Genomic DNA, 72,089 nt, shown 5'->3' with positions numbered 1-72,089 from the left:
GCAAATGCCAAGCTTGTTCCCACAAAAACCAATAACTAAGTATTTAATTTATATTAAGATACTGTCATTTTTATTCTCCATGCTGAGCGAGGCTACAGTACATGGTGTTACTGTTGTTCATTTTAGTTCACTTACATAACATGACGATGTAATTATGTTATATATGTGAAGCCTAGTCTTAAACCTTATAAGCCCCAGTGAATACACAGCAAGCCGATAGTATTAGTAGAACTTTCTTTAAATGTTCTTTTCAATATTCATAAGCAAAAATCTCAGTTAATGGATTATGTGCAACTTAATTTGTAACTTCGTAACTTTTTATATTTTCTCAAATATTGATATATTAGATTAGACTAACATATCATACAAATCATACAAAGGGTTCCTTAATCATGAAAAAATAAAAAAGTATTTTGGCTTTATTAAATAGTCAAATTCATATTTTTAATTAGACATTATCTGCATAATGTAATTTTTGTAAAATATCAGCAAACAACAGCAAAAAACACAAAAAGACTTTGTTTTCAATTAAGGTGTAAGCAAATATGCAGTGGGACCTATGTGGGTGTATGGGGGAATTGCACGGTTACACGGTTTACGAATGTTCGCAAGACGAGCAAAGATTTTTAATAAATTTTGACTATAAATAAAAACAAGCAAGTCTTGGTTTACAAGTACTAAGTATCATGTATCACGCATGCGCTTCTTGTTTTGACGCAGAGCGTCACGTGATCACAACTAAGCCAATGTTTTTTCTCTCTCTTGCGCTGTGGGAATTGTGGGTAATCGTCTCCCCTGCTGGGTCTTAGTGCCCGTCTATTACTGGTATAATCAACATCCGTGCATGCGTGTACAGTTTACTATAACACTGTGACCATGTGTGTGTGTAAAACATATTTTATTTTGTGTTTGTAAGGGCATGTGTACAGTGCACGTGTACTGTTTCTTATAACACGTGTGTGTGCGCGTGTAAAGCAAAAGAAAGTCTCATTAGAAGGTTAAAAATCCATTTTCTGTCGTGTATGTGTATGTGTGTGTACAGACGTAATTTGACACCGTGCCGGTTCACATTCTCTCTCGCGCACGCCTTTAGTGTTTGTGTGTGTGTGTGTGTGTGTGTGTGTGTGTGTGTGTGTGTGTGCGTGTGTGAAGCACCCCCTCTTTGCTTCACACACACACACAAACACACACACTCTCTGCTTTACGCAGAAAAGCCAAGAGCTCTGGCTCGATTTTTTTCAAAGGTAAAATGCAGGTTTATTTGTTTGTTTGTTTTACTTTACAGCAGTGATTCCGTTAGTATGTGCTCACACGAGTGTCATTAGTGATGTTACTTGCTAATTTTTCAGACAAAACAGTTTTTATGGTAATGTCTGTGTATGTGTGTGCTTTTGTGTGAAATTTAAATAAGAGATAGAGAAAGGTTTACTGTGTAAGATGAGAAGGGGGAGATGGGAGGGGCTGCACACACATACACAAACACACACACATACACAGCGCCTGCACGCATAAATGGAAACACTTACCTGTCAGTAATTATTTTTACTTTTTTTTAAGGTAAAGTGCATTTGGTTTATTTTTACGTTATATTTTGTATTCATTATTTTTATGTTTTCATTATTTTGGGCTGTGAAACGAATACTTTGAGTTTCCATTATTTCTTATGGGAAAATTCTATTTGGTTTACAAGTGTTTTGGAATATGAGCCCACTTCCGGAACGAATTATGCTCGTAATCCAAGGTTCCACTGTACATTTAATTACAAGGCTGCTGAAGTGTGGTTTTGTCATAAGCCCTATTCAGACGGGACTAGTTTTCCAAACGACGTTTGAGTTAGAATTTTTTTTAGACGACGTCTGTCATTTTATGTATGCATTCAGATGGGACTAACATATCCGTGTTTATTACGGAGGTAGGAGTGTCCGTATTTTACATGTGGGCGTTGCACAAGACATTATTGGTGCGCAAATTGAATACTGACAGGACGGTTGTTCACGTTGACCAAAACACAAAAGAAAATGCATTTTGGAAAATTCATGATTAGATTTCTCAGAGGACCGCCGAGTTCGCTGAAAAAACAGTAGGTAATTTGCTCTGGAATTTTTACGGTGGTCGTGTGAGAGAAAGGCAGACATGGCAGATTCGGACGGGATAAAAATCACAAAGTATGTCTGCGAAACAGAAAGTTCTCTAACGACTCTCTATAAAACTAGTCCCGTCCGAATAGGGCTATATACAGAATGTCTTTTATACAGTGAGAAAGCTCTGTATTAGACAATAATGAAGTAGAATAAGTATTTGAGTATATCTGAGTGAATTAGTTTACAGACACAATTACAAACGCTAAGTAATCAGGGATTTCAGGAATTATAGACAAATTACACACAAGCTCAATTATTATTTTTTTCTTTTAGTGTCGTCTCTTATGTTTGAGAGACTTATCTGCCCTCTGGCGGACACTAGTAGTATGACACTGACACTTATGTCCTCTTTCCACTTTACTTGTAAGACTTTTTTGTTTTTACAATATGTTCTAAGTTCACAATTGCAAATTCTTAGAAATGTTGCACATTGTGTGAGGAGACACTGGTAAATTTATTTATTTATTCTAACCGTTTATTAAAGAAAAATAGCAAAGCTGGACTTAACCTACAATAAGGCAGGTTAAGGCATTGGACTATGGTTCGGAAGATCCCAGGTTCAAACCCCACAACCACCAAGTTGCCACTTGAGCAAGGCCCAACAGTGTGTAATGGGATAAAAAAAAATGTAAGTCGCTCTGAATAAGAGCGTCTGCCAAATGTCATGAATGAAGTGTGTTTGAGTGGACTACATAAGTCACTTGCAGCAGCCTAGTTCTCTTCTGTCTGGCGTACCACAGTTGGCCACTTTTAGTGAGAAGAGAAGTGGCTCTGGAACACGCTCAGTGATTCTGGCGTAAATGTCGTGTTGAAGACTTTGAAAGAAATGTTATGGACACACTTTATGTCTTAAAGTGTACCGTCCACTAGCCCCCTAGTGGACGGTGATGGTACTGTGGGGAGCCGTGAGAGATCATCTATCTTCTCTCATCCCTTTCTTCTTCTTCTATATAATAAAACTGTAGAGTTGTCGTGTCTGTACATTAAAGATATTTGCGAAAAAATACTTTGGGGGAACGTATGATGAGTGATAGACACATAAAGATGTTTTTTTGGAATTTTGGCCCACCTGTTTGTCTCTGGAAAATAAGAGAAGATACAGTATGATACCTTTAAATTTAAATAGAAAACGCCTTTATATCATAAAACATATAAAATAAAATAATTCGTTCTTATTAAAATTCATCAGATGGCGCTGTACAGTTTTTTTTTTAACGTGCTTATTAACCGCGATCTCACACCTTCATTCCGCACACTTCACTGTAACACGTAATCTTTTTGTTCGTTCCAAAATTCAACAGGTGGCGCTGTTACTAACGAAGTCGCGGGCGTATCTAGTTTACAATAAAATATTTAAGTTTACTTTTAAATTTTTGGTAAATAAGCTCAAAATAATTATTACAATCTTATTATTAAATACTTACATTTTATTTATAATATCAATACAAGTAATCAGAACTAATTTAAATATGCTACAGGATTTAAATTCGATGTATTTCACATTTATCTGACTTATTTTCAAAACTAATGTCAACATAATCATAATCATAAAAATAACAAAAGGACAGCTGTTAATGAAGATTTAACTTCTTTATTGTTTATTTTTAGACAGTCAAAATACAGGCTTAATCATTTACTGTTTAAACTTCATTTTTTCAGTCACATTTGCTACTGTTGCTATAGAAATAGTATAAAAATAAACTCAGAAAAAAAAGAGAGAGAGAAGTTTGATATTTCCTGTTTATGTCCAGGGTAGCATGCTAGTTTAGTGGTCAGCACCGTCGCCTTGCACCTCCAGGTTCCGTGTTCGATTACTGCTTAGATGTCTGTCTGCTTGGAGTTTGCATTTTCTGACCATGCTTGTTGAGTTTCTTCTGGGTACTGTATTCTGATTTTTTCCCACAGTCCAAATACATGCAGATTAGGTTAATTGCCATTCCCAAATTGCCCACAGTGTGTGAATGAGCGTGTGAGTGTGTGTACAGTATGCGTATGTGCCCTGCGATGTACCCAACCTCATGCCCTATGTCTCCTGGGATAGGCTCCAAGCACTCTGCAACCCTTTATACTGGATAAAGTGGCATAGATGCTTATGTTCTTAGTGCATAATGTAAGTGTTAGGTTTGAATATCTGAATGAACTTTTTAAATTATTTTTCAAGATTTTTTCTCAGTGAAGTAACACATGGACAACCACTCCTATAGAATGTGACAACGAAGCCCATGCTAGTTATCACATGGGGACAAGATGTTTTCAACAACCCACATCTTATGAAGAGTATAAGCGTAGTCCATAAGAACCTTAAGTGACACAGGCATCTCAAATCCTTTAAGTGTTCTGAAAAGTTTCTTACTCAGCTTTATCCTTGAGTTTAATTCATGAAGTGACATCTAATTAACATCCTGAAAATATCACTGTGACATATGTCACATAGAGCTTATAACACTAGAATTATCAGGGGAAAATCTATGTAACACTTTACAAATTGTGTCCCATGTGGTTTGTTTGGTCTGTGTTAAATGCCCCATAATTTTCCTTAAATGAGAAATGGGTCTTGACACTTTAGGCTTCCGTTGTAGGCTATATCTGTCCGTGATACTTTTTTTTTTTTTTTGAGAGAGAGAGAGATTTAAATTATAATTTAAAAAAAATGACAACCAACCCCCATCCCATAACATCGATCACTCATCAACTATATTGCTTTATCCTGTGATCAGGGTCGCGAGGAGCCTGAGGCTTATCCCATGAGATGTAGGGCATGAGGCGGGGTACACCACGAACAGGGTACCAATCCATCGCATGGCACACACAAATACACACACTCACACTCTCATTCACACACTATGGGCAATTTGCTAATGCCAATTAACCTAATCTGTCTTTGGACTGTGGGAGGAAACCGGAGTACCTGGAGAAAACCCAGCAAGCACATGGAGAGCATACAAACACCATGCACACAGACCCGAAGCGGGAATCAAACCCGGAACCTGGTTGTGCAAGGCAACATGGTAACTACTAAGCTGCCCCCAAACTTTAAAAACTATAGTGCTACATATTGCTAAGCATAAAGTAGGAGTTGTATTTGGCTGTAGAAAAATTATCTTTCTCTATGTAGTAACATCAGACAAAGTATAAATATTTTGATGATAAGTAAGTAGAGTGTCATGTTTTATATTTTATAAATGATGTTTTATCTGTTACATTTAAATAGAGATAAAATCAGCCACACATTTAATAACCTTTTTTTTCAAGTAAAGAGTTGAGAGTGTCATAATCGAAGTTATTCACCAGAGGGCAGTGGAGTTACAGGCTATATTCACTGACTTAGAGATAACTTTTTGGAGCTCTCAAATGCAACAAGATGCAAGTGAAAGAAGCTTGCAGGTCTTAAGATGGCAGGAAGAATGCTTGTAGATTTTAAGATGGCAAGAGACAGAGCATCTTCTTCTTCTTTGTCTTACAGCTGGTACCTTTCAGGGGTCGCCACAGCGAATCATCTGCCTCCATCTAACCCCATCCTCTGCATCCTTTTCTCTTACACCAACTAACTCCATCTCCTCATTCACTACATCCATGAATCTCCTCTTTGGTCTTCCTCTAGACCACCTGCCTGGCAGTTTCAACCTTAGCATCCTTCAACCGATATATTCACAATCTTTCCTCTGAACCAAACCACCTCAATCTGGCCTCTCTGACTTTATCTCCATAACATCTAACATGGGTTGTCCCTCTGATGAACTTATTCTCGATCGTATCCATCCTTGTCACTCCCAAAGAGAACCACAACATTTTCAGCCCTGCTATCTCCAGCTCTGCCTCCTGCCCTTTCTTTAGTGCCACTGTCTTTAAGTCATAGAGCATCGCTGGTCTCACCAATGTCTTGAACAACTTTTCTTTTATTCTCTCTAATACTCTTTTATCGCACAACACACCTAACACTTTTTTCCACCTGTTCCAACCTGCCTGCAGCCACCTCTTTACCACCTTTCCACACTCACCATTACTCTGGACCATTGAATCTAAGTACTTAAAGTCATGCACCTTCTTTACTTTTGCTCCCTGGAGCCTCACCGTTCCACTTGGGTCCTTATCATTCACACACATGAAATCTGTCTTGCTGCGGCTAACCTGTATTCCTCTGCTTTCCTGAACTTACCCCCACCTCTCCAAATTTTCCTTCACCTGTTCCCTGCTTTCGTTAAAAAGTACATTGTCATCTGCAAACATCATAGTCCATGGAGACTTCTGTCTAACCTCATCTGTCATCCTGTCCATCACCAGAGCAAACAAAAAGGGGCTTAGAGACGATCCTTGATGCAGACCCACCTCCACCTTGAACTCTTCTGTCACACCTACAGCACATCTTACCACTGTCTTACAGCTCTCATACATGTCCTGCACCACTCTAACATACTTCTCTGCCACTCCAGACTTCCTCATACAACACCACTGCTTCTCTTCTGTTGTATGCTTTCTCTAAATCTACTGCAACTCCTAGTACCTTTTCTGTACTTCTCCATCAGCATCCTCAAAGCAAATACTGCATCTGATGTACTCTTTCTAGGTATAAAACCGTATTGCTGCTCACAAATGTTCACCTCTGCCCTCTACTTCTAGTAGTGGTCTAGCTTCCACTACTCTCTCCCGCAGCTTCATTGTCTGGCTCATCAGCTTTATGCCTCTGTAGTTGCCACAGCTCTGCACATCTCCTGTGTTCTTAAAAACCGGCACCAATACACTTCTCCTTCATTCCTCTGAAATCCTCTCATTCTTCAAGATCTTGTTAAACAAACTAATCAGAAACTCTACTGCCATCTCTCCTAAGTACTTCCATACCTCCACAGGTATGTCATCAGGACCAACAGCCTTTCCATTCTACATCCTCTTCAACACCCTCCTCACCTCACTTTTAATAATATTTGCTACTTACTGCTCCACAACAGTCACCTCTTCTACTGTACTCTTTGTTTTCTTTCATTTTCCTTATCATCAACTCTTTAAAGTACTACTTCCATCTTCCCATCACCCTCCTGGCATCTGTCAGTACATTTCCATCTCTATCTTTAATCACTTTAACCTGCTGTACATCCTTCCCATCACTATCTCTCTGCCTCGCCAACCTGTACAGATCCACCTCTCCCTGTTCTGCCCTATTTCTTTTCCTATCCATGCCATGGTAAAACAATTTGACACACAGTATATCTACCTTTCTTTTCTGCATCATATCAACCAACTCTCTTGCCTTCCCAGGGCTCGAAATTGCGACCATTTCATCTATGCGACCTCAAAATATATTTGAGAGCGTTGGTGCGAGTGCATGTAATTGTTGCCGTGCGACCTGTTTTAATTTCTCTACAAATTAAACAGATTAATACGTTAACAGTATGTATGTGTTTTGTGCGCTGAATGCTGATACGATGACGTTCTGCCGTTGAGATTTTAGATTGGTTAATAATACAGTAGCTGTCAAGCACTCAGTCAGGTGGCATGGAAAGGAACTTGGCATATTTAGGAAGCAGATAAAGGACCTTGATTATGTCAGGTAAAGGACCTTGACAACTTCAAGATGAAAAATGAAGGAGCTTGTAAAATACAAGATGGACGAAGGAGACGAAGGAGCAGTTTAAAGACCTCAAGATGGTAGGGGGAGTAGCTTATAGACATGGGAGGTGAAAGAGCTTAAAGATTTTAAAAGTGCGTACTGTATGCAGAAGGTCGTAGACTGCAAGATGGCAAATTAAGTAACTTGTAAACCTGAGGAAGGCAGGAAGAAAAGTTTGCAGACTTCGTGATGGCAGAGAGATTGTGGACCTCAATATTTCAGTTTTGTAAATATTCTAGTAATGGTGTGTTAAGTCTTACTTTAGGTTAAACTTTTTTGAGAATTTGACCATCCAGCTTAGATAAATGTTATGGTGTTGATTGATAAAATCTGGATTAAGGATATTTTATTTTATTTTGTTTTATTTATTTAATTTTTATATTTTAGTTTCCCACCTTATTGTAGTCAGGGGGTTTGCGTGCCTCAGTGACCATAAGAGCTATACCAGCAGGAGCTTAGTCTTCAAATGGGACACCCAAGTTGGACAGGTCTGAAGGTAGAGGCCTGACAAAGTGCAATCCACTTCTCCAGACTTCTGATGCAGCTAACAACACAATTCAACATGGACAATACTGCTATTATAAGCACAGGGGAAAAAAATATCCTTGAACATGATGTGTACACATGATGCCCCCCTATATGGTCTGGACTAGAACCGGCCATGCTTGTAGACCTCAAGGTAGCAGAGAAGGAACTTTTAGACTCGAAGATAGTGTGACGGGGGGCGGGGTTTCGCTTGGGGACCATCATGCTTTGCGGGAGGGGCTGTTATGTGTTCACCCTGTTGGGAAAAGGTGTTTGGTTTAGTGGCTTCGGCCAGGATATGTGTGATGTGGTGTGTGTGTTGTTATGCTGCTGGTTACCCTGTGTGAGTACAATAAAATACTCCCAGCCATTTGCATTGGGCAGCAATTTAATTACTCGCCTCTCCACCATCCTTTCGGGCGTGAAAACGCTACAATTGGTGTCAGAAGTGGGATGGAGAGTCGCGAGTTAGAGCGCACCCCGGAGGAAATCCGGAGGATCCAACTAGGCCGCCGAGTGGCGGAGCAGCTGAGAAGGAAGAAGACCCTCCCTGACGGAGCCAGTGCGGGCAAGGAGCGGCAACCGGAGCGGAGCGGCGCGTTCCCGGTTCCGGCATTGGACCTCGGAGAGGATTCCTCCAGTGACACGGCGCCGACGCCGGAGCAAGCTACAGCTCCGTGTTCCGTCCACCAGCGAAGCGACCTGCAGCTACGCCTGCCGGCCTACAACGGCGCTGGCGACCCCCACGCGTTCATCGCCCAGGTAGAGCTAGCCGCCAAATTCGCGGGCTGGTCCCCGGCGGAAACAGCTGTCCGGGTGGCCCTTTCGTTGGAGGGTGACGCGCTGCGGGCGTTGCAAGATCTCCGGGCTGATGAGCGGGGGAAATGGGTGAAGCTGCAGCAGTCGCTCTGTTTCCGCTTCGGCGCAGGGGACCGTAACGCGCCAGGGCTATCCGGATTTCGGACACGGCCAGCAGGAGGAGCTAGCTCGTCGCGCGTTCCTTCGGGGAGTCCGGCCGTACCGGCTTCGCGAGCACCTCCGGTTAGCGGGCACCGGCGTCTCTGTCCGAGGCGCTGCGCGAGGCCGAGCGCGCCGAGCCCATCTTGGGTGAACACCGCGGCGAGAGAGCCGAGCGATCTTCGGTGGCTCGCGGCCGCTGGGTAGGTGAACCTAGCCGGGGACAGGGCTACCCGTCACGGCTGGGCCTCGACCCAGCCTCCGAGTTTCCGCGACGACGCCGAGGCCAGGGACCGCCAGACCACCGCTGCAACGTTCTCCGGCCGGAGGACAGCGTACCCCAGCAGCCGTTAAACTAGCTTCGGGGGGCGCCGAGGGGAAACCGCCTCCCACAGCCATCTTTGTTTCCCCAACTGCCGGATTTAACTTCCGGTCGGGACGTGTCGGAAATCGCGCGGGGGTCTATGTGGACTGCGGCCTGGACAACGTTTCGCTGCGGGCGCTCGTGGACACCGGCTCTACAGTTTCGCTGCTGCGCGGGGGATTGTTGGAGCGTGGAGAGCGCGGTCGTGTGCTGCCGGACCCGGCCGTGAACATTCGCACCGTGTCGGGCAGTTATCTGAGGATACGGGCCTGTCGCACAGTGCGAATACAAGTAGGTACAATCATTCTTTTTCACCCATTCTTTGTGGCGGATATCGAGGATGATTGTATCTTGGGATTAGACATTTTGGAAAGGTGGGGTGCGGTACTGAATCTCGCGGACGGGACTCTGCGGGGTAGTTTCGGTTTAGCTAGGTTGCTAGTGCCCAAAGCGCAGCCGGACGGATTAGTAGCACGCACCAGGGGGGCGGAACTTCCGGTGGACGCGCCGTGTAAACATCCGGTAGCTGTCCGAGCGAGAATAATGGCCGAGCTGATGCAGCGTAGCAGTGTGGGGCTAAATCAGACGCAGACCGACGCTGTGAAGTCCCTTTTGCACGAGTTTGCAGATATTTTCGCAGTGGATGAGCGCGAGTGCACGCATACCAATTTGGTGCAGCACAACATCGATACAGGTAACGCCGCTCCTGTTCGGTTACATCCGAGACGCCTCCCGTTAGCTAAACGAGCTATAGCCGAGCAGCAGCTGCGTGAGATGGCCGACTCGGGCGTCATAGAGCCAGCATCCGGACCGTGGTCTTCACCCGTTGTACTTGTGCGTAAGAAGGACGAATCGTGGCGGTTTTGTGTGGACTACCGGCGGTTAAACGAGGTGACGCGTAAAGATTCTTATCCGTTGCCGCGAATAGATGATGCGTTGGAACACGTTGCGGGCTCGGCGTGGTTTAGCTCGTTGGATCTGCGTAGCGGGTACTGGCAAGTAGAGCTCGCCCCGGAAGCACGACCCAAAACCGCGTTTTCTATCGGACAAGGGCTATGGCAATTTCGGCGCATGCCGTTCGGCCTCTGCAACGCTCCCGCTACGTTCGAACGGTTGATGGAGAGAGTATTGGCAGAGATCCCTCGCAACCGTTGTGTCGTCTACTTAGACGATTTATTGGTGCACGGCAAGGATTTTGCGGTCGCGCTAGCTAACCTACGGGAGGTGTTTCTAGCTATCCGGCGGGCGAATTTGCGGCTCAATCCCAAAAAGTGCCAGTTGTTGCGGCAAGAAACTGTCTTTCTGGGACACGTCATTAGCGCTCGAGGGATTGCCACCGATCCAGCCAAAATTGCCGCGGTACAGAATTGGCCTGAGCCGTCGAATGTGTCGCAGCTGCGCACTTTTCTCGGGTTAGCGTCGTACTATCGCCGGTTCGTGAGGGATTTCGCTACGATCGCCAGCCCGCTGCACGCGCTCACGAGAAAGAACCAGCCGTTTCGCTGGGACAGGGAGCACGCGCGTGCGTTTACTCGGTTACGGGAAGCTCTGGCTACGTCGCCCGTTCTCGAGTATCCTGATATAGCTCGTACGTTTATTCTCGACACGGACGCGAGCGATGTAGGGCTGGGGGCCGTCCTGTCTCAGGTTGCCGGGGGCGAAGAGCGTGTTGTCGCTTACTTCAGCCGCGCGTTGTCTGGCCCGGAGAAGAATTACTGCGTCACGCGGCGCGAGCTGCTAGCGGTCGTCGCGGCCCTTAAGCATTTTAGGCCGTATTTATACGGGCAATCCTTCTTGCTGCGGACCGATCACGCTTCGCTAGTGTGGCTGCTTAGTTTTAAAGAGCCCGAGGGCCGGTTAGCGCGTTGGCTCGAGCGGTTGCAGGACTATCACTTCACCGTTCAGCACCGAGCGGGAAAATTGCATGCTAACGCCGATGCGTTATCCCGCCGGCCGTGCAGCAAAGAGCGTTGTCGACACTGCGAGCGGGTTGAAGAGCGTGTGGGTGGTCACGACAGCGAACACACCCCGACCCCCGTGAACCAGAACATTCTCCCTGCGCAGTCTTCCGAAGCCCCCGTCGGTAATCGGCCGTCCGAGCCGGCGTGCAGCCGAGTCACTGCGGCACCTAAACCATCGCCGGTGGTCGTTTCGCCTGTGCCACAGATGGACTGCGAGCAGCTAGTGGTCGAACAGGAGAAGGACCCGGCGCTGCAGCGGGTAGTAGATTGGGTTAACGCGGGCCAGAGACCGGATTATGCCGCCATTGCCCACCTGGGACCAGAAGAAAAAGCTCTCCACTCGCAGTTTCACCGACTAGCGTTGCGGGGGGGCTTACTCTACCGCCGGTGGGAACGGCCGTGTGGCGCTGGCGAATCTTTTCAGCTGCTGGTGCCGCGGACTTTGCGGGCATGTGTGCTGGGGATGGTTCATGGGCACGCAGGTTCGGGACACTTTGGGGTAACTAAGACACTGCGGCGGTTGCGTGCTCGGTTCTACTGGCCGGGTTGTCATACTGACAGCGAACTTTTTGTTCACAGATGCGATGTCTGCATGGCAAAGAAGGGCCCTTCCCAGCGCTCAAGAGGCAGCCTTGCAGGACTTTCGGGTGGGGGCGCCCATGGAACGTATGGGCGTGGACATTCTGGGGCCGTTTCCCGTCTCTGATCGCGGGAATCGTTATGTGCTGGTGGCCATGGATTATTTTACGAAGTGGCCAGAGGCGTTCGCTGTTCCAGATCAGAGCGCTTCCACCACGGCTCGAGTGCTGGTGGATGAGGTGTTCAGCCGATTCGGCGTCCCGGAGCAGTTGCACAGCGATCAGGGGCGTAACTTCGAGGCGGAGGTGTTTGCGGCGGTGTGCGAGCGCCTCGGAGTAAAAAAGACCCGCACCACGCCCTTGCATCCACAAAGTGACGGCCTCGTGGAACGGTTCAACCGAACACTCACCACCCAACTCGCCGTGCTTACCAGCGACCGACAAAAAGATTGGGACGAGCATTTGCCTCTCGTGCTTTGGGCGTATCGTACGGCGGTGCAGGAGTCCTCGCAGCTGACGCCAGCTGCGTTGATGTTCGGTCGCGAGTTGCGCACGCCTGTGGATCTAGTGTTTGGGTCCCCTCCACAAGTGGATTTACCCACGAAACCAGGTGTGGAGTATTTCTGTTCATTAAAAGACAAACTGTTCCGTGTCCACGAATTGGCGCGTAGACACTTGGCGGACGCCGGGGTTAAGCAGCGCCGTGTGTACGATACGCACAGCCGGGGGCGAGACTTTGCTGCTGGGGAGCAAGTTTGGGTGTATTCCCCCGGAAGGAAAAGGGGGCTCTCACCTAAGCTTATGTCGCACTGGGTGGGCCCCTGCACGGTCGTCGCACAGCTCTCTGACGTGGTCTACCGGGTGCGGTTGGCGGGGCGGTCGCGACTGGTCGTGCTCCACCGGGATCGTCTGGCTCCTTATCAGCCCCACGCCAGAGCATCGTCGGATGCTGTGGAGGCCAGTCCGCCTCAGGAGGAGGGCGACGGGCCCTCTTCCTCCGCAACCAGACTCCGGCGTTCCCAACGCCGGCGCCGACCACCGTCACGTCTGTTGGACTGAGCCATGGTGACCGGGAACGGTCACAGCTCGGGTGGGGGCAGTGTGACGGGGGGCGGGGTTTCGCTTGGGGACCATCATGCTTTGCGGGAGGGGCTGTTATGTGTTCACCCTGTTGGGAAAAGGTGTTTGGTTTAGTGGCTTCGGCCAGGATATGTGTGATGTGGTGTGTGTGTTGTTATGCTGCTGGTTACCCTGTGTGAGTACAATAAAATACTCCCAGCCATTTGCATTGGGCAGCAATTTAATTACTCGCCTCTCCACCATCCTTTCGGGCGTGAAAACGCTACAATAGTAAACAAGAGTAGACTTCAGGATGCCACACAAAGAATATTGCATATTTTCAAATGACAGGAAAACCAGCTTGTGGACCCCATGGTGATAATGCAAGAACTTATAGACCTTACAGCAGGAAGAATATGAATATATAGAATTCTGGATGGTAGCAGTTGAAGCTTGCAGACCTGAAGGCAGTAGAAGAAGCTTGTCAATTTATAATCTATGATGGTACAGTAGTAGTGAAGGAGAATAATGATTTTGCAGACATCAGGATAATTTTATTTAAGTAAATATGTGTCTGTATGATGGTAAATTTATAAGCCCCGTGAGTGATTAATGCGTTCTGATTGGACAGTAAAGTTTAATGGGGCGTGGTCATACAGTAAAACATACTCCTCTTGTTCTGTTCGTTCTGCACTGTGTGTTTGGGTGAGTTTGTGGGTATATGTGATGGAGTCGCTCGCGCTCAGCTCCGTGCTGCTGTGTCTTTTCTCTGTAGCGCTTATTTGTCCGGTAAACGCGCGGATCGGTAAGCGTGCACTGATCGGAGCTTGCCCCGCGCGCTGTGACAAGTCTCGCTGTCCTGCGCTGCCCGCGCGCTGCGTCACAGAGCTCGCGCTCGATGCGTGCAACTGCTGCGCGGTGTGCGCATCTGGTGAGGGCGAGGCATGTCTGGGGGCCGGGGGCGCGAGGCGCCTCGGTGACCCGGTGTGCGCGCGCGGGCTACGATGTGTTGAATCATCATCATCTTCTTCTTCTTCTTCTTCTTCACCATCATCATCATCATCATCATCAATACCACTCGTGATCCGGCGAAGACCGCGAACAGCAGTGTGTGTGTGCACGAGCGAGGAGCCCGTGTGCGGTAGTGACGGAGTTTCGTACCGGAGCGCGTGCGAACTGAAACGGGCCAGCGAGCGCGCGCAAGAGCTGCAACAGTCGCCCGTGCTGCTCGTGCATAAAGGAGCGTGCGGAGAAGGTGAGGCACTGTGTGTGTGTGTGTGTGTGTGTGCGCGCGCGCGCGCGCGTGTGTTAAATGCTGATAAAGCACATATCTCTCTTTTAATTCAATATTTTGAACTGGCCTTTTCTCTATTCGTCTTTTTCTTTTTTCTGCATCTATAAAGATTAAGTGCGCGCGCGCGTGTGTGTGTGTCAGAGAGAGAGAGAGAGAGAGAGAGAGTGAGACTCATAATCAAGAGAGTGCACTCATAATCCTCAGATAAAATACATAATTAAAATAAAGTGCATATAAGGCAGCAGATTACTCTGTAGCCATGGTAATTAAGTGTAATTGTATAATCTATCACACATTAAAATAACTTTTTTTCCCAAACCTTAATCTAAGGAAAATTTTAAGAAGCATAAATTGTGAAGTAAATTATATTTTAAACCAGTGATGCTGTGGTTTTCCTTCACTCCACCCTCTATCTGTCTCATCACCGTTCCTCTCTTTGTCTCTCAGTGAGCACATGAGTTCCCACATTCACATCCCTCTGCTTTCTAAACACTGGCTATGTGTGAGATCTAATACTGATTACTAATGAAAACACAACATGTGGAGCGGAAATGTCCAGCTCACTGAGTGTGTAAGAGAGAATGTAAGACAGAGAGAGAGAAAAAGAGTCAGACCAGGGGTGGGAAAGACATATTAAGACAGGAAGATGAAGATGAATGTGGAGAGAAACAGAGAGAGAGAGTAAGAGAGAGAGAGATGGGGAGATCTGGAGGCAAAGTTTGAGAGAGAGAGAGTGAGAGAGAGAGAGAGATAAGAAACAGAAATAAAAAACTTGCCTTGTCTTTGGACAACCAATGAGGATAAATAAAGAGGGGAAAGAACAGGAAGAGAGACAGGATGAGAGAAATAAATAGAGCAGAAAATGTATTATAAGACATACTGAGAGAAAGAGACAGGAAGTGAGACATGTGTGAAGAAATAGAAAGGGAAGATAGGGAGAAAGACAGATGAGAAAAAGAGACAGACAGGAAGTCTGAGAGAGACCTACAGAAAGAAAAAAAACAGACATGGTTAGAAACAGATGAACAGTAAGGTCTAGACAGAGAGAGAGAGAGAGAGAGAGAGAGATAAGAAACAGAAATAAAAAACTTGTGACAGGAATAGAAGACAGACAGGTAAAGACAGAAATGGAGAGCATGACAGATAAAGAATGACAGATATAAAGCATGACAGCATGACTGAGCAAGACAAAGATTAAAAATGGAGTGAGATAAGATGAGACAAGAAGGAAAAGACAACAAAGAAATAGCTTAAGGCAGAAATAGAAGACAGACAGGTGGATGGAGAAAGAGACAAAGCTGGACAAATGTAGAGAGACAGACAGGTTGGTGATAATGAAGATAATGAGGCTTGTTTATTACACACAGTAAAGAGTGTAAAAGTCTTTCAGGTGGCTCGTCGCTTTAATATAAATTTCCACCTCTCTGTTTTTCCATGGAGCAAATATGAAATGTCTTACACTCTTTCCTCCTTACTTTCTCACCAGCAAGGTTCCGCTTTCTGCATTTTTCCCACCACAAAAGTGCAGGTTCCAAAATGGGCCTGAAGCATGATGATGTCATGGGTTTGGGAGTTATTTTCAGAACCGCCGTTAAAATTAAATCACTGTACAATAAGAAAAGAAAAATTAAATCTCGCTACTATGAATCACTTTCCCAAAAAAAGATTTTGTTGTCTGTATTCCACTTGGACCCATCACTAATAGAACAATCAGTCTGCCTAGAGTTCCATATAGAGCATGAAGGTTTTGTTGTTTTATCCTAAGCTTTCGTAATATTTCTGTATGCACAACTCTTATGTTCTAGCATTCTGTTATATGGTTCTTTATATATCTTTTAAGGGTTCAACCAAAACATGAATTGTTTGATAAAACCGATCTGATCTGATTCCGTTTAGAAGAAGAAGCTAAGAAACTTATAATAACACTTTGTTGTAAAATTCTACAGAAAACATCAAAGAGATCTTTGCTTGATGTTCGGTCTTTAATTGAAAACATTCTGCTTGAATCATTTAAAGGTTCTCTCAGAGAGACAACTGTGTAGACAATGCTTTTGCAATATTTCTGGGCAACACACACTCCGTATATAACAACTGAATACACTGTTGTTATTGTTAGGGGAATCTTAAAATGTTTTTTCTTATTAACTGTTCTCTATTTGAACCTTGATCCCACAAGGATTCTCCAAGAACCAAAGTTTTAGGACTGGTAAAGCTGGATTCTAAAACCTAGTTGTTGGAAGGTAGGTGTTCTGATCAGAATGTTCAACAAGTGAGCATAGATAACACACACACACACGCACACACATACATGTGCACACACACACATTTTGATTGTCTGTTTTTCTCTCTCCTTCTCTCTCTCTCTCTCTTCACCACATCCGTCTTTCATTCCTCTGATTATTCCCTCAGTCTAAACCAAACCAGTCACAGCTCATCTAGTCTTTCACCGCACACTTTCCTCTGGCTGGTGAGCACTTTTTCCCCCTGTGATCCTCTGTAATTAGGGAACATCACCGGAAAACTACAGATCAGCGCACACAAACACACACACATGGATACACACACACTAAAATGCAAACACATGCACACATCACAGAACAACAGTGTAAACACGGTGACACTCAGGCTGATTTTTAGGAATGTTTATGAGCAGCCATAATAAATGGTTAGTGTGGTTTGTTTGAGATTAACTGTCACACACACACACACACACACACATTTCACTTTCTGAAAATTAGTCTAAATTACAGAGGAGGAGGGAAAGAACGTTTCCAGACATGTCTGTATGAGGGTGAGGAGATGTCAGCAATGGAGCAATGTGTGTGTGTGTGTGTGTGTGTGTGTGTGTGTATGACACAGAGACAAAGACAGGTAGAAAGAAATGGAAATGCAGCCCGGTAGAAAGAGACTGAGATCAAGACAGACAAAGAGAGATGTATAGAGATAAACAGGCAGGGGGAGAAAGTGTGTGTGTGTGTGTGTGTGTGTGTGAGAGAGAGAGAGAGAGAGAGAGAAAGCGATAAAGAGAGAGTTGCATAGTCCTACACCCATTTGTACGTTTGTAAACTAAACTATACACGCCTACACTCCGTTACATCCTTCTATACTCTTTTGTACACCCATACACTCTCTTCTTTACACACCTCTACACTTCATTGCATCCTCCATATAGTTGTTAAACCCTCTACACTCCATTACACACTTGTAAACCCAATTACATATTCCCTTACACACCCTTACACTCCAGAAATCCCATCACTTACTCCTGTAGTTCCTTAGCTACCCTATTATACACACCTATACTAATTTATCCACTCCTGTAGACACTCTATGACACAAAGCTACACTACTTTACACTTCTAAACTTTTTACACTCCTTTAGACACTCCTTTAAATTTTTCACCACTCCTTAACACACTGTTATACAGTAAGTTCCCAACTTACAAACGCATTCCATTCCATAAGTCAGATTTGCTCGTAAGTTGGAATTGTTCATAAGTCCAACAATGCTCCAACCAGGTTTAGTGTTTTGGTTCAGAATTATAATAAAAAGATTACTTTAATACTGTGCCTCCAAATCATGAGGGGAATCCAGGCGGTGCAACGGGGTTAGCAGACCTTGTTTACACGGATTTTCCAAAATTAGGATTATTCACCATCTGGACATTTTCTATCATGCTCCAAGCTATTTTCTATGATGGTACTCCTGGATTGATTCATTGAAACTGTTATGGCTAACTAATTTCTCCCTCACCCCCACACGCACACATATACAATACAGTATACTGGACTTTGGCCATTTTATACCTTCACTGAAGATATATTAAATTATTGTAAATATAGTTATCTGGTGCACTGCCGTGTGTATTTTTTGTACAATACACGTGAGCTATTTCCATGATTTGTCCGTATCTGCGGAAATTTGTAACTTGAATGTTCGTAAGTCAGGGACAGACTATACTCCCTAAGATACCCCTGTAGCATGCTCTTACACTCGTTTACACACTACACTTCCTAATACACCCCTATACTTCATTACACACATCTTCACCTCTATTACACAACCACACTCCCTACATAATTCTCCACCTTCTTACACAGTTTTTTAAGTGGAAAGGATGAGTGAATGCAGTTTTGTAGCACAGTCTCTAAAAGTACACTATCATCAGTACCCACACTTTGGCAAAACACTACCTTCACCATTTGATTATAAATGTTTCGATTTTCCTTTTGTTTGTTTAATTTCTAGGTTCTCTTTTTTTATCTTTTTTATTTTTGTACAAAACCGTAAATGAGTCCTTTCTGAGATGGACATAAATAAAGAGAAATGAAATGACCAGTCTGTTGTTTTGCAATTTTTTTTTCCTCTTTATAGGATGTCCGTGTAATTTCCAGGCAGTTATATATTCTGTGTGTGTGTATGTGTGTTTCTCTCCTGCAGTTCAGGAGAAGCCAACCAGTCTGAGATATAAATACAACTTCATCGCTGACGTGGTGGAGAAAATCGCACCTGCTGTCGTTCATATTGAACTCTACCGCAAGTAAGTGTGTGTGTGTGTGTGTGTGTGTGTGTGTGTGTGTTTGTCGTTATTTAAAGACGTAATAACTGATCAAGATAAAAGGCAAAAAAAATTCACTAGAATGTCAATGTCACCCAAATCACTTTCTTTTAAACCTGGAAAATTGGGGATATAACTTATGGACCTGCTATTGTAGCGACACAAGACTTTTGAGTAAACGAGTAAGTTTACCCCGCTGTTCAGAACGAGCAGATTGGCAGACAACTATGGCGCAGGGTTCTGAACAGGCGATCACCCCCACGTGCGGCTGCTAGGTGAGGCTGCCATGGTGGCAATCATCAGGATTTAGGCCACTGGAAACTGACATGCGGCGAGCAATCATTAGGTAACACCCAGTAGAGAGCACGTCACTCCGGTACTAAGGCAGTAAAGAAGTGCAGTACCAAGTGGTATCCAGAGATCCAAAAAGCACAACCATGTAAAAAATGCTAAATGACCCAATAGTCAAAAGTGAAAACTAAAGTCACACTAATGATGCTCTGGCTCCACTAAAAGTAGCTAAAATTAGTATTGGACAGTGGCTTAGTGGTTAGCACTGTCACCTCACGTGTCCAGGGTTTGAGGTACAGATCTCACCCCCAGTCTGTGTGAATGGAGTTTGCATGTTCTCCCCATGTTTAGTGGGTTTTCACTAGGCAAACAGGTTTCCTCCAACAGTACGAAGACATGCAGTATAGGCTGAGTGGCTTTTCTGATGGATTGGCACCCCATATTCCGTGACTCAGCATTCATTTGGTTCCAAAATGCTTGTAAACATTGTTTATAATCTCTCTTACTTACCCAGGATGACATTCCTTTCAACCAGTCTGGCCACTCAAAGTGACCTTAAGGCTATGTATTACTGAAAAGTTTCAGGATTTGTCTTGACCAAAGTTTGTGTTGTCGAGGGTTTTTTTTTTATCTGGGGTGATCAAACTGTCAGCTGACTTTGAGAAGCCATCACATTGGCTCCATGCAGACTCTCATCGGAGTCCCACAAGGCTCAGTGTGCAATTCTCTGTCATTTTCCATCTAAACTAACATTTTCAGTGAAGTCATATTTCTAACTGACTTTATAGCACTCTGATGCTCATGACTCATCCGCTCATTTCTGTTTTCATTTCAGCTCAAATCCAAGCATATTTTGTAGACATCTTGTCATAGCTTCCTTGAGCCAAATTTTTTCTGCACCTGTGTCCCCATGTTCTCCCGTTGTAACAAATTTTTGCATTACCTTCACAAGCTTTCTGTCACAACATGGATGAACATCCATGGAGACAAAATTGGACCTATACCTTCCCAAAGGCATTTAGCAAACCCAAATATGGTCCAAACATCTTATAAACATTTACAGTACTATCAAGTAGGTTCTAGGGGGGTTGATAGCATGTAAGGTCCAAGGGTCCAGAAGAATTCATTAAGTAAAAGAGTGTAATGGGCTACATTATGACCAAACCAAGTAGGGTAAAAACGTCTCTGAAGCATTTGCTGTCAAGTATCAAAGGGTTCAAAGGGTTCACTAGGTAGTAAGGTCCAAATGAATAGAAAAATTCCATATGTAGAGTTTAAAGGACCAAAAGAGTTCATTAGCTGAGCCAGTTAATCAATCTTTCAGACAGCAGTTCTTTTTACCACCTGGGTCCCATGACTAAGAAGATGTCCTTTATTCATGTCTTCCATGTAGACTCCAAGGCTCTGAGAAAATTTTACTACCAGGTAAATGTGGAGCAGTCCAAGTAGGGTGCAAAGTACTAAGGAACAATGCTGCATTACGTAGTCATCACAGTCTCCCTTGCAGGCACCGGGTGGCTTGATAATTGGCACGGTCACCTTGCAACTCCAGGGTCCAGGTTCGATTCCTGCATCGGGTCTGTATGTTTCCCTGCGCTTGGTGGTTTTCCTCTGGGTACTCTGGGTTCCTTCCAAAATTCAAAGCCATGCAGACTAGTCTAATTGGCATTCCCAAATTGCCAATAGTTGTGAATGAGCATGTGAGTGTGTATATGTGCGTGCCCTGTGATGGATTGGCCCCTTGTCTATGGTGTACCCTGCTTCACGTCCTGAGTTTTCCCACAATCCTGTATACGGGATAATGCGGTATAGACGGTGAGTGAGTGAGACACTCCTGAGTGTGATGTCAGGCAACCATCATATCAACAACCACAGGCTTCTGTCGACTTCTTATTCAGAGAAAATTTGCAGTACAGATTCTGCTTTTGCAAGCTCTAGTCTGGAAGCTTCAGCCATTCTCAGATTTAACTCTTTCCTTGCTGTTCTCTAGTCAGATACTCTGTGTCATCAGGGCCAGTCAAGAAAGCAGCAGTTTTCCAGACTCATAACCCTTCTTAAGTTCGCTCATGTGAATGAGGTCACTTGCTGTTGCAGCAAGAATTGAATTCAAACGTCTTGTCCTAATTTTACAGACCTCAAAATGCTTTACCACAGTAACTATTTGTCCTGGCCTAAAACATCTGCATTTTGACTTATTGTTGGTATTCAGCTTTATGGTTCCTAGTGTGTCCTTCTCTTGGGTCTAAACATGATCCTAATGCAAGATGTTGTTGCTTCTTGATCCGGGTACTTGCTGGAATAAGTCTACCTTCACTCTTAACATCCTTGTAGCTTTCTTTCTTTCTTGCTCAAATGATGTTTAAATAATCTCTGTTATTAATATCAGAATGAAAGCATGACATTCCTCATGTCCTTACCAGGTTCCTAATGAAGGTCTTAAATTTTATTTCGATTTTTTAAATTGTTTGTGTGCTTGGTAGACAGAGTGAGAGAGAGACAAATAGTCCGCTGTGGCGACCTCTAACGGAAAGAAACAGAAGGAAGAAAAAAAATCCTTGCAAGTCAGCATAGTGGCTTTGTGGTTAGCACTGTCGCCTCATGCCTCCAGGATTGGGGTTTCAAATCTTGCCTGCGGTCTGTGTGCGTGGAGTTTGCATATTCTCCCAGTGCTTGGTGGGATTCTTTGGGGACTCTAGTTCCTTTCCACATTATAATGACTTGTGGTGTAGGCTAATTTTCAGCTTGCCTGTAGTGTGTCTGCTTGTGCTCAGTGATTGGTTGTTACCCCCAGGGGGCAGGGGGGGAATGGGGGTTAGGGATAGCTCAGTGGTTAAGGCATTGGACTACGGTTCGGAAGATCCCAGGCTCAAACCCCACAACCACCAAGTTGCCACTGTTGGGCCATTAAGCAAGGCTCTTAACCCTCAACTGCTCAGATGTATAATGAGATAAAAATGTAAGTCGCTCTGAATAAGAGCGTCTGCCAAATGCCTAAATGTAAAGGTTCCCTGCATTTTGCCATGAGTTCCTTGGATTAGACCCTACACGGGATACATATACAGTATGGGTGATTTATGAATGGAAAAATCCTTACAGTGGCATCAAGGCTGGCATCATAGTTAGCAGTGTTTTCCCACATCTCCAGGGTTGGGAGTTCACATATCAGCTTTTGTCTGTGTGCATATTGTTTGCATGGAGGGTTTCCTCTGGGTACTCAGGTTTCCTCCAACAGTCCGAAGACATGCAGCGTAAGCTGATGGGTGTTTCAAAACTGAAAGTACTGTATGATTGGGTTAGGGTGTGTACGCGTTTGTGCCCTGCAATGTGTTGGCACCCCATCCAGGGTATCCCTGGGAGAGTTCCATGGGAGAGGGATGAGTGTCATGGAAACTAAATAAACGAATCCATACAGATTTCCTTTAATGTTCTGTAATTTAAACTCTGTAATTCTGTTAATGCGCCTTTCTCTTTCTCTCAGGATGGTGTACAGTTTGCGTGAAAGGGCTGTAGCAACTGGTTCGGGATTTATCGTGTCTGATGATGGACTGATTGTGACTAACGCCCATGTCGTCACTGATAAAAACCGAGTGAAGGTCGAACTGAAAAACGGACAGTCGTACGACGCCAAAATCACAGACATTGACGAGAGATCGGACATCGCTCTTCTCAAGATCGACTCTCCGGTACGAGTTTATTTTCCTCTCTCGGTTCCTTATGCTGTGAATGACCATGATGACTCAACGAGGAAGTGGAGCAGGAAATAAAGAGTGAAGTTTAAATAAATTGTCTTGCGGAGAGAGAAACAGACAGATGAGAGTCAGAGCGGTTTATAGCCTCATTTATGCAGAAACATGATTTATAAAACAGGACAGTGAGAGAGATGGAGAGAATGAAAGCGAGTGCTAAGGTTATGGGAAAGAAAGAGTCACTACATAAATATCTGTTGTGTGTGTGTGTGTGTGTGTGTGAGAGAGAGAGAGAGAGAGAGAGTGACCACAGAATGGATAGGACATGCTCAGTAGGGAAAATCCTCTCTCTGCTCCTTTTGGTGTCTCACTTTTGCTCCCTCATCGCTCTCTCTCTCTCTGTTTTTTACCCTTCTCACCTTTTCCCTTTCCTCTCTCTCCTTCTCCATCCGTCTTTTTCTCTTCCTTTCTCTTTTTCTAAATTTCACTATATTTTCGATATCTATCTTCTTTTTTTTTTGCTTCCTCTGTCTCATGGTGCCTCAGTGTCTGTGTGTCTTTCTTTTTTAAACCCACTGTTGTTTGTTCTCTATTAGTCCCTGCCTCGTTTTTTCTATCTGTCTCTCTGTCTGTCTTTTTCATCCTCTGTCTTTCTTTGCTAATCTCTCTTTCTCTCTCTTTTTCTCTCTCTCTCTTTCTTTATACCTCTAGAGAACGTTACTCTGATTTCAGACTGAAAAGAGGCAAAGTACTCTTTCTACTGCAGCAGAGTAGAGAGAGAGAGATGGAGGGAGAGACAGTGATGGAGACAGAAGGGAGAAGGACAGAAGGAAAAGAGACAGAAAGACAAAGAGTGAGACAGGTAGAAAATTAGAAGAAAAAAAGAAAAAACTGATCCATATGTGTGTGAATTAAAAAGGTCACTGGTTCAAATGCTGGTGTAAGGAAGGAAAAACACACACACACACACACACAATACAAAGCCAGAACCTCAAACCAGACTCGCCATTGTGCCTGTTTTTTCCCATCATTGCTTCTCAGAGCTGGGAAGTCTGTCGCGTCCAAAATCAGCAGTTTACACACACACACACACACACACACACACACACACACACACACACACACACACACACATACATACATAGCAGCCACAGCAGTTGAGTTACAGTAATTTGGCTGAAGCTCTTTAATGTGGCTAACGTGGGTCATGCGGTCAGAGCAAAACATGGACAAACACAGAGACAGTGTGTACACACACACACACACATACACACACACATACATACATATATAAAAATGAACCCATATAAATATCCCATCTTTGTATATGTGTGTGTGTGTGTTGGGTGTGTGTGTGTGTGTGTGTTGTTGATATTTGACATGGTTTAAATGTTTCACTTCAGTGCTGATGAGGTATTCACAGAATGTACAACAACAACAACACACACAGAAACGCACATCTGAGTATTGCATATGTTTATTTTCAGATTAAGGAAGACGACATAATAAAAAACATCTCCGCATTCTTTCTTCCATCTTGGCTTTGTCTCAAATCGTGCACCTTTCTCATCCATAATGCACCACATACCTGACCGTCTGTTACCTTCACCACACTGTCGCTGAACTCAAATCACAGGTTTATAATAATGCACTGTTATTGTTTCTATAGTAACCGCTCCTTCACTGAGACTTGCACTGCAGGTGTGCCACGTGGACAGTTTTTAAAGCTCCGTTGATTTGGTGGAGTTTTCTCCAGGATATCTCGCAGATGTTTGTTAACGTTTATGAAAGGAGTGTCCAGTATCAGTGCTTTAAAGACACTGATGCTTACCTACAAAGCTTAAAACGGCCAAGCACCCAGTTACCACTCAGCTCTAATCACACCCCGCACTGTTAATGTAACTATAATCAGTTAAAAATTAAATGTATGAAACATGAAATGAAATCATCGATAAATTGAAAGGTTTGGTTGGAACATTGCCATTACTGTGTGATGTCTGTTTGAAAGAAAATAATCAGCATTTTGTCATGCCATACTGCACCACAACATGTTGTCATGGATTGAACCTGGTCATTCAGTACATTTATCTTGTCAGCTATCTTTATTTTATCGACACATAACATTGCTCAGTCTAGACCTAACCAACTGAAGCGACTTGTAAGAAGAGACTTGTAAAGTGGCCACTATGCATGATGGGTGCATCGCTTCATGTGCTTCTCTTTTTAACCTGACACACTCATCTCTCTGGAAAAGGGTCAATCTGGTCTCATTAAACCACATGACCCATTGCTTTAAAGTCCAATCTTTATGCTCCCTAGCAAACTGAAGCCTTTTTTCTGATGATTTTTTCACTAACAAGTGGTTTTCTTATGGACACACAGCTGTTTAGTCCCAATCCTGTGAGTTCTTATTACATATGGAAATGCTCTTACTGTCACTATTAAAAATACCTCTGGCAGTGAATAACAGACCACCATATTGTGGTTTATTCCTTACCTACTCAGCTATTTTAAAGAGTTTGCACTTTCATGTGTAAAATCATCCAGAAAATCAATCAGGGGTGAGTCACGACAGAGTAACAGCTCTCACGTCAGTGCTGTGCCTGAAACACACAATTAAAGGTATAATGAATAATTCACACATCATACATCTGCTGAAAGGAAAAGATCACACACACACACACACACACGCATGCTCACGAACACTCATGCATGCACTTACAGGAATTTATCGTTGCATTTTACGCCCTTTGGTTCTATGAAATTTTCTTTTTGATCTAACTTAAAAGGAATTTAATCATAAAACACTTTATAGGGAAAAATTCCACCATGGTTCATATGCTTTAAGGCAAATTAAGTCTAAAAATATCTTCTTCTTCTAACGGGACTGTACTCTGTGTGACAATCGCATTTTGTCAAAATACAACCAATCGGTCAGTCAACCAATCAGTATGGCATCAAAGTGTAAAATCTAGCATGTCAAAACTGTGGAAGCTGTGGCCTTTTATCATGTTCTGTACACAAACATATGAACACACACAGGCATTCAAATAGGGCTGTACGAATATTCAGAATGGATTGTGTAGTCATTAGTTACCATCATTAGTACTTAGACCACTTAGACACTATCTGTTTGTTATCCTGTTACGGCAAAGTAATTGTTGTAAGATAAAGTGGACTTACTCTTATAACCATTGGTTATTTCCCCATAGCACCACATCATTATTGGTTGTTGCTGTAAATGAAAGCAATCATTCCTCACTAAGATGAATTTCTCATGCCACTTCCTGTTCAACAGAATAAACTTCCTGTGATGGGTCTGGGCCGGTCAGCTGATCTGAGACCTGGTGAGTTTGTGGTGGCCATCGGTAGTCCGTTTTCACTCCAGCACACGGTGACAACGGGGATCGTAAGCACCACGCAGAGGGGAGGGAAAGAGCTCGGGCTACGCAACTCTGACATGGACTACATCCAGACTGACGCCATCATCAACGTAACCACACACAAAAAGAAACTGAAGTTCACAAGAAATATTTAATAACTCTAAACACTAAATAGCAAGCTAGCTAAATATCTACAATAGATAGACAATGTTATCGGTGTTGTTTAATGTAGTGCTTTTTGCGCACAGTAGTTACATGTTCACACCTCAGACAGAAGTTTTTTTGTCTTTTTCACAGTATGGAAACTCAGGAGGACCGCTGGTTAATCTGGTAAGAATTTGTCCAAATTCATTTCTTTTATGGCAAGCACTGATTTTAACAAACCTCAAGTTGCAGGCAGGTTTAATTCACGCCTCTGTGTGCATGTTCTCCCGGGCCTTGGAGGGTTTCCTCTGGGTACTCTAGTTTCCTCTCACAGTCCAAAGACATGCAGATTGGGCTGATTGACATTCTCAAATTGCCCAAAGTGTGTGAATGGACATGTGAGAGTGTGTATGTGTGTGTGCCCTGCTGTGGACTCACAGAAAGGTATTTGCCGTAGACAGACACACATGCATTGCACAAAATGAATGATCACTCTTAGGCAGACAGACAGACAGATGGAAAGGTGAATCAAAGACAGACCACAACCACCAAAAGAATAACAGACAGACAGTTATGCCACAAAAAGAAGTATCACATGCAGACAGACAGACAACTATCAGACAGAAAGAAATGTCATAGACAGAAAGCTACCACAGTCAGACAGACAGTTTTATCATAGACAGACAGATAGATAGACAGCTACCATACAGAAAGGTGAATCAAAGACATAAAGACCACTGCCACAGACAGGCAGATAGACAGACAGTTATCATCCATAAAGAAGTATCACTGACAGACAAGCAGACAGGTTTCAGACAGATGGGTGAATCGCAGACAGACAGACAGTTATCACACACAAAGAAGTATAACAGACTGACAGACAGACAGCAAGGTGTTAGACAAAGGCAGTAAGAAAGATGTGACTCTACAGATGGAAAGGAAAAAAGTTACATAAGAAAGCTGGAAATGAGGAACAGATGACCCTAAAGAGAAAAACAAGCACAGCAGGTTATAGCCATATAAGGAAACCTCAACGCCTGTAAGCTGAAAACAGGTGTGTTGCACATGGACAGGCAAAAGGGTCAGAACACCATGGTGTGTATAAATATGTAATTACATCATGTATGACTGATCTACAGGATGGTGAAGTGATTGGAATAAACACTCTAAAGGTGACGGCAGGAATCTCCTTCGCCATTCCATCGGACAAGATCCGAGAATTTCTCACAGAATCCTACGACAGACAGGCCAGAGGTCACTAAGACATAAATACATGCTAAATTCAAACAGAAAAAAAAGACACATTTAAGCAAGAATATGGTTTGTTTTGTCAGTAACTTGATGTGAATTGAGTTCATTTGTTCATTGTTTTACAGGTCGAGTAACAGCTAAGAAGAAGTACATCGGTATCCGGATGATGTCACTGACTCCTGAGTGAGTGGATAAGAAACGTTGTTTTAATATTTACATGCTATTATTATTAATTACATGGATGATTTGTGCAAATTTTAGAATGCTACATTCACAATTGTCAAGCAATATTAACCACTTAGCAAGTGAAACGTCCCAAATCCCACACAACCTGCATTCTGGATTCTATATCATTTTGTTGTGCTTCAGGTTTTGTGATTTGTGACCGTAGTAACACTGGGAAGTTGCTAGCGTGATGTGCTGCTAATATCTCCTCAGGCTCGTGAAGGAGCTGAAAGAGAAGCTGGGCGATTTTCCTGATGTCACATCCGGTGCGTATGTGGTCGAGGTCATCTCCAGAACTCCAGCAGCAGTGTAAGTGATGGAAATCCTCTCACTCCCAGAATGCTGAGTTGCTTTATTGTGAATTTTAATGCGCTGAAATACATAACATGCAGATACAGTTTAGAGTGTAAACAACATGCACAAAAAAAGTATTTAGAAGTAAGCTAACTTTCAGAGTTTATTTACAGTAATGTTAAAAGTTATTGCCCCCTCTTTACATTTTATGTGTGCAAAACCATAATTTGATCATTCCTTGCTAGTCTTATTATTAGACAAATACCCCCTCAGACAACTGATGATTTTTCTTTATGGCTTCATGTTTTTTGGTTAAACAAATAATGGCACAGTAAAAAAAAAAAAAAAAAAAAAAGTTATATGGTGTTCATCTAAGGTTGTATTTGCCTTACACTGTGATTTTCTACACAATGTTCCACACAAAAACAAATAGTATTCTAAGTTCCACTAATATTTATACTTTTTACCATTTTTTAATATATTTATTAGCAGAGCTAATATAATTTTTTTTTTAATTTACAGAATTACATTTTTGCTAATATTTCTTTTACCTTTTTTTCCTATAAAGTATTTATTTTTCCTATGCTTCAGTTTTGCTTATATGTAAAGCTCAGGGTAATATTACTATTTTAACTAATATAAAGATTGCTAATATAAAAATGTTTTGTTTTGCTAATGTATAACATTAATATTCCAAGTTATTTATACAGTAAATTTTATTTAGTATTTTATTTAGTTTTGTTATAAGCATAACTGTCTTAATGACTGTTTTTTGATTTTTTTGAACTTTCAGTTTTGCTTATCTTTATACTTTGCTTAATTTTCATGGTTTTATGCTAATATGTAGCATTTAGCTAATCACCAGTGTTTAGCTAATACTAGTTTTTGCTAGTTTTCGGTTTTGGTGCTGTTCTGTTTGCTAAACTTTGGATCTTTACTCATTTTCAGATTGCTAAAGTTTTGTTAATACTTGTGTGTTATCGGTTTAATTTTCAGTTCTGTTAATATGTAGACCATTTTTCCTTTTTAAGTTTTGTTAATATTTAGGTTTCTGCATATTATTTTAGCTAATGTGTGGAGTGTTACTAATATTGAGTCTTTTTTCCTAACATTTAGGCTTTCCATAACTTGTGGTTTTACTTTTCATTGCTTTCCTAATATTTAAAGTTCCTTACTGCAGTGAAAAGATTTTGTTGTTTTTTTTACCCACAAAAACACCCTTTTAACAGAGAGAACAGGAATCATTGGGTACTTTCATGCTAGAAAGCACAGAGTCACAGTGTATGGCTAAATAATCAGCGTCTTAATTATATGCTAACCAGCTACTAAACTAGCCATCATTATAATGGTTTAAACGATGATATATTTCATTACTCCTGATTGGCATTAAACTGCTGTTTAATAAAGTAGTCTGAATCTGATTAGTGCCATGCTGAGGTAACAGATGTGCTTTTAGACGGAGGGTTAGTGGATAAGGGCGGGTTAATGCAGGATTGGAACACAGCCATCAGAGTTTTTATTGCCTTCAGTCTGCATGAGAGATGTTATCTTTGGCTCTGCTGCATGGACGCTTCGCATTTTTATTACTCCCCTACCTTAATAGCACACACACAAACACACACACACACACGCACGCGCACACACACACACAAACACACACACACACACACACACACAGAGCCTCTATGACCGACATTTTTTCATCCTTAAAAAATCCTCCAGCTCAGTATTTTTGTGACCACAATTTACAACTTGTGTGTGTGTGTACAGCATTTTACTATTTCACATTTATTACCCTTAATCCTTTTTCACTTAAGTTATACAACCTTGGACCACAGGATCAGTGTACACCCTACATATAATAAAGAATGACACGAACGCCTGCTTGTGTACATGTGAATCTGTGTTTGTTTGTACATGTGTACATGTGTGTGTCTGCACGCAGGAGCTGTCAGTGTTTTGGAGTTTTATGATCATTCTCTATGTGTCTTATACACATTGCTGCACAATGACTAATCAACATGGCTGTTCGCAGCGTTAAACACATCAATAGTGCTTTTTACCTTTATGAGTTAAACTGTACACACATATGTCTTTATTTGTTAAATATATAAAACTTTCTTTAATGGCTCAGTTGGCTGATTAGCATGATGCTAACTAAAGGTGAACATTGAGGAGGCCATGTTTTTTTTTTTTTTTTTGCTTTGTACTGATTGGGTTCATAGAGATAAGAAATGACGTGATAGGTCAGGAGATCACTTCTCTCTCTCGCCTAGTGTTTTTTTCATTTTTTTCCCTTTTATTTCTCTCTCTCTTTCAGTTTTTTTTCTGCCTTCTCTTTTGTCTACTTATTTATTTACCGTCTTTCTTTTACTTTCCTTATTCTTATACGAGGGTAAGTCAAAAATGATCCGGACTCCGGTTATATTAAAACTTGGTTAGTGCTTTCTGTTTAAGGCTACTGTCTCCATAGTCACTGCTGTGCAAATGTGAACATGTTACATCAGTTTATTTGTAACTGCGGTGTGAGCAAAAATTGATGCCCCACTTGTGATTTGCACAAAATAAGAGCAGCCTGCATATATATATATTTTTTTTGTGATCTGAAGGTGTACCCGGTGTGTAACCTGAAACACCTTACAGAAGAGCATAAACAGAAGCAACATATCTTTAAAAAAAAATTGGACCGATGCTCTAAGGAAGGTGAAAGTTTCTCCAAGAGAATCATTACTGGTGACAGGACATCACTTCCAACCCCAGGGATTATTGTTAGAGTAAGGAACGGAAACATCCTCAATTGCCTACCAAGACAGAGTTCAAAAGTCAACCATCAGCTGGAAAAGTAATCAATGCTTGCAGTTTTCTGGGATTCTCAAGGGCCCAGTATTGGGACATTGTCAGGAAAAAGGTTCAACAATCAACTGTGCTCATTAAAGTGAAATAATTATTTAAGAGCTGAAGCCTAAACTTCGGATAAAATACATTAAATGTACATCCACACACTTCTGCCCACACTGTCGACTCTCTGCAAAAACTTTATTTTGAGGCATTAAAGCTTCCCCTCTATAGTCCTGATCTTCCTCTATCAGAGTTCACCTGTTTAGTCCCCCAAAGTTCGGTTTAGTTAAGCCTTTATTTGTCACATATACATTACAGCACAGTAAAATTCCTTCTTCACATATCCTAGCGTAACTCGGGTCAGAGCGCAGGGTCAGCCATTATACGCCGCCCCTGCAGCATTTATGGTTAAGGGCCTTGCTCAAGAGCCCAACAGTGGCAACCTGGTGGAGCTGGGGATCGAACCGCCAATCTTCCAATTAGTAACTCAGTGCCTTAGCCCTCTGAGCCACTACTGCCCCAAAGGCAGCCCTACAAAGACAAAGTTGCAAAGAAGTGAAAACGGCGGTGCATTCATGGCACCCAGCTCAACCTAACACATTTTTTAATGAGGGAATACGAAAGCTTGCTGACAAATGGACAAAGTATATTGAAAAATTATGTGTTTGTCTTTTCTAAACATTTATTAAAATAAATTCTACAGCCAGTGTTGTGATAATTTTTGAGTCACCCTCGTACTTCTTTTTTTAATTTTGAAATTCTTTCATTTCTTAGCCTGTTTCTGTCTGTTGTCCACTCGATCTTTTTATTTTTTATATCAATGTCTCTCCTTTTACTTTTTTTTAGGCCTATCTTCATCATTGTTTTAAACTTTCTATTCTCTTATTTCTCTCCCTATCCCTCCCTCTGTCTTAATCTTCTTGTCTTTTATATTTCTCTTTCTTTCTTTTCTTTTATTTCACATTTATTTTACTTCTCTCTCTTTCCCCTTGTTGTTTTACCTCCTCGTCATTCTCATTTTATATTCTTTTTTCTTTTTTTCTCTTTTACTTTTCTCTGCTTTTATCCTGTTATAATGTTACTTTTATTTATTTATTCTCCCTCTCCCCTCCTCTTTTTCTCTCTCTCATTCTCCATAGCGGGGGAGTGAAGGAAAATGACATCATAATTTCGGTTAACGGAGTGCGGATTTCCTCGGCTTCTGATGTCAGTGCTGTAATTAAAACACACTCTATGTTGAACATCATCGTTCGCCGTGGCAATGAAGACGTCCCTTTGACGGTTATTCCCATGGAGATTGACCCTTGACATTGACTATCCACCCATCTGCGGTTTGGTGGTCCAAGGCCAATGAGTGACGGCTTTCTCATAATTGACAGGGTGAAGCTCCGCCTTAAAATGCATGTTGATTCAGATTTACATGTAATTTCTATTTTGTTTTCATAGCGTTGTTCAAAAGTAATTTAATGAAAATATTATTATTATTATTATTATTATTGTTGTTGTTGTTTACAGTTCACAAAATTAACTTTTGATAATTTTAGTTAATGTTGTTTGTGTGTTTTATAAAAAATAAAAATACAATTACGATATTAACTAAATAAGAAAAATTCTAAGCGTGTACAGAAAATTAGGAACATTTAAAAACCTTTTGCTGGATTTTACACCATTTTTGTAAACAGTTTACTAAATAAGATTTTTTAAATCTTTTTGAAAGATGTATTCGAATATTTTGTTCATTATTCTGCTTATTAAAAAAAAGCTAAATACTGTAATGTATCTTGGTCTCTTTATTATTACAGAATTTTTGCCCTGATTTGTTATAATAATAATAATAATAATAATAATAATAATAATAATAATGTTAATTACTGTACTGTGCATACTTTTACAGTGTCAGACATCCAAAAAGTAGAATTTATTATTTACTAACTTACTTGCGTACATACTTACTTATATCTAATATTATTTATTTATAATAAAGCCCTTTACCTAAAGCACAAACTAATATAAAAACCCAGAGTGCTTTATTATAAATAAATAAAGCCCTTATCTACACCGCTTGTATGTTCACGGGAAGGGTGGAATATACCCAGGGAACTTGGAGCATAGTGCAGGGTACTTCCCAAATCGGCTGTCAACTCATTGCGGGGCACAGGCCGACACAAACACACACTCACACACACACACACACACACACACACACACACACACACACACACACACACACATACAGCCAGTCATACGCTGCAGGCAATTTTGGAAACACCATTCAGCCTAGACCGCATGTCTTTGGACTTTGGGAAGAAACTGGCAGAGATGACACCATATGCCAGAAGGAAACAGGCATGAGGGCTCCCTCAGAGGTCAGAGTGTACAGATCTTTGCCCAAGTCCTAGGACATGGAAAAGCCTGTGGTTGATCCTGGTGGTTACAGATGATTATTGTAAAATACACTATATATGAGGGAAAGCTGTTGTTTTTTGTTGGTATTATTATTATTATTATTATTATTATTATTATTATTTACATTTCCAGTCATATACTGTATTCAAATCTAACAAATACCTTGATTAATGCAGTTCTCAAGATTTAACTAAAATTTATCTATCCATCCATACCCCCTCATGTTTTGACTCAACTCATAATTTAATGCTTTACAGTTATTTCTTCAGTTACTGTTTGCTTTTACGTTTCTTCAATTATAGTTTACAGGATTCCTCTTTCTTGCTCTTTGTTTTGTTTTAAATTAAAAAAGGAGTGACTATCTAAAAGTAATATTTTTCTCTGGGGTTTGAAACAACTGACTAGCGAGTTTTCAGCTCTCTATGCTAATCAGCTATCCTGGGGCTATTGCTAAACTCCTGGCACTTCTTCACTCCCCAAGCACCAGCTATTAATTTTTTTCCATAGCTGGGTTGACAAAGCAAATATCGTCTGATAAGGATAAAACTGTGTATCCTTTGTTTGTATTTAATTAAATTTTATTTTTATTTATTTATTTATTTATTTATTTATTATAAGAGACCTCATGGTAGCCCCAACTCTAATTATCACAGTTCACTACTGGAAACCAAAGTACAGTACCTGAAGAAAACTCCAGGGTAAAGCCTGCAAACTCCACCCACACAGACTGAAGTTGGGATCCAAACCCTCAACCCAGTGGAGTTATGAGGCAACAGTTATAACCACTAAGTGCTGCAAGTTAATATAATTATTGTACAAATAACTTTTATTACAAACATATTTACAGAAAATGGATTTTGTTTTCTGTATGCAATCCGGCAGCTTTCTGTGGTACTTAACAGGATTTTGTGCAAAACATTTATGAGATAACTATGCATATATTGATCCCCATAAAAAAGATTTTAAAAAATATTATTATTATTATTATTATTATAACTATAACTATTATTAATGATCGTGGTAGCAGTGGTAGTAATAAAGTTATTACTTAGTCATAAATAGCAAAATGGGTGGAAATCACAAAACCTGTTGTTTTAGTGCTGAACAAAGTTACGCTTGATATTTATTATTATTATTATTATTATTATTTTACACATCACTCTGCCAGGTTTTATACCGACATCTAGTGGTCACAAAGAAAACTGCAATACCTCACTGTAACCGCTCGTCAAAACTTTTGTGGCTTAAGTAGTAAAGCACGAAAATGAAACATTTTTATCTTAGTTTTTACAATATATAATAAATATGATAAAAGCTTTTTTGGGTGGAGGTACATGCACAGTATAGTGTTCAATCTGTGCATGAGCTTAGCAACAGCTTCTTTACACAAGCCATCCGTCTCTTCGACAAAGAGGGACTGGACTGATAAACACACACACACACACACACACACACAGACACACAAACAGTTAAACTTAAGTACCTGAAAACATTGGGACTGAACTGATAAACACACGCGCCCAAACACACTGATCAACAACCATCTAAGAATTGTTCACACCAACCTGTAATTGCTCTTTTGCACAATATTTATTACTTGTTATTTGCACAAAACTCTTTTCTGTCTTTGCTGCTACTTACTGTACAAGGAATGTGGATTTTTTTTATTGTTTCTCCTCGCACTACTTCAGCTCATTACCTCATTACCTCATCAACACAGTACTCAAATGGGTCATGTTTTCAGTTTATCGCTCTTGTTTGCACATTTGCACGTGCACTTTATGTTGTCTCTTTTGTATAGGACTTGAGTTAGTTTGGATACTTTTCTGTTTATTTAAAATGTCAATGTCTTGTCTCAGCTAGGCAGCTAATTAGGTTTCTTAGTTAACTAGTTAGTATTGTTAATTTATGTTGAATGTATGGTTGAAATAACGATAAAAGCCTACTTAACTTGACTTGAGATTTCTATATTCTTGTTGTAAATATTTGAAATAATAAATAACTTAATTATTCCATCAGGTGATTTTTTAGAGCGCTTCAAACTCAATAAACTAAAACAAATAAATTACGTTTAGAAATGATCATTTAACCCGATTTAGTGCAAGATATGTATCGCTATTTAATTATTTTTATTTAAATACTTTAAATCTGCTTTTCTTGTTTATTGACTCTAACTCATATAGTCATTCGAGACTAACAAAGCTGAGCAATTTGAAAAATCTTTGGTGCTGAAAAGTCCTAATCTTTTGACTGAAAGTTGAAGCAGTCGCTTATTTTGTAGTATATTATAGTTAGAACTCCATATCCCAATGCGCACCAGATCCTTTTAACCAATTAGACGCGGCTTTCTCATCCGGGTATTGTACTCGTGCTCGCTTTTGAATAAGTTCCCCAGGCCAAAACTGACCAGAGCAAATGAAGTTAGCGGTTTAATATTTTACATTCGTCAAATAAACATCAATAATGAGTTCAGTGATATTATTTAGCTTGCAATATTCGATATGAAAATATATCTGTATATACCGGAAATTATATTCGGTTACTTCTGAGACCGGAAAGGGCGGGGTCTATTTTTCATGGCGCATCATAGTCGACCGAGCACAGCTTATAAACAGATAATAAATGAAAACAATATAAAACACGATATATTATTTCGCATTTATTTTAATTTGTGAGTTTTGTGTTTATGCGTATTTACATTTATTTTATTGCGCTGTAGGCTCGCGGGTGTTTTCTTTAGCGGATTAGCACTGTGCAGGGAGCAGCAGGCCGCAGGTGAGACATCACTCAGCTTTATATTTATTGCTTTTTATTATTTTTAAGAAATATGGCATTACTTTTAACAGAAACATGTAAAGGATACGCTTTTATTTTTTCATATATTTTTTTATTTCCCTTCGTGTGAGGTGTGTAAATGTGACATTGAGCCGCAGGTTTTGAACTATAAGCTAATGCTAACAGCTAACCTTGGTCATCATGGTGATAAAAATAATCATAAAATTATTTGCATATTTTTATATGCAGTGCATTATGCATTCTAATTCATTAAGTAATTATAATCTGATTTGCGGAAGCTTGCTTATTTACGTCTAACTTTCATATATTCATCTATAATATATAAATGTGCACAAGAAATTTGCCTGAAATCGATTTTTACGTCATCAAAGGTCGAATAATAACTTTATTCAATTTATAGACTTAATTTTACATTTCATTTTAGCTTAGCCATTTAAGGATAATCATGTGTTTATCATATTTTCCTACCAAGATTATTCATTTTACTCTACCTTTGTGTTTTATTATAAAACCTTACATATTGCCTGATCAAAAGTATATGCACCCCTGAACATGATGTCTTATGGGGCTTTACCACAAAGCAGAAAGCATGGGAAGACTGGGATGCTGAGATCTATAGGTGGTTTTGATGCAACCTGCAGAACTCCAACTGCTGTAGGTGCTGAGTAGTACTATGAGGAAATGTGTTGAGAAGAAAGTGTGTGTGGAAGTAGCGGTTAAAACAGACAAAGTGTTCAAACCACAGAACAAGTCAAGAAAAAAATCAGGGCAGGACGCATTAGAAGTTTTAAGGAAGGCTGGTCTGGAAAATTGACATTAAGAGGCTGGAAATATGAGGAAGAATGAGACCTACAGTTGGCTGTAATATACCCAACCTACTGAAAGAAGAAGCAGCAGGAAGAACAATTACAGAACAGTGTAGAATGTGTCTCTGTATGCTGTAGAGTAACTAAGAGGCCCAAACCTTTTAGGTTTGAGATCCTCAAAGCCAGCTCTATGAAGGTTGCACTAGAAGAACTTGTGTGTCCTCCACAGAGCCCTGATTCAGCTCAAGCCTATTGAGGCACTTCTTTGGGTTGAACTGGAGCATTCTTGACATCCTGCTCCTAAACTTAATAATGCTTGTGTACTGTGTGCGAATAAACACAAATCCAAACAGCTACGCTCCAAAATCAGCATATAACAAAGACATGTGGATGTCATGGTCATAGGTAACTGTACAATTTTAAAGGTTCAGAAATGTGCAGAAAATGTTTTAGAAATGCTAAGTGGAATGCAATTCTGGTTAATGTTTATGGACATACATCTATAGTACCTGATTTGTTTGTAACTGTAGCGATGTATTTGAAATGTCTCCATTTAGGGAATATGTAACACATCTTATCTAACCATGACAACCAAGTTCAGCAAAACATACACACGGAAGGGCGGTGAGGCGAACTCCAAGTTCGAGGAGGTGTTCGGTAACAGGAAAGCCACGCTCAGCACTAAATGGGGAGAGACGACATATAAAGCCCAGCTTGGCTCCAGACGCCCTGCTCATACATCCACCGTACCCGACACGTCCTCGCTGCACAAAAAGCCCCGTCTGGAGCATGACGATGAGGAAGATGACCCATTTGGCTTCGACAGTGATGAAGAGGAGCAGAGCAAGACTTCCCGAGGGTCCGAGGCAGAACAGAGTGGACAGAACGCGAAGATTGGAGCCAACTCAGGTAACGCTCAATTACACTGTTAGTTGAGAGATAACTACATCCTGGCAAATACTACATCATTGCCATAACTTGGCATAGCAACTCTGTAGCTTTGTAGCCACCCGTGAGTGCTGCTGTAATAGCCCTGCCATAGGTCTCCATGGGCTCTCTTGGCTACAGAAGATACCTCTCATTAAAAAGGTATATCTCTGCCGTAAAATGTAATGCTCAAAAAACTGTAATAAGTCAACAAACCGAATACTTAGTCTTAGTGTATGACTCCTGTACTCCCCAGTGTGATTTATGAATTCATAACGATTTGAAGAAAAAAAAATCATAAGTAGGAACTGATGTATGAAACTGGGAGTTCAGTGTGATATAAGGGTATATCGAGGGTTCTCTGTCTGTGGAGTTTGCACGTTCTCCCTGTGCTTGCTTGGTTTTCTCTGGGTACTTGATTTCTTCCAACAGTCCAAAGACACGCAGATTACAGCAATTTGAGAATGACAATAAACCTAGTGTGTGCATGTGTGTGCCCTGTGCTCCCACCTCTTGTCCAAAGACCGTATATAGGATACGCTGTATAAAAGATAAAAAAAACTTTTATTTTTGCCACTTCTATTTCACTCTTCTATTGGTTTTATTTCAAATTTTTAGTTGAGTGGAACCTCGGATTGCGAGTAACGCGGTTTATGCGTGTTCCGCAAGACGAGCAAATATTTTTAATAAAATTTTACTTGAAAAAGGAGCATTTTCTTGGTTTACGAGCACCGAGTATCATGTTTCACGCATGCGCTTCTTGTTTTGACGACGAGCGTCACGTGATCACAACTAAGCCAACGGTTTTTCTATGGAGTTAATTATGTGCCAAAATTTAACAAACAAACACAATCTGCTTTGCAAAGAAAAAAACGACTTTCTCACAAATGCAGCGTTTTGCAAACAAACACAATCCGATTTGCAAAGAAAAAAATTCAACTTTCTCACAAATGCACGCTCCATATTTTCTCACAAATGCATCCATCCGTATTTTCTCACAAATGCATCCATCCGTATTTTCTCACAAATGCACCCTCCATATTTTCTCACAAATGCACCCTCCATATTTTCTCACAAATGCATCCATCCGTATTTTCTCACAAATGCACCCTTCGTATTTTCTCACAAATGCAATGGAGCAACTCCGTCTTCCAAAACAGCAGATGGCGCTATCGGTCAATTTAGCTGTGGTTTGATATAACTGTATTATTCCCCTACAGGGCTCTATCCTAAAGATAGTGGATTGTTAATATGTCTGGCTGTCTGGATATATAATGGACACCTCAAAACTGTTTCCCACTCATATTCCCCTGGGACATAAGGGTAAACCATATAAACACGTTGTTTGAGGTCTCGGGAGAATAGAGTAAATTGACCGATAGCGCCATCTGCTGTTTTGGAAGACGGAGTTGCTCCATTACATTTGTGAGAAAATACGGAGGGCGCATGTGTGAGAAAATACGGATGGATGCATTTGTGAGAAAATATGGAGGGTGCATTTGTGAGAAAGTTGAATTTTTTTCTTTGCAAATCGGATTGTGTTTGTTTGCAAAACGCTGCATTTGTGAGAAAGTCGTTTTTTTCTTTGCAAAGCAGATTGTGTTTGTTTGTTAAATTTTGGCACATAATTAACTCCATATTTTTCTCTCTTGCGCTGCGGAATCGTCTCCCCTGCTGGGTCTTAGTGCTCGTCTCTTACTGGTATAATCAACATCCGTGCACGTGTGTACTGTTTACTATAACACTGTGACTATGTGTGTGTGAAACATATTTTATTTTGTGTTCGGTAGCGCGTGTGTACAGCGCATGTACTGTTTCTTATAACACACGTGTGTGTGCGCGCAAGTAAGGCAAAAGAAATTCTCAATACAGAGGTTAAAAATCTATTTTCTTCCTATTCGCGGTGTGTGTGTGTGCGCGCACGCTGTGTGTGTGTGTGTGTGTGAAACCCTCATTCACAAAAAACACACGCGTGCACAGAAATGATAGGTTTTTAACGTTTGTACTGTTTTTGAAACACAATTGGTTCATACTGTAACCTGTACCTAGTTTTTGCTGTTTGGTAGTGTTGATTGCAGTGTGATTAAAGTAGATCTAAAGCAATTTGTTCTCAGGTAATTAATCAAGAGTAGTTTCAGGCTTCCTTAAGGTGTGAATTGTGGGCAGGGCTTAGCTACATATATTGAAGGTGTCTCCTAAGCATATCCTGCAACAAAGGTAGTGCACAAAGAATATACTCAAACTCTTGTTTACCAAGAAATTACAAGTTTTATAGACAGTTACCTTAGTCTAGCATGTGTCTTCAACCTATTTCTGTCAGTTCTCACAGACCAAGATGCTTTTACTCACACAGCAGAGGCAGATCCCCCAGAAACCTCATCTACCCTCCAGTACTGTCTCATTGCCCTGCACTGGTGGTAGGTGGGCTCTGGAACTGCCAATCTGCTGTAAAGAAAGCAGATTTTATCTCTGCCCTAGCTACTCATTACTCTTTTGACTTTCTGGCGCTAACTGAGACCTGGATATCTCTTCAGAACTCAGGCAGAGGATAGGGCAGCCGGTGTAGCTATGTATTCTCTCACACTCCACGAGAAACTGGCAGAGGTGGTGGTACGGGTCTCCTGTTGTCCAAGAGATGGTCCTTCTCGTCTATCACCCTGTCTCATCTCAGTTTTTCATCATTTGAATTTCATACAGTTAAGGTAACCTTTCCAATTAACCTCCACATCTTAGTTATTTACCGTCCTCCTGGCTCTAGAAATGAAGGCCAGAGGCACACACTCTGCTCTCTGAAGAAACTCTGTCGCAAATCTTTTAAGAGGTAAGGTGCTGGGTAATTTGTTTGTTCGTTTTACTTTACAGCAGTGATTCTGTTCTCACACGAGTGTCTTTCGTGATGTTTATTGCTTTTTTTTTTTTTTTAGATAAAACAGTGTAGCGGGAGAGAGACGTTGATTTATGACCGCTGTTTACAAAAGTGTAGTCCAGTGCGGGAGATGCATTGTGGGTAATGCAGTCCGGTGTCTGTTTTGTTAGGATATAGAGCCTGAGTTTTGTTCTATAGTAGTGTTTTTAGTTGGATTTAAGTGCAGGATCCACCGAAAGTTTGTACTATAACCTGAAATGCAGAAAATAAAAGAAAGGGCAGGCATAGATGAGTTTGTCCATCTGATTATTACACGAGCATGAATTAACATGCTGTTACGCTGTCGCGAGCAACATAAAAAAAACGGAGAAGCTTTAATAATTTAGAAGAGAACAACAGTCTTTCCGTTAATGTGTGTGTGAGTGTGTTTAAACAAGAGGAGAAAGTTTGAATGTGTAAGATGAGGAGGGGGAGACAGGAGGGGCTGAAAGCAAAAGTCTCCACTTACTCTAGCCTCACACACACACACGCACACACATACACAGCGTCTGCGTGCACAAAAGGGAAACGCTTATCTGCCGGGATTTATTTTTTACTTTTTTTAAAGGTAACGTGCAGGTTAATTTGTTTTATTTTTACTTAATATTTTGTATTAATAATTTTTATGTATAAATTTTTTTGGGCTGTGGAACGAAAAATTTAAGTTTCCATTATTTCTTATGGGAAAATTAAATTTGGTTTACGAGTGTGTTGGAATACGACCCCACTTCCGGAACGAATTGTGCTCGTAATCCGAGGTTCCACTGTACTTGAAGATTTTGCTGCCTCTTTGCTTTGTTTTATCTCTTAGATTTAAGATCCAGTTTAATTTATTTCTCAAATATCCTCTACATCACATGTAGAAATTATTTTTTTTGTGTATCCCAGTGAGGAAGCCGGGGCAGAGTGCAGGGTTGGGCAGGATACAGCAGCCCCCCCAGAGTAGACGGGGTTAAAATCCTTGCTTAAGATATTAACATGGATAGCTTTATGGTGAACCTCTGATCAGTAACCCAGAGCCTTAACCGTTACAGCCAACTGTGCTCGCATCGGGACAGCGAACTTTACACATGTTTACTTCAGTGTTGCGTTAGCAAGTTATGTGTTACACAAATAAAGCGATTTGGAACTGAATAACGAATGTTAATGCAGCATGTGGTGAAGCTCCGTTTGTGTCTGATCCCTGGTCAGCAAGTTACAGGTGCAATGTTGTTCCTCTGTGTACACTGCTGTGTGCCTGAGCTATGATGATGATGAGACAAATTCAGGAGAAAACGCTTAAATTTTCTACTGATTTACCTAACAGACAATGTTAATATATATATATTAATTCATCTATATTTTATTCATCATTTTGGCTGTACTGCATTAGATTGGTGGTGTTTCAGTGTCACCATCTAGCGCATGGAGTAAAGTAAAAGGTTTTTGTTTCATCTTGTTTAATTCAAATTGTAATTAACTTTTGTGTCCCCCCAGCCACACCCACTCAGAGCCCCTCTCCCACCATTGCTGGATTTAAACCCATGGCACATGGGACTAATTTTAAACCCACCCATAGAGACTCAACTGCTTTTATAGATCATTTAAGGGAAAGTTCTCCATCCGAGCCCACAGAGGACATTGGATCTGTACAAAGCAGCACTGCGTCAGGCGATTGTAAACCTGCCGAACAGGAAGTAGGAGCTTCTGAGCCAGTGGAGAGGCCTGTCGATTTCGAGCAGCTGCCTCTGATTAAACCGGCGCGAGACCGCGTTTATCGAAGAGCCAGTAAGAAAGGAGAACAGGAGAACTTGCAAAATTCCCAGCTTTCGGCAGAAAACAGCAGCATTAAGCCTGTTTTCAGCACCATCTCATCGAGCGTGTCTACGTCTGGGGGGTCAGAGATGAAAGGTCGTGGACGTTTCAGAGATTATACACTGCTGCACCCATCGTGTGTGTCAGTGTGTAATGTGACCATACAGGACTCCATGGATCGCAGTGTGGAAGAATGTGTAAGCACCGCCCCGGCCGATCTCGGGGATGCTGGAATGTTCCGGAAAAAAACAGAAGCACAACCTCCAAAGTACAGCAGGTACAGAGACACACTCACATTGTTTTTGCTCGCTCAAATGTTCTTTCTCATGTAAAAAGAAAATTAGAAAGCTTTTAATATGTGTTTTTAATTGTTTTGTTTAACATTTCAAGGCATCGTCCCACAAAGTCTAAGCTGGAGTGCAAGCTGGAGTTTTTCGGCTTCGAGGACGGACCGTGTGAAGACGGAGATGCCGAACCTGGCACCAGCTACAAGATCAAATACTTTGGCTTTGACGAGCTGAGCGAAAGCGACAGTGAGGATGAGGATGACCGACCCGGGAAGAAGAAAAAGAAAAAAGACGCTGCAGAAATCGGGATGATGACGTCGGACAGTCCTGAGATCTCAGATGCTCAGAATCTTACACACACAGGTACAGTCTGCAGTCAGGCATCGTCAGTCAACAGGCAGGGATTCATCTATACATTATTTACTTTTTTGTCACATTTCACACACCATGTGCGAAGTTTTCCCACAGTGTGTCTGTGTCTGAAAATTTGCCCCCCCTTTTTCCATTTTTTCCCTTTTCTGATTGCTTGCTCTGATTGTGCGTGGGTTGCCAGATTGCACTGAGAAATTCCTTGCTGGGCTAAAATCTTGCCTGCTTTGAGATAAAAAAATAAATTAAATAAAAAAAAGGCCAAACAGAAACATTAGTACTGGAACCCAAAGTGTAGTTCACTTATACCCAGACAGTTTGTTCCACTTGGAAATTGGCCTGATTATTGGCCCTAACCGTAACCCTTTTCCCCAAAAAAATCTTTAAAAAGTGACCAAATTATTTCAAGGAATTATGCTCTCAGGGCACCCCTACTGTTCTTGGTGGTTTTCGTGTTTTTGTTCTAGTGTAAACAACCCAAAATAAGGCAAAAGTTAAAAAAAAGGGCTTTTTTTCTTATGTTTATTTTCTATTAAGATGTCCACAAAAAAACTGTTATTTTAGAATAATTAATTATTGTGTAGGTGTTTGTGTGAAAGCAGGCAGAATTTGAGGGTGTGTGTTTTAGATCCTCAGGAGTGGCAGGATGAGACGAACTCTGTCGGCCCAGACTCGCAGAGAGAACGAGCAGAAAAACACACTGACAAACTCATCAGTCGCAAAATCTTCAAAAAGGTACAAAATGACCTCTGACCCCAATTGTGCGCCATCTCTCTCTCTCTCTCTTTCTCAGTTTATGATCTTATTTGTGTGTCTCAGATTTCTACTAAAGCTGTGTACAACGCTCGTCACTGGAATGAGCCTGAACCAGAGGAAACTTCACTCCCCTCACACAGTGACGTCACACCTGTACGTCCTGACCTTTAACCCCCTTGATATTGTATTCTGTTCAATAAGCATAGACTTTACAGCATTTAAAAAAAACATTTAATATATAAAAGAGTGTTTGTGTTTCTCTTCTAGAAGTCGAGTTTGTCAAACGTAAGCAAGGACATGAATTCTCCAAAAGACGACGACGTGTTTAAAGCCCCTCCACCTCCCCCTAAAGTCACTAAATCTGTGACCCCACCCACTGAGCCCAGCCCACACACTACTACTGCAGAACAAAAGGAGGTGAACAATGCATCATGGGAAATTTTTGAAAATATATTTTACAATAGAATAAGCATAATACTGAATATGGGTTAACACTGATTGTACCAGTGCAGTGTGTAGTGAGTCGAGTGCACTAGAATTAGTTCAAATACGTATTAAGCTAATCAAGATTGCAGATTTCCAAGTTTGTGATTAAGAATGAGCAAGAAGTTTATTAAGGAGCAACAGGTAATTTCACATCTCTGATAAATAAAAACCTCCAGACTAAGTTGTTTATTCTAGCAGCTAGGAATTGTGACAATTTATACAGCATAATCAACTCCTAGACCACGCAGTCCAGAGCACAGTTCAGAAGTATCGAAAAGAGATATTAAAGGTCTGCTTTAAGCTAAGCCTGTAAATTTTTTCAAAATTAAATGCACATACAGAAGTTAATGCAGAAAGCAATGTATGTATAGTAATCAGGTATGTTTAGTGTAATTTGTAGCATGATGTACTTACGGTAAGCGTAGTGCAATTTGTAAAGAGTGTACTGCGAAGGTTGTGAGTATAATAAAATCTTATTATAAAGCGTTTTTGTAGTCAAATTTGGCCTTTACAATTTGATCCTAAAACCACATTGTGATTATTTAGACAGATATTGTGATTGTAATTTGAAGGTGCAGGATTTTAAGTACTTAGGGTCAACAGTCCAGAGCAACGGAGAGTGTTCAAAGGAGGTGAAGAGGCGGGTACAGGCAGGTTGGAATGGGTGGAGAAAAGTGTCAGGTTTGTTGTGCGATAAAGGAGTATCAGCGAGAATGAAAGGAAAGGTGTACAGGACAGTGGTGAGACCAGCGATGCTCTACGGCTTAGAGACAGTGGTGCTGAAGAAAAGACAGGAGGCAGAGTTGGAGGTAGCAGAGCTGAAGATGTTGAGGTTCTCTTTGGGAGTGACAAGGATGGATAGGATTAAGAATGAGTTTATCAGAGGGACAACCCACGTTAGATGTTTTGGAGATAAAGTCAGAGAGGCCAGATTGAGGTGGTTTGGGCATGTTCAGAGAATAGATTGTGAATATATCGGTAGAAGGATGCTGAGGTTGGAACTGCCAGGCAGGAGGTCTAGAGGAAGACCAAAGAGGAGATTTATGGATGCAGTGAGAGAGGACATGAAGTTAGTTGGTGTGAGAGAAGAGGAGGCAGAGGATAGGGTTAGATGGAGGCAGATGATTCGCTGTGGCGACCCCTGAAAGGGAACAGCCGAAAGACAAAGAAGAAGAAGATTGTGATTGTAATTTAAACTTTGATATGCAACTATAAAATGTACCATTTAGTCTAGGCCTGGGCGATAAAACGATAACGATATGTATCGTGACAGACACATGATCGATATCAATAAAAAATGTGTTCGATAAAACGTTCAATATTTTTCATTCTTTGTCGGAAGAAAACAGGTTGCGAAGCTAGTTTGGTTGCATTAACAAAGGCACTCGCTCTCTGGTAACCTAGCAACGTAGGGAGTGATACGCTAACAGCCAATCATGTAAAAGTATCACGTTTTTTTTGCGCCATATCGTTGTCTCGTGCTGGTCTGCAGGATTCCTCTTCATAAGCAAAAAATGAGTGCCGCAGCGAGCGAGAAAATTGTAAATAAAAGAGGAAAAGTCAGCTCGCCAGTATGGCAGTTTTTTTGGATATTATAAGTCTGACCATAGTCAGACCAATGTCGTCGCAAATTATGCAAGACCGTCGTCCCTGACAAGACTGGTAATACCACGAACTTGATGTACCATCTGTAGCTGCAACACTGCACAAGCAGCAGACCCCCATAGAGAGGTACAGTACTCTGCATCAGTGCCTTATGACAAAGAATCTAAATGGTACAAAGATATAATGGAGGCAGTGGCATGTCATATAGCCAAAGACATGCTTCCGCTTAGCACTGTCGAGAAGCCAGGTTATAAAAAGTTTATACACCTGCTTGACCCACGCTATGTTCTTCCTGATGAAAGTACTTTTCTAAGACTCCCATTCCTAAGCTGTATGTAATGTAAAAAAATCTGTGCAGCAAGAATCTGTCAGCCAGTGAACTTCCTAGCACTAAACTTGCACTAAATCTTCAGGTTTCTCTGTTTAAATCAAACACTTTGCACTATTTTATTACACTTTATTAAGCATTTCTTACATTTTCTTTCATTTTGCACCTTAAATGTTTAGAGATTTGTTGTGTTCATTGTGACTTTAGACTTATGTTTACATTTTAATTATTTGAGTTTTCCATGGTTGTTGACATTTCTGTCTTAATAACTGAGGGAATTATGATAAGAGGACCTGGTCCTTATTTTAAATGGGTCATAAAAAATATCAATAATTATTGATATCGACCGATATGAAACACTGATATCATGATACAGTTTTCAGCTATATCACCCAGCCCTAATTTAGTCACAATTAATTAAGGCACAATTAATACTTTTAATACAAATACTTAATTTATTGCCCAACTTGATGTAAATTCTTGACTATGTATATGTTAACTGTAGTAAAATGCAGCCTTTTGCAGTTGAGTAATTACAGAGGTCCACCTTCTTATGCGATAATTGTGCAGCTCCAGTTATAATGTGTGTGTGTGTGTATGTGTAGTTGTACACAGTTGTCCAGCACGTGAAGCACTTTAACGACGTTGTGGAATTCGGAGAGAATCAAGAATTTACAGATGACTTTGAGTATCTGGAAACGGGACTGAAGAGCACACAGCCTCTACACACACGCTGCCTTAGGTATATACGCAAAATCTGAGGTGCACACACCGCATCTGCATACACAAACTGTGCAGCAAATTTGTGCCAGCAATTATTTTGTCACTGTTTACATCTGCTTGTGTGTTTGTGCACAGTATAATCAGTTTAGCTACACGCTGTGCCATGCCGAGTTTCCGCATGCACTTAAGAGCACGAGGAAAAGTGGCTCAGGTTTTCAACATGCTGAGTGATGCACCACAACATCCGGTAACTATTACATAAATCTAATTATGATCATTGCGTATTTGTAGTGTAATTATAATAATAATAAAATTGTATGTGTGCATGGTCAGAACCTGGCGTTGTGCACAGCAGCTCTGCTGTACATCCTCAGTCGTGACCGGCTCAACATGGACCTGGATCGTGCCTGTCTGGAGCTGATGATCCGTCTTTTGGAGCTGGAACAGGACGAGGAGGAGGATCATCAAAGCAAAGTCAAGGAGAAAATACAGAAACTGTGTGAAACTGTACACAACAAACACCTGGATCTAGACAACATCACTGTGAGTCATGACTCCAAGTCATTTCAATCGCTACAAATAAAGCAATAGTTAATAAAGGAATACTGACATAGCTAAATAAGATTTATTAGATGCAGAATTAGCATCACTAATTCAATAGCGAGTTGCTGATTTGTTTGGAGTATCGAGATTCACAGTACAGCAATGATTTACGAAGAAATCAAGTTAGTCCACTAATAAATTTGTTTAGTAAAGTGATTAATTTGGGTAATGAAGAGTCACTGTATAACATTGGATTTATTTAGAGACTCAGATACCATCGTACAGTACTGATTTATGTGGAGAAAAGGTTCACTGTACAGCACTGGTTCATTTAAAGAGAAAAAGTCTCACGATAGAGCTCTGATTCATTTAAATAACGACTTTGGATAGTCAAGAGTCACAGTGAAGCAGTGATTCATTTTGGGGGGAGGGAATGTGACTGTATAGCACTGATTCATTAAATGAATCAAATGCCAAGTGCTGATTTATTAGAAGTTAGTCTAATTGTTTTAATTAGAATACAGAGTCATGAGAGGAGAATAATTTTTTTTTTCTTTAATCTGTTGTAGACGGGTCATCTGGCGATGGAGACTCTTCTGTCTCTGACATCTAAGAGAGCAGGAGACTGGTTTAAAGAAGAGCTCCGCTTACTGGGAGGACTGGACCACATTATAGATAAAGGTGCACACACATTAAACAGCGGCATTAGTGTTTGCCATCATTGTTTGATCTAATACAATGTACATAGTAGTAACATTATTTCAGATTTAGTTCTGTTTTTGTTTCATGGCTCTGTCATCACATCAGTTAATAACATTAATAATATGGAAATATTAATGAATGTGCTGCTTATCTCTGTCTCAGTGAAAGAGTGTGTGGAAAACCTAGATACAGATGATGAGAATGAGAACCTGGTGGCCTCGCTATGGGGAGCAGAGCGCTGTTTACGTGTTCTAGAGAGTGTGAGTGCATCACTTTCACTTTATGCTGGGTTGGAGGAATATTATCATTACTAAATGTGTAAATTTGTTTGTGTGGAATTTAATTGCACACTCTTGAGCACGGTCTTAAAAAAATGTTCGGTGGCATCTGTTGAATTTTGAAATTAATAAAACATTTTACGTGTTACCGTGAAGTATGCGGAATGAAGGTGTGAGATCGCGTTTATTAAGTACATTTTAATTGCACATTCATAAGCGCATCTAAAAATGTACAGCACCATCTATTAAATTTTGGCATGAAGTAATAATATTTTTTATGATATTTTTCATTTAAATTTCAAAGTAGGAGATCTCTTCCTGTGGGTTAATTGCAATAAAACAAAGCCTCTATATTACTTCAAGCTCTGTCAAAGAAACGTGTAAAGACCCCCATTACAATGAATTATGTAGTTTTTATGTGATATGTGCACAAATAGACAGACCAAAATTCCAAAAACCTTTTTAAAGATGTTCTATTACTTATCATACGTTCTCCCAAATAATGTTTTTGCTATGTACAGATACACCAGCATTACAGTTTTATTATAGACATAGAAAATACAAAACTGTTCCTTTTTTATGATGTTAATAAGTGGGCAAGGCAGCACAAGTTGCCACAAACACCAAAAGCAGACACCACGCTTAAGAACATTTTTGAAAGCAAGTTTTCTTTTAGTTAGCCATGTGAATTTAAAAGCTGAAAGTTGTCGTACTCATCAGAGCCCACACTGTGCACATACTTAAATACATCGACAGTAATTCTACACCTTAGTAGTCCTTAGTCATTGATGATACTCTGGGCAGGCAGGTATGTGTCGCAGATGTGGACTTTTTTGGGTCCTAGCTCAGATTTCATTAAGATAACAAAAATACTGATTCATTGTCATGGAAAAAAAATACAGCATTATTTGCAACAAGGAGAGTAAGAAAAAGCCTTAATTATTTTCTCCGGTATCCCCTCAGCATTGATGGGTGTAAAACGAAAAGGATAACATTTATTTTAGTTAGACATATCCAGAAAGCAATTAGGAACTGTTATGACTTATAATTATGTATGCTTTCACCAGGTAACAGTTCATAATCCAGAGAATCAGTCCTACCTGATTGCCTACAAAGACTCACAACTGATCATTTCCTCAGCCAGGTGTGTATCTGTATGTGTGAGATAGAGAGAGAGTAAGAGACTCTGCTATTTTGATTCAGTGAAACATAAGAGTTAAAATTTGTGTCTTTGTAATGTTTGTCCATATTATGTGTGTGTGTGTGTAGGGCCCTGGGGCATTGCGAGTCCATGATTCAGCTCTTCTGCCGTGATGGCTTTAACTCTGGTGCAGACTCCACTCACAGTAACCATAGCAACGTGGGAAAAGCAGTGGAGGACTGTTTGAGGGCAGTGCTAGGCGTGATGCTGAACCTCACACATGATAATGGTAACATGTGCCTACACACACACGCACACCCACACGCGCAATCACATATCACAGTTTTATAATCTTTTTGTCGCATTTTGTTTATTTGTTTAAAACAGTCAATAACCTAAAAGAGTCCAGATTCAATAGAATGAGTGTCAGGTGACCGAGTCATTATTATCTTATTATAAATCTTTAAAATAAGGAAGATTATAAAAGTCATCAAATGTATTAATTATACTAAGAATCAGGGTATTGAGTCATAGATTTAGGAGTTGCAGAACTAATTAATTGCACTAAGAATCATAACACAGTCGTCATTCCTGCGAGGAAGTAACTGATTCATTACATTAAGTATTACGGCACAGTAACTGGCTTCAAAAAGTCTGAGAATGATAAAGATATTGAGTCAAGCGAGTCACATAACTGATTAATTACAAAAAGAATCATGACAATGAGAGCCCTTAGTTGAGTCCTTAGTCTTGAAACTGATTCATTAGTATAATGTATCAAGTATAATTCCAATGAGTCATTGGAATGAATAAGACATGTAATAAGGATCATGACAATGGAGTCACTGGGATAAACGAGTCACAGAACTAATTCATTACAATAAGAATCATTAGGATGAAAGAGGTATGGTATTGATTCATGATTGAGTGTCATTAGAATAAAAGTGTAATGTAACTGATTTATTACATTTAGTATAATGATAGTAAGTCATTAGTATAAAGTAGTCATTAAACTCATATGTTAGAGTAGAAACCATGACCGTTGTAATATAATGAAGTCATCAAACTGATTCATTAAATAAGAATCATGACAATGAGTCACCAGTTTAAAGGAGTCACAGAATTTATCATTATGCTAAGAATCATTTCACAGACTCATTCTTATGAAACAGTCATATAATTGATTGATTACAGTAATGATCATGATTGTGGTATAAACGTATTAGTGTATCTCCCTATTACAGTATTGAAGAGCCTGAAGAAAATGCTTAGAAATACAACATGACCAAAATTGTTGTCGCAATTTCTGTCTGTCTGTGTGTGTCTGACAGAGTGGGGCAGCACGAAGATGGGCGAGCAGGACGAATTAATCATGACTGTCCTGAACTGTGTCCTTAAAGTTCCTCAGTTTCTCCCACAGGAGCAGAGATTTGACATCCGTGTGCTCGTATGTCTTTATATACCGCCAACCAATAAATTACTGTTTATTAGCATTATACATAAATAAATAATATTATACACATCTAGTAATAACAACTCAACTTTTAAGCTTCTTTAAGTGATTGTGTGTATGTGGATGTGCACATACAGGGTTTGGGTCTGCTAATAAACCTGGTGGAGTACAGCTCCAGAAACAGACACTGTCTGGTGGAACTGAAAGTGAATTTAAGCGGTTTGCCAGAAACGGAGAAAGATGTGAAGGTAGACGAAGAGAAGGAGGTGAAAAAAGAAGAGGATGGGATGGAAGAGAAGAAGGAGAAGAGACTTGAAACTTTAAGTGCTCTCGCTGCACTGGTGCAGGTATGTTTGGAATTGGTTGACAGTTTAGCCCACATTGTTTGCCTGCTGCACCATTACAGTTCACCAGGGGGCAGCAGCATACAGGAATCACTCTACTGATTTGCACTATTTAATACCGTACCAGCCAAAATGTGTAGAACTGTATAAAAGTCTCTACATTAACATTGAATTTAACAAAAATAAATGTACTTGATTTTTTTTTTTTTTTAAAGAAGATTTATTTCCATATGCCTTACTCTTAGCTCAAGAGTCACAGCACTGATCTATTAGGATGGGAGCCATGAAAAATAACAACACTAAGTTAATATTTCATTAGGGTAAGAATTGAACACTGAGTCATGGTTCATATCACAGCTCTGATTTGTAAGGATGAAAATCATGATAATTATTAGAAAAGGCAACATTGACTTATCATAAGACTGAAGCAGAAACATAAACAAGACATTGTAATGATTTATTAGTATAAAAATCATTACTTTGACCAAAGCGTGTCGCTATACTGATTCATTAAGATTAGAACCTTGGCATTGAGGCGTTAACATAAACTCATCACTGTATTGCTTATTTAAAAGAATCACAACTGTGGTGTAAACGAGTCACTGTAGTGACTCATCAGGAATCACGACACTGCTGACATACCGAGACACTGTAACGACTCATAAGGATAAGAATAAGCATGGAGAGATTTTAGTATGAGTATTGATTCATTAGTGTTATCATATAAAAGGTCCCAGCACTGATTAATTTGACAGTAACTGCAGCTTTATAGCATCATATATCTAATTTACATGCAATAAAGAAATGAAATCTGTCGCTTGTTGATGATGGAATTGCTGCTGAGTCACACATCTTCAGGGTTGCTGTGATTATTAATATTCGCTGAGAAATCAATCATTTTGTGTGTGCACACAGCTCTTCCTGGAGCGCGAGCGAGCAGCTGTGCAAGCCGAGGCGCAGGCCGATGACATCATCAGCGAGGCCCCGAAGTCTCAGGCGGATGAGAGCGGACAGTGGCAGGTGACCAGTGGAGAGATGCAGTGGGTCGCCTCAGAAGAGAACACTGACGACAAGAAGGACAAGGAGAAAGAGGAAGAGGAGGAAGAGCTTGATTTTAATAAAGGTACACACCCGTGGAAATATTCAGGCATTTATACTACACACTACAAGACTACGCGTGTGTCTTTCTACATGTCAGTGTAGAAAGCTTCTGCCTGTTTTTATGTATCATGTTTCTGCTTGTTGTAATCATATATGATTGTGTGTGTTAGTTCTGCAGCATGCTGGGAAACACATGGAGGACAGTATAGTGGCATCATACACTGCCCTTCTGCTGGGATGTGTGTGTCAGGACAGTCCGGTCAGTAACTGCACTACCTTTCTTCCTAACTGTATATAATGTAGTTATTATGATGTAATAAGCATGTAACAAGACTGTAATACAATGTAATAGCTGTAAGCTTTAGCATTTCTGATGTGTGTGCGCGCGTATGTGATAGGTAAATGTGAATGCTGTGAGAGAGAGCCTGCCTAAAGGAGATTTCTCTATCATGACTGAGATGCTGAAGAAGTTCCTCAACTTCATGAACCTGACGGTAAACTGCACAAAAAATAATATTAATAATAGTAAGGCATTAATGAACAGTAACAGTAATTATATGTCATAGTAGTAATTATCACATATTATTTGAACCTTTTGTCACATTAATATTAATTGTGTTCAAACAGAGCTTGTGCTGTTATTAATAGTTAAATTTAAACACACAGTAGCGTTTCCAGTTGTGAGATTGCTGTTGCTAAGCAACTGGGCAAGGTGGACCCTAAACGGAAGCTAGCTAATGATGGGTCAGATGGTAGGGTTTCATTATGAGAGAGTGAAAGAGAGAAAGGTTTTTGTTCCTTTTAGTCTCTCTGATGTTCATGTCAAGATAATTATATATTTATAGAATGCTCACGCTGCTGCAATGTACACAGATACACACTAATCAGCTGTAAAGTTAAACCCACTGACGGGTGAAGTGAAAGTGATGCCACTTGCCAGAGGTGGGATGAAGTAAGCAGTAAGTGAACAGGCCTTAGAGTTAAAAGAGGAAAAATGGGCAACTGTAAGGGTCTGAGTGACTTTCACACAACAGTATGAGACAGGTGGGTCTAATGTTACATCTGATGGGTGTAAAGTGCTGCTCTGGTTCGAATGATGCTCTGCAGGATGGCGCTCGTCTGCAACGGGCTCCCAGCGGGCCTAAGGACGAGACACAGCGTCTGATTAAACTGTTCCAAAACATCCATCATTCTAAAATTAATAAAAGCGTTTAAGACATCTGGGAGCGACACGCCTCGTAGAGCTGACAGCGAAACTCTGAATAAAGCAGTGTTTGTTACCGCAAATTATCAGGGTTACCAGAATTAGCAATTATAAGTTTAATCAGGATAATCGAAAGGGTCTGTGTTTTTACTACACACATGTTTTTTATGCGTTTGTGGCCTATTACAGCATTTCAAATTTGTTTTGTTTTACTTCCAGACACTAGCCATGATACTGTTTGCAGCCGGATTTAGCTTTAGCATCAGTTTAAACAAAGCGATGTGGGAGTGCTTTTATTAATTTACTCTTTCCAGCTCTCTCACCTCCTCATCTGAAACAGATCAGCTTCTAAAGCTTTAACTTTTACACTTAGAAAAAGTCTAACACTTAAGCATAAACACTTAGAATGGAGATTTTAATTGTTCGCATCCAGTTCACAGAGACTCTTGTACACGCGGCAGTGGTTAAGGTTCCTTTTTTTTACAGTGTGTGGCCATGTCTGTCTCTTGCTCACGTTTACTCGTTCCCTAATCCATAGTGCGCAGTCGGAACCACGGGACAAAAATCCATCTCCCGAGTCATCGACTACCTGGAGCATTGTTAGCGCCGGATTTCAGAGGAGCTGGCAACCCAAGAGTTTGTAAACATCAGTATGGCGACACCCTTACGACACACAGACATGCATTCTGTTTTTCTCATACTGCTGACACACACCCACACACACTTGAGCAAATATGAACTCTTACTTTTTGTTTAATTTAAATTACACAGTTTATTTCAATTATGAACTAATGATGTCTAAATAATAAACATTAATTTGGAAAATGTAAAATGATCTTGATTTTAAATCTTAATCTTATTATTATTTTTTCTTTCAAAAATGAATTTAAAAGATGGAATAAACTTTAAGTATATATAGAGTCATTTAAATGGAGCTTAAGTTAATTACACAGGGTTTTTGGACTATGAGAATAAAATACAAATACATTTTTTTTAAGTCATTTTAAATGAGTTCTTCAGTGGCGAAGGAGGATAAACATGCACAAATAAAATGTTTAAATCTAAAGTTTATGGTTCAAATAGCAGCTGCCACCATCGCCACCATCAATTGATTTGCAAAAGATTGCTCCTCACTCCCCGCTGGCCAGCGTTTGCATTATATTTTTGTTCTCTCTACTCATGTACACCTGCATATTTACACTTCCCGATACAGCAGGTGGCAGTTTGCACCTACTTGGTTTGTGAGCCACCATTAAATACCAGACAAGAAGAGAACACGGAAGATCGTTTTTGTGCCATGCCTAATATTGATATTTTAGGAAAAATTTTAACTGCGACGCTCTCGTGAGATTTTCTTACTTTATCAACTATGGCTGTGTAGATCAGAGGATAAGATTAACGCGTGCTACACGCACATGAAAATTTTGGGGACAGCATTGATGATGTTGCATTTAAACAGCGATCTATTTATGTGCTCAGGTACGATTGGATTTTTTATCTGATTCGATCTGTGCCCGATTATTCTGTACTGTCCTCGAGACCAATTTTTCAGGTTGGCCCGGGCATGGTTCCCGAGTTTGGAACACTTGTGTTCGCACTGACCGAAATGAACCAGGCCCTGACCCTAACTTACCCTTTGGGGGTGTATTCTCGCAAACAATTAACAAACAAGTGTCCTAATGTGAAAACATTCTTAATTAAATAAGGTAACTTATTTAAACGAATACATATTTTTTGTCTGCAATTTTTATTTTCAATTGCAGAATTAAGGAATTAAATGATAGTCGTATAATTTTGAATTCTTTGTTATTCCACCTGCAGCTCATTCTTATTTTTAGTTTGCAATGAATCTTGTAAAAATTGTTTTCATGATAGAATTTCACAGTTATTACTTGATTTCTTGATTTAATCTGACTGGAATGAAACAATTCCACCCTTAAATTATTTTTTTTCTTTAAAAATCATTGGTTTAAACTCTGTTATGAATCAGGATTTCAACTTAAAGCAGTAATATGTAATGTTCAACGTGGAGGTACAATAGCAGGAGTCGACATATGGGTCATTTCTGCCTGAAGCCTGGCGGCCATATTGGTAAAGTCAAAGCAAATAAGCTTCAATGTACAAATCAGAAATTAGAAAATTTTTATTTATTAGTAATGTCGTAAATCAATTAAATAATAAAACACACATGCCGTGAAGTGAAAGTGTAGACAAATATTTACTGCTCCTAGAGATGAGGGGGAAATAAAATCAGTTATGGATTGCTATTCTTTCGATTGTTGGTTCCTGTATCGCCACATTGACTCCAATATAGATTTTTAAATGATTTATTTTACGTTTATAATAGAGATGCACCGCTTGATCAGCTAGTGACCAGAATTGGCTGGATTTTCAGCTTGATCACCCATGACTGATCACTGACTGACTTGATTCTGTGCCAAGTGCACGAGGTTCTGAGTGGTGCAACAGAAATGCCTTTTTATGGCTTTATATTATCAAAAGTTGTGTATGTTAAGCCTCTGATCTGCTCTTTTCTCCAAACTCTGAGGAAGTTGCGAAACCTACTTACACTTACACCAAAAAAAACACGAGCACTAATTAGTCTTGAAGCTGCGCAGAACTACGCTCAACAACTGCTCAACACTAATGAAGACTTTGAAGGCATTTGTGGCAGTAAAATGTTGCCAGTTTCTTGTGATCCTACTGGTGCTGCTCTAAATCATTCCCACTTTGGCCTCCTGTGTGGTAGAAGTAAATTATTTGCTAATTTTATTTAGAGATGATAATAAAGGCAGATGACCGGTACATACTGTTTAGTAAAAATAGCGTTTTGTTATATTTAAGGTAGATATTTGAAGGTAGTTTGTATTGTTTAAATGCTGTGCTTGATTTTTAAGTGAGAAAACTAATGCAATAAAGAAAAAGCTACATTTAATTACTTATGTTCATTTGAGTTGTGAGGCTGAATAAAGCTAAGGTATAAAACATTAGATTTAACTTAGCATTGCTATAATTGATGTAAGCGTGCAGGTATACATGTGAACGCCTTCTGAAATGACTTCGACATCATGTTAGCTCTTGCTATTAAACCTTTACAGTTTCGAGCTCTCAAACAGGCCACACTACCTTTCAATACTGCACATTAATAATGGAGATCCTGGTTTAAAATAGGGCAAGGCTTAGCATTGTGAGGTTTAAGTCCTAATCTTGGGGGTGGGTCAAAGAAATAATTTATATTTTCAGTATTACATTCTGCATTTTTTGCAGATTTTCTCACTCTTTGTAAACATTTCAGTTTAAAAAGGCATTAAATATATTTTCTTTTTCTTTGTTTTAGAGTGTAGATTGTTTGCTGTATTTGGGATTTTTGTCACATCACTGATTTATTTTTTATTTTTTTATAAATTAATGATAAGAAAAAGATTTGGGTAATTTGATCAATTCCACCTTAATTCTTCTTATCTTTTTTTATTAATAGTTTAATCATTCATTTTGGTTTGTGTTTTTGTTTAGAAGGTTTTTTTTTTTTTTGGTTTTGCTCAGCCATTATATTGTTTTTTACATCTATGATTAACTAATTCAAATAAGTGTCCTGTATATCTGAGAGCCATACTGTAAACAAAAAAGAACTATTTTCTCTGATTTTTTTTTCTTGTTCAAGTCGCAGCAATCTCAAGCATTATGTTTAATTAACTGAGAGAATTGTGAGTGAAATAAATAGTGTGTGAAAATGTAAATATTTCGTGTAAATATCGCCTCCTGAACGTTAGGCTGAACGCTCAAGTTTTTTTTTCTAGGTTATTGCAGGATATAAATAAAAATCTATATAAATATATATATATATGTATAAACACTTTTTACCCAGTTTTGTGCAGGATATTGTCTTTCGTTACCTGTAAATAATTTCACCTTTAATAAAAGCGTTGATACTTTATCAGATCTCGTCTTTGTGATTTTAACACACTGAGGAGTTTGCGCTTACACAGTGGTAGTGATCTTCGTGCAATTGGCAATAATTAGACATTCCTATTCATGACAGAACCCCTTACTGGACCATACTCTCATGTTGGACAGAAGCCCCTTGCAGGAGACTAGACCCCTCTCACAATAGCAAATCAGTAAGCCTTGCGAGCCTGTGACCCTGTTACTGTTTCACAGGACAACTGTTGCTAGGTACTGGGGGATTAAGTTCTCCATTGCTACGATGGATTTCTGTCAGTTTGATTATCCTTACAATGAAATTTCCATTTATTGGATTCCAGAGAGGAGTATGGGAAGGGAGTTTGCAAGCTAATAATCAGATGGTGCACGTCATATGATGGTTCACCACACCTTTCCGGGTGCACACACAACTTTAATTTATGCTAACATTTAAATAATTATGACAAAACATGACAAATCCTTAAGTTATAAGAGTCCTAATATCCAGCAGGCCTTGAATATTTTAAACCCAAATAAAGTTAACTCGACCAAAGTTAGTGAAGAAGGAGAGGTGAGAAGCCACGTTCAAGCAATCATTCTGGACCACCTTCATTTTCCACCTGAGAATAATCCACAATGAAAGTTTACTCCAGTAGGTAAGAATGGTGACAGTTTGTAATTAAATGCCATGTTCACCTGCGCGCAAACACGCACACGTTCGGACACGCTGCCTGTATTCATTATACAATATAAGCAACTGGTCACATAACTGATAATACATCAGTCAAGAGTACTGGGAGGAATATAACATGCAATAAGCTTAATGCCTGGCTCTTATATGTGTTTTATTTAGACTACTGTTTGTGTGTGCAAACTCCCTTCCCAACCTGCAGAGCTCCTCTGAAATGCGCATGCGCGAGCGCCTGTGTGACACAGGGTACTGTGAGTTTGCACTTCTGTCAGACGTGACCCTGTGTGTTTGGATAAAGCTTAGTATCATGTATATTTGATGAGGATGAGTTTAATAACTTGGGACTGGTTGTTGAGGTGTCACTGCGGACAGCCGTGCTCTGACCTGCGTACCAGCGCACACATCCACAAACTTGCACTCACACTTCCCACAAAGAGAACAGCTCTCCGAGATCCCTGATTAGAAGACTGACTTCAGTTGGGTCACATAAATGTTCAGGTTTGCAGTTAATAATGGATCCATATGGGCAGCAAACTGAGGAAAGGGGCAGCAGAACAGACCAGATTTAAAAATAAAAAGATGTTAGAAAAACCTGCAGGTAAATGTGCAGTTCATTAGAGCGCTGCAGCTGCTGAGACAGAGATCTATGGAGTGTCGCACTGCATAAAACACAGTGCTCTAATAGTAAGCAAGTGATGTACAATCATTCCTGGGTGAATGTTATTTGTAAATGCAAAGGTTGCCTGTTTTTCCTTCATCTTCCAACTACTTTTTGTTTAGTGTTAAGTATTTTTTTTATATTTATGAATGAAATGATGATCTCAGAGAAACACTGCCCTTCCAAAAAAAAAAAAAGGCACTATTTCAGAAGAGTCAAATTACTGGCCTGCATGAAGACCTACAAACAACCCAAACATTATTAAATGTTTGCTTCGTGGAAGAAATGCGGGCAGGGAAAAATAATAAAGGATAGGAAAATCATGAATTCAGATTTCTTAAAGACTTGGTGAAGTTGCATGGTAGAAACTATCCAGTTTCTAGATGGGCCCGGGTTGAGCCATGAAGCACGTGAAGCGCCCACAGTACAGGCCACTGGAGGCCGTGTTATGATCTGGGGTTGCTTCAGTTAATGAGGTCTAGTCTCAGCAAAGTTATGTGGTAATAAAATGAAGTCAGCTGGTGACCTGAATGTAATTAATGCCCAGGGTATTACATCTATAGAGGGTTTTTTTTCCCCCTCCTGATAGAACAGTCAAATTTTAGGACTCAGATTATGAAGGAGCATGAAGAATCTTTTTTTACACATGAACTGGACACCACAGTGAAAGTCTTTATTAGTCTTTCGGCTACTCCCGGCCACAGCGGACCATCTGGTCTGCACATACAACCTTGGCACAGGTTTCACGCCGGATGCCCTTCCTGACGTAACCCTTCCATTTTATCCGGGCTTGGGACCGGGACTGCATCCAGGGGCTGGGAATCGAACCATCTACCACTGAGCCACCAGTGCCCTTACCACAGTGAAAGTCTTTGTGATGTGCAAAGTCATTAATATATCTCGAACAAAAATTAAAACAATGCCATAACGAATGCAGCACACTCCAAGCTAATGGACAGTGTATACAGTATGTGTGTGTGTGTGTACAGTATGTGTGTTTCGCATTTCCCTGACTGAGTGTGTTGAGTGATGGTATTGAGTGATGTTCGGAGGCTAATGATTTTTTTTTTCTAATATGGAACACACACACACTGCCTGGTGCTCGGTTGTTACCTTACAGCAAAACCATTAAACCGAAGCACACAGTGTGTATGTATATACAGTGTCTTTATCTGATGTCTTTAGCTGATGTGTGTGTGTGTGTTGTCGGCTATATAAATAATCGTGCGCACACAGACAGAAATAACGAGAGCTGTAAATCTAACAGACAGACACAATGGGCGAGGTGGAGATGAAACACACTTTGATGTTCTGAGAGATTCTTCATCAATAACAACAGATTTATTTTAGAGAGCACGGAGAGATGACGGAGAGAAGATCAGATGCACAGAAAGCGTCTCCAGAATGTGTAGCGCACACACCAATAGCACTTCCGCATTAATCTTCACTCTCACTTAGCGCTGTAACTACAGCGTCACCTGTTTAAACGCTCCGTCCGTCGTGATGGTGGATTTGCTTATGCTTTATATTTGTCAAATAAACGTTACATTCATATGCGCAAACTCCTCAGGGCTGATTAGCATAACTTTCTGTAAACCGTTTGTCGATTAGCCTTACAGCTCACTAATTGGCTACATTTAAGTAACTTTTTTTTTCATGTGTGTATTTGCAGCATGATCTCTCCTTTATATCTATGTTTCTATGTTTTTTTTTTCTGGAGTAATTTTTCTCTATGTGTGGGTTTCACACCTCCGTCTGAGACGACCTGCGGCCATGAGAGAGACTCTCTGTGGATGAAGGCCATCAGGAAAATGGAAATAGACTCCACTCATCTCCTGCAGACAGAGCGAAATCCTCAAAGGCATGTTTGAGGAAACACACATACAAGATTGATCCAGCGAGTGTGTGTGTGTGTGTGTGTGTGTGTGTGCTCACTGATCTAAAGCAGCAGTGTCCAAAAATATGACGTGTGTTGGTTATAAGTATTTAGCTTTAGCTTGCTATTTCTCTCTCTCTCTCTCTCTCTCTGTCAACTTTGGAAACAAATCAGAAAATAACATTTCAGTCTCTCTATTTGAGCTACTCTCTCTCTCTCTCTCTCTCTCTCCCTCTCTCTCTCTGTCAGGTTATTGTTCACTTTTGCCTTAGCTCTGCTTCAAAGGTTCTCTCTTCACAAATCTCTGCTCTGTGTGTGTGTGTGTGTGTTGTGTTAAAGTACAGCTTTGCTGTTGGAGTTAGAATTTAAAAGGGCATTTCACTCACTTTATTGTGTGTGTGTGTGTGTCATTGTTGGTATTTGTGATTAATGTTATAGTTAAGTTTGACCTATTATTTAAGGGGGGGGGGGGGGGGGTGGTTCGGAGCGACTCGCAAAGAAACTTGATCATGGCCACTAAAAAAAATGGATGTCCAAAAAGACTAAAGCACACAAAGAGAGAGATAGAGAGAAAAATGCAAGAAGAGCAAAAACAGGGGTAAATGGATATCACAGATGAGATAAAGAATACTAAAATGTGTAAAATACAGAAGTGTGTTGAACACTGAAGTGTATGGAAGCCTAAGTAGATACAGTAGAATAGTGAAGTGTATGGAATACCGAAATGTGTGGAATACAGAAGTGTGCGGAATACTGCAGTGTATGGAAACCTATGCATATAGAATACTGAAGTGTATGGAATACCGAATTGTGTGATCCCCGAAGTGTGTGGAATACTGAAGTATGTTGAATAGTAAAGTTTGTGGAATACTGAAATGTGCAAAATATTGCAGTGTATGGAAACCTATGCATACAGAAACCTATGCATACAGAAACCTATGCATACAGAGACCTATGCATACAGAAACCTATGCATACAGAAACCTATGCATACAGAAACCTATGCATACAGAAACCTATGCATACAGAAACCTATGCATACAGAGACCTATGCATACAGAAACCTATGCATACAGAGACCTATGCATATAGAATGCTGAAGAGTATAGAAGACTGGCGTGAGTAGAATTCCACAGTGGTTATTATACTGATTATGTGTGTACAACACTGAAGTGTGTGAAACACTGAAATGTTTTAAATATAAAAAAAGGAGAGATACTGTACAGGGCTCTTTGGGACGCTAATCCTGCAAGGAAGTGTGTAAGTTTAAAAAAGCAGAAGTATACACCACAGAGCCAAATGGCATCATTTGATGCAGGTCACCAGGACAAATCATTTTTGCCCTGCAGAATGAAGTTCTGTTAGTAACGCAATGGACACACTGAGTGGAGTTATAGTTCATTCATGTGTAATTCAGTCCATTAGTGTGTTTGACAATCCTTTAGTGTGATACAGTCCAATAGTGTGTCAAAATCTCTTGTGTGTGTTACAGTCCATTAGTGTGTGTTACAGACCACCAGTGTGTGTTACGATCTCTTTAGTGTGTGTGGTTCTTTTAGTTTTTGTTGCAAATTATTAATGTGTGTCACAGTCCATAGAATCCTATTACTGTGTGTTACGGTCCATTAGTCAGTGTTATAATCTATTTGGGTGTTAATGTCTATCAGTCATGCCAAACAAAGAGCATATGAGGACTTGTATACTAGGCTGGACAGTAAGGAGGGAGAGGTGGATCTGTACAAGTTGGCGAGGCAGAGAGATAGAGATAGAAAGAATGTGCTGCTGGTTAGAGTGATTAAAGATAGAGATGGAAATGTACTGACAGTGATGGGAAGATAGAAGGAGTACTTTGAAGAGTTGATGAACGAGGAAAACAAAAGAGAACAAAGAGTAAAAAAGATGACTGTTGTGGAACAGGAAGTAGCAAATATTATTAAAAGTAAGGTGAGGAGGGTGTTGAAGAGGATGAAGAGTGAAAAGGCTGTTGGTCCTGTGGAGGTACGGAAGTGCTTAAGAGAGGTGGCAGTAGAGTTTCTGACTAGTTTAACAAGATCTTGGAGAGTGAGAGGATTCCACAGGAATGGAGGAGAAGTGTATTGGTGCTGATTTTTAAAAACACAGGAGATGTGCAGAGCTGTGGCAATTATAGAGGTATAAAGCTAATGAGCCAAACAATGAAGCTGTGGGAAAGAGTAGTGGAAGCTATGTTAAGGGCAGAGGTGAACATTCATGAGCAGCATTATGGTTCCATGCCTAGAAAGAGTACATCAGATGCAGTATTTGCTTTGAGGATGCTGGTGGAGAAGTACAGAGAAGGTAACAGGGAGTTGCATTGTGTCCTTGTAGATTTAGAGAAGGCGTATGACAGGGTGCCATGAGAGGAGCTGTGGTATTGTATGAGGAAGTCTGGAGTGGCAGAGAAGTATGTTAGAGTAGTGCAGGACATGTATGAGAGCTGTAGGACAGTGGTAAGATGTGCTGTAGGTGTGACAGAAGAGTTCAAGGTGGAGGTGGGTCTGCATCAAGGATCATCTCTAAGCCCCTTTTTGTTTGCTTTGGTGATGGACAGGATGACAGATGAGGTTAGACAGGATTCCCCATGGACTATGATGTTTGCAGATGACATTGTGCTTTGTAGCAAGAGCAGGGAACAGGTGGAGGAAAATTTGGAGAGGTGGAGGTACGATCTAAAAGGCAGAGGAATGAAGGTTAGCCGCAGCAATACATGTGTGTGAATGAGAGAGACCCAAGTGGAACGGTAAGGCTACGGAAGCAGAGGTAAAGAAGGTGCAGGACTTTAAGTCGCCGTAAGGGTCAACGGTCCAAAGCAATGGAGGGTGTGGAAAGGAGGTGAAGATTCGGGTACAGGCAGGTTAGAATGGGTGGAGAAAAGAGTCGGGTGTGTTATGTGACAAAAGAGTATCAGCGAGAATAAAAGGAAAGGGGTATAAGACAGTGGTGAGACCAGCGATGCTCTACAGCTTAGAGACAGTGGCACTGAAGAAAAGGCAGGAGGGTAGCAGAGCTGAAGATGTTGAGGAGTGACAAGGATGGATAGGATCAAGAATGAGTTCATCAGAGGGACAACCCATGTTAGATGTTTTGGAGATAAAGTCAGAGAGGCCAGGTTGAGGTGGTTTGGACATGTTCAGGGGAGAGATGGTGAATATATCGGTAGAAGGATGCTGAGGTTGAAACTAGAGGAAGACCAAAGAGGAGATATATGGATGTAATAAAAGAGGATATGCAGTTAGTTGGTGGATGCAGAGGATAGGGTTAGATGGAGGCAGATGATTTGCTGTGGCGACCCCTGAAAGGGAACAGCTGAAAGACAAAGAAGAAGAAGTCCATCAGTCATACTATAGTCCATTAGTGATTGTTACAGTGTTTGTGTGTCTTTGTTTATGTGTGTTACAATGTGTAGAGTGTGTGTGAGAGAATCAGAGGCCAAATTTGTGTAAGTGTGTGTGTGTGTTTGGCGGGGTGGAAAGTATTAATAAAAGTGATATAAATGTGTACATTCTCTCTCTCTCTCTCTCTTTCTCTCTCTCTCTCTCTTTCTCTTTCTCTCTCTCTCTGTCTGTGTATGTGTGTCTGACAGATGGAGCTTATATCTTATGCAGTAAAATTTCGGGATTTCCTCCTGAGAGGACTGTTGCCAAGGCGATATACTTTCAATACACACACACACACACACATATGCATACATATGGACAGTATATATATATATATATATATACACTCAATCTCATGTTAATGGCCATATGACTGTGTGTGCTTCCACTTCTAAAAGCCTCCCACACACACATAAACATGAACACACAGAGACTATAGCATGATATTTAGATTTGTGCTTGCTGAATGTTAAATCAAGGCTGCTGTGTTTCTACAACTTGATATATGTATGGAATCTTTAATGTAAATATCGAGGTTAAATCTGTCTCTGTCTCTCTCTTTCTCTTTCTCTCTCTCTCTCTCACACACACACACACACACATGCTTTGAAGTCTCTGTCTAAGGCCTGGCTGTTTGTCACAATTTCCATCTGAGTCTGTCTTTCTGTCTGTCTGTCTGTCTGTCTGTCTGTCTGTCTGTGGCATAGATCTGAGACCCCCCCCCCCCCCAACATTTCTTCGTGTTTCACTGTGTGTGTCACTGATGTCAGGTGTAAAGATTTCAGTTTTACCCTTAGGAAAGTTGTGTTTCAAACTAAAAAAAAAGTTGTGAGTGGATGACAAAGGCAATAGAGTGCAGTGTGTGCTTGTGGACTTATAGAAATCTCAGGAATCTACAGAAACCTTCACCGTGAGAAAGTGATGTGTGTGTATGTGTGTGTATGTGAATGGGAAAATATAACAGAGGAGTGTCAGGTCTCAGGGTTTAGGCAAGGAGGAATGTATATGTATTTGAAATGAAAATAACACAAATGTATGGAGGAGAAAGCTGAATTAGTTTCTCATATTTTGACCTTTTAATTCATTGGATTATTTTCTTACTTGTCGTCCTTCGAGGTGGACCCGAGTGTCACAATCCTTCGTCACGCCTCACTGACGACACAGCGACATTTGATTAGCTTTATCTGGAAACGGTATTCATCCCCTTCTTTATAGAGAATTGTAGTTCCTATGTGTGTGTGTGTGTGTGTGCATGCGCGCATGTGGGCGCAATTTAACTCCGTTTACACGTATCTATCTATCTATCTATCTATCTATCTATCTATCTATCTATCTATCGCAGATATGCAGTTATATTATCACATTATTAGCAACCATATGCATGTGTTCTTGAGTTTACACTCTCTCTCTCTCTCTCTCTCTCTCTCTCTCCTTCCAGGTAATGTCCCTGTTTTTTAACTGCACTACTGTGAGAGTTGCTGTTAGAAAAAACTTATTAATACCTTTTAATCAATTAGAATGCAAAACTTTACAGCACTGTGGGATAAACTAGTTAATATCTTTATATGTTACACTTTATTGTGCTGTGTATTATATACATACATAGTATTTAATACATTATTTAATGCATAAAAATACAGTCAAAAGTTTGGACACACCTTCTTATTCATTGTGTATTAATAATGAAGACTGTAGCCAACAAAAATGTGTTAAATAATCCAATATGTGTTATATTTTTGATTCTTCAAAGTAGCCACCCTTTGCTTTAATGAGAGCTTCGTACACTCTTGGCATTCTTTCAATTAGCCTCATAAGAGAGTTGGCTTTTCCAACAATCTTGAAGGACTTCCCAGAAGTGTTAAGTACCATGTGGCTGGTTTCCTTCCCTCTCTGATCCAACTGATCACAAACTATTTCAACCGGATTTGGATCGGGTGATTGTGGAGGCCAGGTCATCTGATGCAGCACTCCATTACTCTCCTTCTTGGATAAAAGAACTCTTACATTACCTACAGGAGTCTTTGGGTCATTTTCCTATTGGAAAACACATGATGGTCTCGCTAAGTGCAAATCAGATGGGAATGTCTGGGGCAGCCATGCTGGTTAAGTGTGCTCTCATATTTTATCTAAGTCACCGACAGTGTCACCAGCAAAGCACCCCAATACCATCAGAAATCTTACATTAAATTGATTCCTTGTGTTTCTAGTGCGTGATTTCTTAAAGTAACAATGGACTGTCTTTTCTCAAGAAAAGGCAGGAAATGTCACAAAATGATTCTTTGCCGACCTGTTAATTAAAAACTGTAAAGAAAAAGAGTAAAAAACATGGACACACACACACACACATACACACACTAGAAGCAGGCTCTGAGATTACTATAAATAAATCCATGAGTATTGAAGAAAAAGATAGAGAACAGAATCATGTGTTTACAAGGGTTGGCAATATCCAGAGGTGTGGTAAAGAGATGGAAAGATAGATTGAGATGAAAAGAGATGGGAAGACTCGCAGCTCTGAGGTTCTTGGTTCGATCCTGAGCTCAAGTTACTCAGACTAGGTTCTCCTCAAGTCTAAGTTACTTCATCCATACTGTGAGCAGAATTAGTGTTGGACGAATGAAAATAAACAGAGAAATAAACATACACAGATGCATACATGGAATTATAGATAGATACCATAGATAGATAAACAATTTATTTCAAAATATTATACAATGGGTGTTCAAATGGGACTTTTGATTGTGCAGAATAACAGAACACAGTTCTGAAAGTAAAAAGTCCTTTTATTTATAGTTTTTATTAGTGCTTGGATCCCATTAAGGTAGAATTTTTTTCCGTAGGCGGAGCCATGATTGGACTGCCTGCTTCACATCTGAATTGTTGGCCTCCCAGGAACTCCTTTCATGGCTTCTTACTTTCAATTAAACTGTACCCCTACGCTGACCGTGAACCTGAAAAACACAGTGGACCAACACCAGCAAAGGGCATCACCCCCCAAACCCCCACTGACTGGGCAAACTTTACACTGGACCTCAAGCAACTTGGATGCTGTGCCTCACCTCTCCTAATCCAGACTCTGGGACTTTGATTTCCAATTAAATGCAAAATTAACTTTGAAAAGAGGACTTTGGCCCACTGAGCAACAGTCCAAGCCTTTTGTCCTTAGCCCATGTAAGACGCCTCTGACGATGTCTTAAGATTGGCTTGACAGGACCATGCGACAGTTGTAGGTGCGTGGTGGCTGTTGAAGCACTGACTATAGCTGTAGTCCACTGCTTTTAAATCTCCTCCAAATTCTTGAATGGGCTTTATTTCGCAATCCTTTGAAGGCTGCGGTTATCCCTGCTCCCTGTGCACCTTTCTGCACTAGCAGCACTTTCTACCACATTTTTCCCCCATCCATTCAACATGCTTGGATACAGCACTATGTGAACAGCCAGCCTATTGAGCCAGACTGAAAGACCTTTTACAGACTCAGGAAACCTTTGCAGGTGTTTTGAGTTAATTAGCTCATTAGAGTGTGACACAATAAGTCACCAATTTTGCACCCTTTCACAATGCTCTCTTTTTCTAAAATACAAAATTTTGTTGCTCTTTCTCTCTCTATTGCCACGCAGCGCTCCAAATCATCAGCTGCTGAGTCTAATTAAGAGCGTGGAACAGGCAGTGTATAAAGCGACAGCAAAGCAGAGACCAGTGTGAGATCCCCTTCACTCATCCCAACCAGCGTGTTGTAGTGACAACAATGTGTAGATTGTGAACCAGTGGTGGAAATACAAAGTGATAAACTAAGCCGTTTTGTTTGTTTATTCGGCATTTTCCATCTCCTGACGAATTGGGTTATTGTTTTGTTTCGTTTATTGATCATTGTATATAATATTCAGCCGGCCTGTCTAAGCCGACAAATAAAATAAAAAGAGCTATATAAATACAATTTAATTAATATACATTTCACTTTTTGAATTGAATTACTGAAATAAATCAACTTTTTAATTATGTACTAATTTATTGTGATGCACCTGTAATGCGTGAGGAGTTATTTACTTTTGTACCCTTTTCCAGACAGCAGGAGTTAAAGGTTATGTGTTTGTAAGAGTTGTGTGTGGGGGAATATGAGTGGTAATTTACGAAACTGGGGACTATACAGATGCATAGTGTGGTGTCAATGTCTAAGAAAGATCCTGGCATTCTTCACAGCTGTCCTCACCAGCTGTCACTTTGAGCTTGGTGTTGAGGGATCAGTTGAGGTTCTGGAACAGGTGAACAACAAGGATTCTGGTGCTTTTGATGATTTCCATGACGGACCTGGTGATGTTTTGAGGTCTGAAGTCAACAGCCATCTTTTTAGGTTTGTCCACATTCAGAGACACATTACTGGATCTGTGCCAGTCTGTTGGCCAGTGCACCTCCTCTCTTGTGCAGCACCGCCCCTTCCCAGATCACTGGGATCAGGTGACACCCAGGACTGACACCCAGGACTGGAGGCCTGGTCTTCACAGTAAGCTGAGATAGCTTCTCCAGCAGATCATCATGCAGGTTGGTTCTGATGTCCATGTGGTGTAGAAAGAAGTCTGTGTGCCAACTTAGACCTAGACAAATCACACATCCATCATGTGTATAAACCACCACTACAAAGCAGCAAATCTATTGATGCTCAATGTTTATTCATCTTTATGTTGTTTTCTACATTCTATCATTCCTTCTTTCCTTCCTTTTTCTTTTGCTCCTTCCCTTCATTCTTAGTTCCTTCCATCCTTGCTACTTTGCTTCTTACTTTTTGCCTTTCATCACTCTTTATTTTCTTCCTTTCCATTTTGCATACTTCCATTGCTTCCCTCTCCCCCTATCCTTCCCTATATGGTTAGATTTTTTCATCCTTCCTTCCTTCCTTCCATCCTTTCTGCCTTCAATGCTTATTTCTTGTTTCCTAGCTTGCTTCCCTTCTTCCATCCACCAAACATTGTTTTCCTTCTTCCTTATTTCTTTGGTTAATTCTTGATTCCTTCTTTATTCAATTCTTCTTTCCTTCCTTTTTGACTTCCTTTCCTTCAGAGTCTCTCACAGAGTATGGCGTGGAAATAAACTCAAGTAGAATGCCACCTAAAAATTCAACAACATATTAAATAAAATCCATAAACCATCCAACATCCATTAATGTGAGTGTTATGTTTAGAGAGAAAGCGAGAAAGATATATATGACTAGTTGATATGTGATGGTTAAACCTATTAAGCCACGCAAGCAATAGATGTGTTACTGTTCACTCACTTACCACAGTCATGTGGAGATCAGACCGGTTTATACCATCTTTTAAAGGATGAAAAAGCAAGCAGTTTATTTTTATACAGTGTATTTAATATCAGCCCAGCTTGTAAGAGTGTGTGTATGTAAGAGTAAAAAAGAGAGAGTTCAACCAGTGTGGTGCATGTTTCCATGTGGCCTTGAGTATCTCTCTCTCTCTCTCTCTCTCTTTCTTTCTCTCTCACTCACACACACATACACCCATATACTGTACACAGTGAGCATTAGGTATATACTTTTATATTGTTCTTTGAGAAAATGTGAGCGAGATTTACAAAGAAAAACTGACCCACAGAGAGAGAGAGAGAGAGAGAGAGCAATGTGTTTGCTTTCAATGACTATTTCTTTTTAATCATATTTTATGATACAAACCACTTTATTAATGTTTTTAATTATAAATCAAACAAACAAATACAATACTTTAGGAGTTGTGGGAGGAGCCAAAAAAGGTGGAGGGAGAACAAAATGAATGATAAGGAAATCACAGGATAAACACATAAACCAATATATATATATATATATCAGACACAGTTGGTGTTGCATTCAGTGGGGCAAAAAAGGATTTAGTCAGCCACCAATTGTGCAAGTTCTCCCACTTAAAAAGATGAGAGAGGCCTGTAATTTTCATCATAGGTATACCTCAACTATGAGAGACAAATTAAGAAAAGAAAATCCAGAAAATCACACAAAATAAGTATTCGGTCAAAAACAAAATTTCATCTTAATACTTTTTATATACCCTTTGTTGGCAATGACAGAGGTCAAACGTTTTCTGTAAGTCTTCACAAGGTTTTCACACACTGGCCCATTCCTCCATGCAGATCTTCTCTAAAGCAGTGATGTTTTGAGGCCGTCGCTGGGCAACAAGGACTTTCAACTCCCTCCAAAGATTTTCGATGGGGTTGAGATCTAAAGACTGGCTAAGCCACTCCAGGACCTTGAAATGCCTCTTAGGAAGCCACTCCTTTGTTGCCCGGGGGGTGTAAGGTATCATTGTCATGCTGAAAGACCCAGCCACGTTTCATCTTCAATGCCCTTGCTGATGGAAGGAGGTTTTCACTCAAAATCTCATGATACATGGCCCCATTCATTCTTTCCTTTACACAGATCAGTCGTCCTGGTCCCTTTGCAGAAAAACAGCCCCAAAGCATGATGTTTCCACCCCCATGCTTCACAGTAGGTATGGTGTTCTTTGGATGCAACTTAGCATTCTTTCTCCTCCAAACATGAAGTTCTATTTTGGTTTCATCTGACCATATGACATTCCCCCAATCCTCCTCTGGATCATCTAAATGCTCTCTAGCAAACTTCAGATGGGCCTGGACATGTAATGGCTTAAGCAGGGGGCACTGCAGGATTTGAGTCCCTGTCTGCGCCCTGTGTGTTACTGATGGTAGCCTTTGTTACTTTGGTCCCAGCTCTCTGCAGGTCATTCACTAACTGAGAGCCAGAAATCTTGCTTGTTTGTAGGTGAGCAAATACTTATTTTCCACCATAATTTGCGAATAAATTCTTTAAAAATCCTACAGTGTGATTTTCTGGATTTTCTTTTCTCATTTTGTCTCTCATAGTTGAGGTATACCTATGATGAAAATTACAGGCCTCTCTTATCTTTTTAAGTGGGAGAACTTGCACAATTGGTGACTAAATACTTTTTTGCTCCACTGTACATGGCTTCAATTGACATAAAACTTATCACTTTGTCAATTCTTTAACAAAATCTATAGCAGCAGTCCAAGCAGAAATTTTTCGAGGCATAGCTATATAAAAACTATTTGTGGCACATTTCAAGATAAAAATATATTTAAAAAAACTAGGAATGCCAGACATACGGCAAGTGGGTATGTGCTTCAAACCAACTTTTTAAAATAGTCTTTTCGGCAGCGGTCAATGCTGCCATTAATATTTCTCTTTTGTTGTAAACTAAGAGTGATGTTAGAATCATCTACTAACAAAAGTAAACCTGGGCATAAAGGAATATCCACTTTAAAAAAGTATGAAATAAAATGGTGACAACAAGTCAAGATGAATGGGCATTCCCCCTAAATATATGTATGTAATCCTCAATAGAGCTTGTATTGCACTGCAAGTTTTATCATTGGACAGTTTCAGCAAATAAGCACTGCATGGTGTTATATAGATT

General features: G+C 40.4%; 2 protein-coding genes across 2 annotated transcripts; both read left to right on the top strand.

The window, feature by feature from the left end:
• Positions 1 to 13,896: 13,896 nt before the first annotated feature.
• Positions 13,897 to 32,848, top strand: LOC128536324 (serine protease HTRA1A-like). The gene is made up of 9 exons (XM_053510536.1): positions 13,897 to 14,442; positions 18,923 to 19,022; positions 22,810 to 23,014; positions 26,316 to 26,510; positions 26,698 to 26,730; positions 27,684 to 27,798; positions 27,921 to 27,978; positions 28,234 to 28,329; positions 32,292 to 32,848. Exons 1-9 carry the CDS (start codon positions 13,914 to 13,916, stop codon positions 32,458 to 32,460), a joined length of 1,500 nt encoding a protein of 499 aa, XP_053366511.1. The 5' UTR covers positions 13,897 to 13,913; the 3' UTR covers positions 32,461 to 32,848.
• Positions 32,849 to 36,124: 3,276 nt separating this feature from the next.
• On the top strand, positions 36,125 to 56,695 carry wapla (WAPL cohesin release factor a). Its single transcript, XM_053509707.1, has 20 exons — positions 36,125 to 36,333; positions 37,718 to 38,069; positions 42,469 to 43,063; positions 43,177 to 43,436; positions 44,071 to 44,177; positions 44,262 to 44,351; positions 44,466 to 44,615; positions 47,223 to 47,359; positions 47,476 to 47,587; positions 47,674 to 47,883; positions 48,453 to 48,564; positions 48,748 to 48,845; positions 49,931 to 50,007; positions 50,133 to 50,293; positions 51,336 to 51,451; positions 51,595 to 51,804; positions 52,717 to 52,924; positions 53,073 to 53,161; positions 53,301 to 53,396; positions 54,645 to 56,695. The coding sequence occupies exons 2-20, from the start codon at positions 37,745 to 37,747 to the stop codon at positions 54,708 to 54,710; spliced, it is 3,219 nt and encodes a 1,072-aa protein (XP_053365682.1). The 5' UTR covers positions 36,125 to 36,333; positions 37,718 to 37,744; the 3' UTR covers positions 54,711 to 56,695.
• The last annotated feature ends 15,394 nt before the right edge of the window (positions 56,696 to 72,089 follow it).

The sequence above is a fragment of the Clarias gariepinus genome, chromosome 13 (genome assembly GCF_024256425.1).
Source record: "Clarias gariepinus isolate MV-2021 ecotype Netherlands chromosome 13, CGAR_prim_01v2, whole genome shotgun sequence".
NCBI lineage: Eukaryota > Metazoa > Chordata > Actinopteri > Siluriformes > Clariidae > Clarias > Clarias gariepinus.
This window is presented reverse-complemented; position numbering and strand designations above follow the sequence as displayed.

Bases quoted from the DNA above. Each gene is read 5' to 3' on its own strand.
- LOC128536324 (XM_053510536.1), top strand. From the start codon at position 13,914: ATGGAGTCGCTCGCGCTCAGCTCCGTGCTGCTGTGTCTTTTCTCTGTA. The intron at 26,511-26,697 runs GTAACCACACAC...TCTTTTTCACAG, and splicing joins AGACTGACGCCATCATCAAC to TATGGAAACTCAGGAGGACC. The intron at 26,731-27,683 runs GTAAGAATTTGT...ACTGATCTACAG, and splicing joins GAGGACCGCTGGTTAATCTG to GATGGTGAAGTGATTGGAAT.
- wapla (XM_053509707.1), top strand. From the start codon at position 37,745: ATGACAACCAAGTTCAGCAAAACATACACACGGAAGGGCGGTGAGGCG. The intron at 43,437-44,070 runs GTACAGTCTGCA...TGTGTGTTTTAG, and splicing joins TCAGAATCTTACACACACAG to ATCCTCAGGAGTGGCAGGAT. The intron at 48,565-48,747 runs GTGCACACACAT...TCTCTGTCTCAG, and splicing joins GGACCACATTATAGATAAAG to TGAAAGAGTGTGTGGAAAAC.